The sequence below is a fragment of the Castanea sativa genome, chromosome 1, assembly GCF_040712315.1.
Source record: "Castanea sativa cultivar Marrone di Chiusa Pesio chromosome 1, ASM4071231v1".
Taxonomy (NCBI): Eukaryota; Viridiplantae; Streptophyta; class Magnoliopsida; order Fagales; family Fagaceae; genus Castanea; species Castanea sativa.
Window position 1 is genome coordinate 9,750,978 of NC_134013.1, and position 72,089 is coordinate 9,823,066.

At 36.4% G+C, this 72,089-nt stretch overlaps 6 protein-coding genes and 1 long non-coding RNA gene across 7 annotated transcripts in view; 5 read left to right on the forward strand and 2 right to left on the reverse strand.

Moving 5' to 3' along the window:
• The window catches only part of LOC142608351 (alcohol acyltransferase 9), a 3,397-nt gene extending 1,324 nt beyond the window's left edge, over window positions 1-2,073 (reverse strand). The window contains exon 1 of the mRNA XM_075780112.1: window positions 1,426-2,073. Within this exon, the coding sequence (XP_075636227.1) occupies window positions 1,426-2,064 (639 nt within the window). The 5' untranslated portion in view covers window positions 2,065-2,073. The remainder of the gene's footprint in view (window positions 1-1,425) is intronic.
• A 9,087-nt stretch (window positions 2,074-11,160) lies between these two features.
• LOC142624810 (AP-4 complex subunit mu-like) lies at window positions 11,161-19,670 on the reverse strand. The gene is made up of 13 exons (XM_075798561.1): window positions 19,413-19,670; window positions 18,706-18,800; window positions 16,154-16,357; window positions 15,587-15,703; window positions 15,366-15,497; window positions 14,510-14,636; window positions 13,614-13,717; window positions 13,421-13,525; window positions 13,254-13,348; window positions 12,620-12,707; window positions 12,376-12,436; window positions 12,155-12,228; window positions 11,161-11,446 (listed from the first exon to the last, which is right to left on the reverse strand). Exons 1-13 carry the CDS (start codon window positions 19,468-19,470, stop codon window positions 11,348-11,350), a joined length of 1,359 nt encoding a protein of 452 aa, XP_075654676.1. The 5' UTR covers window positions 19,471-19,670; the 3' UTR covers window positions 11,161-11,347.
• Window positions 19,671-24,493: 4,823 nt separating this feature from the next.
• Window positions 24,494-25,144, forward strand: LOC142608981 (uncharacterized). Its single transcript, XR_012839559.1, has 3 exons — window positions 24,494-24,575; window positions 24,670-24,760; window positions 24,934-25,144. It is a non-coding gene; the product is annotated as an uncharacterized LOC142608981 (long non-coding RNA).
• Window positions 25,145-27,117: 1,973 nt separating this feature from the next.
• On the forward strand, window positions 27,118-29,010 carry LOC142606319 (uncharacterized). The gene is made up of 3 exons (XM_075777708.1): window positions 27,118-27,774; window positions 27,873-27,964; window positions 28,417-29,010. The coding sequence occupies exons 1-3, from the start codon at window positions 27,585-27,587 to the stop codon at window positions 29,008-29,010; spliced, it is 876 nt and encodes a 291-aa protein (XP_075633823.1). The 5' UTR covers window positions 27,118-27,584.
• A 6,330-nt stretch (window positions 29,011-35,340) lies between these two features.
• LOC142606393 (uncharacterized) lies at window positions 35,341-36,199 on the forward strand. The gene is made up of 2 exons (XM_075777778.1): window positions 35,341-35,712; window positions 35,801-36,199. Exons 1-2 carry the CDS (start codon window positions 35,341-35,343, stop codon window positions 36,197-36,199), a joined length of 771 nt encoding a protein of 256 aa, XP_075633893.1.
• A 6-nt stretch (window positions 36,200-36,205) lies between these two features.
• On the forward strand, window positions 36,206-38,529 carry LOC142606479 (uncharacterized). Its single transcript, XM_075777848.1, has 3 exons — window positions 36,206-36,304; window positions 37,418-37,509; window positions 37,605-38,529. The coding sequence occupies exons 1-3, from the start codon at window positions 36,206-36,208 to the stop codon at window positions 38,527-38,529; spliced, it is 1,116 nt and encodes a 371-aa protein (XP_075633963.1).
• A 12,641-nt stretch (window positions 38,530-51,170) lies between these two features.
• On the forward strand, window positions 51,171-54,671 carry LOC142619928 (mitogen-activated protein kinase homolog NTF3). Its single transcript, XM_075793320.1, has 3 exons — window positions 51,171-51,493; window positions 51,594-52,019; window positions 53,620-54,671. The coding sequence occupies exons 2-3, from the start codon at window positions 51,597-51,599 to the stop codon at window positions 54,313-54,315; spliced, it is 1,119 nt and encodes a 372-aa protein (XP_075649435.1). The 5' UTR covers window positions 51,171-51,493; window positions 51,594-51,596; the 3' UTR covers window positions 54,316-54,671.
• The last annotated feature ends 17,418 nt before the right edge of the window (window positions 54,672-72,089 follow it).

Below are 72,089 nucleotides of genomic sequence, written 5' to 3' on the forward strand. Positions count from 1 at the left end.
ACTTTGTACTCTAGGATTATACGAAAGGTAGGATCTATCTTTATGTGGGAGAGAGCATCGCTCTAGAGGGAAAACTTATAGGGGTATGAAAAAATAATGCTCTATTCTCTTACATTTATAATAAATTCTACCATAAATTTAATAAGTATACTTTACCGTGAATATACGAGAAGAAAGCATCATTCTCTTTATTTTAAAGTACTTAAGATTTATTTCTGAAATACACAATAATTTTTCAATTTACTGTGATTGATGTATAATAAAATAAATTAGTTAGGTGTGAGTCTTAATCACAACAAATCATATCCTTAGTAAGAAAAGATTATGTCATGTCAGCATGTTCTCTTTAGATATATACCATTAGTGTTAATTAGGTAACATACACAAGCCAAAGTTCATCATCTGAGCTCGTGAAAGGCACAGAAGAATCAGGAGCAATTTCAGCGTTTTTAGGTAGGGTCGCCTACTTTTGGGTCATTATCTTGATAGGAACATACATATGGGGAACATATGACTTGTGTCACTCAAACCGAAGCCATTTAGTAACTTGCCATTACTAGTATTTTTAACTATGGTACACTTTTTGGTTTTTACTCTTTTGTCTGTGAATTTTTTTTTTTTTGGGCGCGTTTTTGTTTTCTTATGTTCGGTAGAAATTAAGGTAATTGGGTATAGCCAGATCGCTATCTTTATTCTTGAAAAAAATTAAAAGGTATGACTAGGATAATTTCAAACAAATAATGCCTGTTTATATTGGGAGAAAATGAGTGAGAGTAAAATAGAATTAGTCGAAAATTTATCTAACTCTCAATTCAAACAAGTGGTAAATAACAAGGACCTACGTGAAATTTTCTCAAAATTCTAAAAATGACTTGGCATGCCTGACAAACTGACAGCGTGAGTCAATTGAAAAGACAAAACTAACCCTGTCTTGGCCAGGCATGTTGCAAGTTAGGCAAGGCACAAACCAAAGCGACGTGGTTTTATTTATGCATCTTAGTGTGTTGTTGTTAGGTCGGCACTTGACTTGGCAGCATCATTTGCTGCAGGGATATATGATTGAAAGAGATTGGTGGAAGAGCTAGAACTATAATTACAGCACTAAGCTTAACAACCGGTTATTTGCTAAGTTTCTTTGATAAAATGGATTAACAAAGGACCAAAAGATGTGGAAAATAATAGTAGAGTCATAGCTCAAAGACAGTAAGTTTTTTAATCAAGAAAGAAACAAGAGCTCTTGGTTAATATAAAGAAATTTAAAGTGAAAATATTTTTTATATTAAAAGATTTATAAGGGGGCTTCTTTTTGGGCTAGAATTTTTTAAAAAACCACAAACCCGGAAAAAATGAAGATAGATGCTATAAGGAAAAGCAAAGAATTAATACAAAAGAAACATTGGCATAACAAAAGAAAAGAAGTAAGACCTGAACTACAAGAGGAGGAACATCCAAGAAAGTGAGAGCTTCCACCCTATACAAGAGCTTTCTCCAAGACCTGTTTGGTTTGTTGGAAAGTTGAAGAAAATCTTCAGCAGTGATGTCCATGAAAGCCTCAGCAAAAACAGCACCTTCTCCATTACAATCAACTTCAAACTTCTGATCATCCTCAGCAGTGGCTCTCAACCTCCCAGCTAATGGGTAGTAATCCACAAGGACTCTGGAAAGAGAATATTTCAAGTTGTCTGAACTCACAGATTTCTTGAAAAGGTAGAGATACTTAATGGAGAACCTAAGGAACTTTTGGTCATCAAGATTAGAGAGATACAATGAATGCTTTGGAGTTGGGGTACTTGGGCAAATTAAGATGGGTTGGTTTGCATAGCAACAATCTGGGAGTTCTACAGGAGATTTTAACATATTTTCTGTTATGTTTTGCAGTTTTTTTTTTTGGGCGAGAGAGAGAGTGAGTGAGCGAGCGATAGGAAGACAAGGTGAGAGAAATGGAGAGCTTTGTAGACAAGAGAACAATGGGGTCTGTCGAAGATCTACGGTTGGATATGGTGATAAACTGATAGTACGATCAGATTCCTTTAAAGAGTAAGAATAAGGAGAGGGCTGGAGCATTACGCTAAAAATGTGCCCTCCCCTTTTTGAGCACTTTTTTTGGGTCGTCCAAAAAATATATATATATATATATATATTATAAAATAAAATTACTTAAATTATCAACGGTTTCAAAAACTTAAATTATTAGAATGTGGTAAATTTAATCATTTAACCACACATTAGAGAACAACAAAAAAGGAGAAATGTAACCAATACATTTTGTTTCTATTTAATTATCTTTGACCATATATTTCTAACAAAGTTTGCAAAGATCTAGCTTTAGTCTATTTATCCACTCATTTGTTAGCCTCCCTATAAATATATATATATGTTCAACGATAACATTAGGGAACGTCCTTGGTAGGATCTTGCAATCAATTAACAGATGTTCTAGCATAAGTTTTTTAAAGGAGGGATTATATATATATGTATAACTTCAACATCGATTGGAACAGCAAGAAAGGAGAAATCTAACAATAAATTTTGTTTCTATTTAATTATCTTTGCAAATAATGATATTGTTTGATTGTGTTTTACTAGCCCATGCAATTAGGTATTTGAATTTTAATCGAAAAATCTAATATATTGCACCTAAGTTTTGCACTTATCTAAATAAGGGATGACAATTTTGCCACATCCCTCCCCGCGCGGGTTTTTCTCACCCCGCAAAGGTAGTGGGGCGGGGATGGGTAAGATTTTTTAGACCTATCCCGCCTCATCTCTCCCCGCATTAATAAATGCAAAATTGTAAATTTTTTATACTCTAAAACCCTACTATTTAAACAAACATATCATTAGCTTATTTTATTTTACGCAACGTGGCTCTCTGCCTTTTTTTTCTCTCTAACAAGGTTGACAATAATGTACTAATTTTAACGTTTTCTTTTATCTTTATTATAAACAAATTTATATATTATTGAATATTTAATTTTGTATTATAAGAATTTTTGTTGTTGTGATATTTTCTTATTAAACACTTAAATAATATTATTTTTTTTTTGCTAAAAATTAGTTTGATTTGACGAAATAAATTTATTTATAATTTCAAGTATATTTTTATTAATGAAAAAAGTTTTACTAAAAAAAATTTACTAGCTGTGGGCAAATTAATAAAGAGTAGAGTTTTACGGGATGGAGCGAGGCCCCAAGGGGTGGGATGATATATTTGGACTTATTACTTTAATTATTATAGTGTCTTTGTTCCAACATAATCCTCTTTATTTTGCTTCCTTCTCACTATCAATATTTTAATATCTGGATATGATAATGTATAAAGTATCATATCAGGTAAAAATTTAAATGACGTGGCATTACTACACCTTTAGATTTGTAAATTGTAATAATAAATTTAAATTATAAAATGGATCAATTTCAAATGGAAATTATCATAACACGAGTTAGAGACTGAAAAAGTGTTTTAACATAAATTTTATATTTATAAAGATGTACAAGTAGCTAGCTAGGAAAGTTACCTGTCTATCTTGTATTAGGATCCTCTTTATTCAAAATTGATCAATTTCATGGTTTATTACAAATTTAAAAGTGAATCCTCTATATTTGAAATAGATCTATTTCAAAACACACTTGGTGTACTTTCAAATCTAATAAATAAAATCTCTAACAGTGAAATATATTTGGCATGGACCACTGAGAATATGGTATCAATTCATTCTTCTCCCAAAGCCTATCATTTACTAGTAGCAAATTTTCAATAGATCCATGTACAAGATTCAATTAGCTTTTCTATCTTTTCAACCTTTTCATTTCCATATTCATATTTTTCTACTAAACATTTAAAATAATACTTGCTTCAATATAGATTATAATATAACTAAAATAAAACAAAATTTATAGCTTGGAACAATATAATCTAATTTATCAAATAACTTCACTTGACATTATAATTAACTATAATCTCAACCTTCACAAGTGAAGATAGATTAACTTGAAATCAAACTTATACTACAATGTTCACATCAATTGTATATAAACACAAGATATAAATAATGAAATAAAATTGATTCTCAAAAAAAAAAAAAAATTATTTGCCTTACATATGATTTTTGTTAATCAGTACTAGTTCATTTGTAAGAGAAAAAAGAGTGGTTTAATATTGACTGGTTATCCAGAGATACTTCTAAAGAAAAAGAACCAAAAATAAAATAAAAATGTAGTATATAGTTAGATACATTGACCACTTTTTAAGCCAAAATAATTAATAGACAAGAGACAAATTTTATTTTAAGTGTATATATATAAGTATGCTATTATGATCAAAATTATGGGACTTTTTTTCACCTGAGGGCCTAAGGTGTTAACCTAAGTGGCCTATCTAGGGTTATATCAAACCTTCGTAGATATTGGATTATTTGGCAAGGAAATACTATTTTTGTTTTAATTGTTGTGCATATGCGTCATCCTGTAATTAAAAAAGGAAAATAGATTACATTTTTTTTTTTTACAATTGTTGTTGATGATGGTTTATTTAACACTCGAGATGTGATCCATTTAACATGGATTAACTTTAAAATATCCATTCTCTCCTTTGTAGAGATCTAGAGAGAGTTGCAAGTACCACTTAACCAAAAAAAAAAGTCGAATCATTATTATCTCACTTTTCTTTTTATTTTTTTAAGAAAAAAGTTAGAAACAACAATATCTTACTTGCAAATTGCAATATTACTTATTAGTTAATTGGACAGAGGGCTGCGATCTTGTTTTAAAATGCAACAAGAATATAAGTCGGTAACCCGTCCCTTCAAATTTGGTGGAAAAGAGTACTCCTGTCAAGAAATAGAGTAATGATAATCACACACTCTTTATTACACTCTTAGTGTCCGTTTGTTTGCACTTTCAGATGGCAAAAAGCACTTTTTACTTCAAAGTTCAAAATGATAGGTGTTTGGTGGGTATTAAAAAGATGTTTTAGCAAGAAAGTTGTTTTTAAAAAAAATGCAAGACTCCCAAAAAGTCAAAGGACCTTCGGCAGCTTTTGCAAAAAAACCACTTCAACTTTCAAGAATTGTTGGTTCAATTACCAAATTGCCCACTTGTTTTATTAAAAACCCAACTTTACCATTTGAAACCCCTTCAGACCATCATGCCAAAACAGATAACACCATATTCAATAAGATAAAAACATTATTAAAATAGTGATATTGATATTATTAAAAATAATAACATTATTAAAGTAAGACAGATAACCCACTTGATTCAAAATTTTTAGAATAACAAATAATTGATGCTAAAAAAAACTAACATTATTAAAATAATACAAATAATATTAATAGTAATAACAAATAATTATGACAATAATATATTTATTATTATTATTATCAAGTAGTTTTTTTTATTTTTATGAGTAAGTATTAGAAGTAGTTTATTTAAAAATGAAATAAACTCTCTTATATATACATTATTCTTTTTGGTAATTTACCACTCAAACCTGCACTTTTATAAGTGCTAGCCAAACACTTAGCTTTTTCAAAAAGTACTCTTTAACAGTTTTTACCAAACACTCAATTTTTTTTAAAAGCTCAGTTTCATACCGCACTTTTTAAAAACCCTACTTTTTTTAAAAGCTCAATTTCAAAAAACTGAACCAAACTCACCTTTAGAGTGAAATACACAATTTTAGTTAAAAATGTGAAATTGTGTTCCAACACATATGAAATGGACAATAACAAGTAAGTAATAAAATTTCCCGCAAGAAGTATATTTAATTATTTATAGCAAAACTTGCCTATCCTACCTTCACATGTACCTAAGAGTATAATAACATAAAGTCATAAATAAGCTTTTTGGTTGGCAATTGGCATTCTTTTACTTCGTAGGGAAAGGGGTGCGTTGAATTGGGAGGCCATTTGACTCATTATATCCTATGGTTTGCGTAATTTGACCACAACTTATGAAAGATTCGATTCTTGCAATTTTCTATTAAATCTTTTTTTCTCTCTTTTTTGTCTCTGTAGATAAACAATATTGTACTTTGTCCTCTTTCTCTAATGTCTCCTAGAATTCAAAAGGTACGTCAATAATTCACTTTTTGATTGGTTAGTGAATGCTGATTTATCTTTTGAGGAAAAGTATTACCAGGGAGAGTGTACCCTGGAATTTAAAGGATACACTCTCCCTTGTGTTTTTGTGTTGTGACGAATCTAATCGAGTACTTTTTCAAATTCCATTGAGATTTGAAAATGTCTGAAAATTTTTGGGGTCCCTAGCAAACCATTCTTTTTAAAGTGATTCAATGAATTATGAAGATCAAAATCATCCTTCTGTAGATGCCTAGATATACAAGAAATCTAGTACAAGACAATTGATAGACTCCATATCTGAAATGTTTTCTAGCTCATTTTCTATGGCTATTGTTCTTGCTTGCTCGTGGCATGAATGCAGAACAAAATTTCAAAAAAGAAGCTTTATATATATGTTTTCTTTTGTAAACCACACTTTCATATATTTTTAGAGATGGTGAATCATATTTTATTTCAAAAGTAACAATGGACTTTAGTTAGGAGCCTCATGGAAGAAGCAAATTGGAGTAATGAAGTAGAACGAATCAATTTCATTATTTAATAATATTTATGTAATTAATAATGATTTAGTCATATAGATACACCAAAAAGTTTCGTAGCTCAACTAACACTTCATCTTATTTTTAATAGAGATATATAAGATTCAAATTTTCCTTCACCAACCATCAAATTATAAATAATTAATTAATTAAGCATACAACAGTTTTGTCAACTTTTCTCACTTTTTTTTTTTTTTGTGTGGAGGGTTGGGGGTGAATAATTATTCTCACTTGTTGAAGTGGCAAATAGTAGTTAGCATAATATCACTTTTGATGTAAATAAATTATAAACTGCCACCCTATCAGTTGTAAAAAATATTGTGAAATTTTAAGATGTAATTAATAATTATACTTATGTTTATGTGAGATCAATACACATGAAACTCACGGATATTTTGAGAATTTATTGGACAAAACAATACTTAGAGGTTGTTCGCATATTTTACACATATTTCAGATTTTTAATTTTGTACATATTTTTAGCATTATTAGCCAATCCCTTGATTGTGGCTTGAATTAAGGCATATCAATTGTCCTTGATTCGAGTCTCATCAAAACCTCCTATCAAAAAATAAGTGTCATCAAGGCCTGAATCAAGACATTTCGTCAAGAAGTTTTTTGTTCTATTATTTCTTTTTCTTTTTCTTTTTAGAAAAATATATATATATATTTGTATATTATAACACTATGTTTAGTACTTTCATTCAGATATTTGCAACCATTGAAAATTGAAAGTTAGGGACTTTGGAGTAGAAAAATGAAAGATTAAAAATTGTACAAAATTTTAAAATAAGTCAAAGCTTATATAAAAATTCTTAAAAGTTTTATAGGTATATTGTTAAATTTTTAAAAGTACATTGGTTTATTTTTAAATTTACTCTTAAATAGTCAAATTATTTATTTAAATTTCTTATATATGAATGACACTTTTAAGTTAATTTATACTTGCATCATATTTATTTGGAAATAAAAATTCTGTTAAGATTTTTATTTGTTTTATTTTTGTATTAATTAATAAATTTTTATTCAATTTTATTTTCAACTCTAATTTTGCTTTTCACACACCTTATTTCACAAGAGGTGTTTACGACATAGGCACCAACGAGCTTTGGGTGAAACGACGTTCACGTAGGTCTTCAAATGCCTTTTAACAATTTTTTTTTCTTTTGTTGAGGAAATGCCTTTAACAATTGGGTAGAGTTTTTCTTTCTTTAAAAAAAAAAAAAATGCTACATCTACAATATGTTCATGACATGACAGATCATAGGTGGTAAATTATTATTATATATATATATATATATATACTATTATTTAAGGGGCTTCTCTTGTTTGGATTCCTCATTTTTTAGTTCAAAAATGTCCCTACACTCCTATGTTTAAGTAAAGACAAAACTAAAGGACAATTTGGTAAAAATGTAACTCTAACTCCCACTAAAACATTGCCTAAAAAATAGGACAAATCTCCTATAAATTTTTAAATTGATTTATTCACTTATAAATTAGATTTTTAAAATAAAAATTATATATATATATATATAAAATAAAAAAAAATACAATTTTTTTTCCTACAAAATAGGACCACTTAAAAAGAAGAAGGTAAATTACATATTTGGTCCCTATCCTTTACACTATATTTCAATTTGGTTCATAACTTTTCAATTGTATCAATTTGGTCTTTAACCTTTTAGTGTTGTGTCGATTTAGTCATTGTCATTATCTTTTGGATGGAAACTACTGACATGGTTATAGGCACTAATTATTTTACAAATTGTTGATATGGTACAATACACATTAACTTTTAAAAAAATACTAATATTATCTATACTTCTATACAACTATTTAAGGAGCTTCCTTTGTTTGGATTCCTTATTTTTTTTAATTCAAAAATACCCTTACAGTCCTATGTTTAAGTAGAGACAAAACTAAAAGACAATCTAATAAAAATGCAACTCTAACTCCCACTAAAACATTACCTAAAAAATAGGATCACTATCCTATTAATTTTTAAATTGATTTATTTACTTATAAATTAGATTTTTAAAATAAAAATTATATATATATAAAATAATTAAATATAGTTCTTTTTTCTACAAAATAGGTCCACTAAAAAAAAAAAAAGCCTCATCATATGCGCGAAAGTGTTGTAAAAATTTTGTGGACATAATAGCATTTCTAAAAAAAAAAAAAATAGAGTTAACACGTTATCTTCATAATAAATTCAACTTGGGTCCAGTGTCGTGTGCACTAGACCTTGTAGGATGTTACCACATGTCAACATCTTATCACGTTTAGTGCAAAGGACGCACTAGATCCAGTATTTCTCCCACGTGTCAACATCTTATTAGGTCAAGTGCAAAATACACACTAGATCAAAGCCTCTCTCCTGTGTGACAATGTTCATCCGAAAAGGTAAGATATATGATTAGGATTGGGATTGGGATCGCCAATTTAGTACAAAACATACTAATTAGTAATTACGATGAGTTGTTGCATGATAGGCGGTTGGGGAAACTTTTATCATGGCACAGTGTCACTGTCAATCAAGATACTCAAGAAGGGGCTTTTCTATTTTAACCAGAAAGAAGAAAAACAAGTGGAAGCAAACACAGAGAAAGAGAAGAACAAGGAGACCAAATTAATCTTTTTCCCCCTCCCCCAGCTTTTGGCTCTTTAAATGGCAAGAAAGCAAGGAGATTAATGCCCAAAAGCAAAACTGATTGATCACACCGAAATCTAAAGTCTAATTCTAAAGAAAGTGTTTTTCATTTCAATGTAAAATGATTTTCATTTGACCAATATTTTCAGAAGTTCCAAACAATTAAAAAAAAAAAAAGATAAATACATTTCTCAACAAATATTTTACGCCAAAACAAAAAGACCTAAAATACTACAAGAGGAGAAAATCTGTCATGTTTTTGCTATATGTATCCACTCTCTCACATGGGATGAGTCCCACAAGTGTGGAGTCTATCATCATATGAGAGGTTAGATACATGTAACAAAAACATGTTATACACTTGTTTAAGGAACATAATAGTGATTAAGGAACACAATAGGTAATAATTTTGCAATCACTTACTCCATTTTTTCCCTGGCAATAAATTTGAACTACTTCGACACCAATCGATTCTTGACTTGAGTGAATGCTTTTGAGCTTTAGTCACTTCATAAGACGGATACATTATGGTAGTTGATTCTTTTAAAAAGATTAGAGCACATGGAATGAAACGACTTGAGCAACTTTGCTTAAAGTTTCACCCGATGGCTCCATTAACTTTGTCCCTCATAGTCATAGAGTCTTTCTGTGTCTAAATAAAGTTATATATATATATATATATATATATATATATATATATATATATCTTGCTATAGAAGATTATGCCTTTGTAGGAGATATATCAAGTATCTATACGGTTTATGCTGCTCAAAAGACTTAAAAATCTTTGGGGGATCTGTAATAGATCTAATGCTTTTTAACTTTCAGTTTCAAAAAACTTCAAATTGTTTGAATGATTAAGCAAAGATTCCTGCTGCCACCATTACTTGGTCAATATAAACTTGTATGAATATATTCATCGTTCAGACTTAAGAGGATAGCCCGAAAAAACATTGCCAGAAAAAGTAACTAGCACCGCATTCCCAACACAATATTAGTTGCAAAATTCAAGGAAAATCCAGAGTTTGAAAACCATGGAGCTTTTCCTGATTATCTTTTCGCTTAAAAGAGTAGTGAATATTCCTATATCTAGTTAAATTCATAAGCCTTTTGGAATCAAATTTCTTAGGAGCATTTTCGTTTTCTCCTATTCCAAGGATAACCAAAATATTAGTCCACCACGATAAAATGGAATCCAGTTCCTGTCAAATATATTTAAATTTAGAGGGATATATGCCTAAACCCCACCAGATAAGCATATCAGAGATTTTTTTGGGGATCAAAACCTCATCACCAATATGTTTCAAAATTGCATAAGTCTTCATCCATTATGCAATAAGAGCATGCTCGCTCAATTATGCAGAATTCTGATCCCATTTTACCCTAACTCAAATTGGTCATGACCTATCAATTTTGACATACAGTTCCTAGCATATATTTACTAACCTCAAAGAGTGGGTCTTCTGATTCCTCAAAAGTCAAACCCTTGTTTCTTCATTATAGAGTGCCAGAGTTTGACTCCCCTAATAGAGTCGGCCAAACTTCATTGTCCGAGGGAAACTACTGTGTTTTACCATTTGCCACACAAAATAGCAACAAGCCACTTACCATACCTCATTTCCTTACTTCAATCGACAATAGATGCCCTCGCTACTGTGACTACTGACTAGGACTAGGATCTGCTCATAATATTAATTGTTTACAATGAATAATGGAAATGAAAACATGAGATGTCTAGCTGTTGTACTCAACCCCAACTTCAGGTTTAGATGCTATATTTTTTTTCCCCTCTCTTTTTTCTCCACTGTTTTTTGTTTGGCCTGAGTAAAGATGTGAAATAAAGCTGCTTCATCTAGATATCTTGGTTCTACTTTACCAAATTGCAGTAACAGAGATCCATATAAGTAAATGCTTAATAAAAACAGCATAGAAAATATCAAACTTCACCGACCATGAAAACAAAACAAAAAAATCTTTCAACTAAAGTTCTTATTGGAATGATCTAGTGAGAGGAAAATGGAGCAAGTAAACAGAGGAAGAAGAAGAATTATGGGGAGAATAGACTATGATCATAACCGAGCAACATAGGAATTCGCCTGTGTGACATATCTCACCCATCTATATGGATTGTCAGTCTTGGACTTCTTAGCTATATGCAAGTATTTTACCTGCATAAAAAAGAACAGAGAAACAAACACCTTAACCATTAAAAAGGAGATAAAAATGAGCACATGGGGAAAAAAGGTTTAATTATTAAAGGGTAAACATCTTGTTATATGGCAGAATTCCAGTTCTATGATAAAAAATGTTAGTGTTTTTTTTTTAAAATGTTAGGAGATTCAATTAACTACCAAACTGGGGTCAACAAGCATGATGTCTGAAATCTTTAGTATACAGTTTAGATTCTATTTCTAGCCTAAGAGGTAATGAAAAAGATAAGTTTGGTTTTCCACCTTAAGAGGTAACGAAAACGATTCACAAACTCCCACCTAATCACTGCCATGAGAGAGCATCACTAGCACAGTAGTGAAAAAAGCATCAAAGCTAAGGGACCCATAACCTCTATAAGGGCAAGGTATAGACACCACTACATTTTTTTGATTGGTAAGTTACAAACACAGTGGGTCTTGAAACCACAACCTTACCCTCCATCCCATTATTATGGGAGAAGGAAGTGCCGGTTGAGGCTCATTGGCAGTATAGACACCACTGCATTCTTGTACAATATTACCATCACGTGGTATCCTTCCCATCCATCATATCAACCACAAATTCTTCTACATAATTGCAACAAATTTAGAGGTATACTTAAAACTCTGATGAGTTTGTTACCATAACAGTTCACAGGACCCAACCAATTAAGCTAATTTTTTTACCTGTAGTCTTGAACAATTGTACATTGGTATTGTAAAGGTCATGCTAACAGGTCCAGATTCCTTCACAATATTTCCTGCATGACACAATACACACACAATAATAAATCTTATGACATTGAAAGTAAATTTGCATTACAAAATACACAGATAAAACCTTAAAAAATATATATAAAAAAAAAAACAAACAAACAAACTACAAAGATAAACTAGACATTCTTTACCATGTGATTCCTGTGAAAATGTCAGCTTTGCACGCAGAGTGTGTTCAGATCCACCAACAATCTACAATTTAATGTATCAATAAATAATTTCTACTAGAAATAAAATTCATAATAAATGTGAAAATGCAACAGAGGACAGAAAGATTACTACAAATTAGATGGATCATTAGAGTAGATATTTAAGGTAAGAGATGAGTGTGTGTGTGTGTGTGTGTGAGAGAGAGAGAGAGAGAGGCTTTCTTGCCTTCTTCAAACCCCATTCAAGCCTTTTATTCGCTTCCTTAAAATCAGTTGTGTTTCCCACTGCACCAGGCTCCAACTCAAAAGTAACTCTGCAAATTTTCCAATGAAAACACCATAATATGTAAATTGACAGTAAGTGCAATTCAGGAGAAGAAAAACGTTTTGTTTTGTGCGTCTGTGTTTCTGCGTTTAAAGTCATTTCTCATTCAAGTCATCCAAGTCCCCTATAATGAAAATCATATGCTATCTTGAGAATTCCAGCTGAAATTTTATAAGTATACTGCAATGCATTGTGCCTTGCCCATTAAGAAACACAGACAACTTCCAATCAATCTTTAAAAGAAAATACACCTGAGCTTGACCTCCTAGATAAAACTTGTAATAGTTTTTTTGGAATACGAAGTAAACCACTTTACGATGCTTCATAATTTCAATAACCAAACATTTTATTATGACTAGTTTTATAATAACAGAATACATGGGCATAGATAAACTGCTACCTATTCCCCAATTGTATATAATTAACAGTAAAGAGCAAATTCAAACTAGATGAACCTAACTTGTAATATGGACATTTAATATGCCCCAAATCTTGCCCATTTATAATTGGTGTAACAAAGTGAAAACTGAAGTACCTAGTTGTATATGTTGGCAGTGGCATCTGTACTAGAATTGTGTTTGCAGTGATGCTTGAGGCGAACTCAGCACGCACTTTCAGAATTACTTCAGCCTAAGAAAAAAATTGTAAGTTTTTAATATGGACTATATAACTTACTAAACGACTAAAGGAAATTCATACTACCTTAAGAGGGCCCACTTCTTCTATCAAGGCATTAATGCGAAAAGGAGTCCTGAATTCCTGAGTCATGCGGTAGTTCATGACCGGAAATTCACCATCTGGTGGTACCTATTTTTATAATGGTGTAATACATTATTCTTAGCACAAACACAAAAATAAGTCTTTGGAAATACGTCATTATCTCAGTTACACTCACCAGGGCCAGAGTCCTGTCAATGTCGAAATTGTCAAGATGTACAGATTCATGGAAATTACAATCATCTAGAATCACGGACCCGGAACCGGATGAATTACCATAATCTGTACCACACAAGGCAGCACAATGATATCATCCAAGGAAGACTTCATAGATGGAAAAAATCACTAAAAAACATTCTTCTTGAAGAAATAGCCAGGATCAACCCCATAGATCACACTTAAAAATAATATTAGCACAGATTACCACAACAGATATCATCTATAAAAATTTTAAGAAAAAAGGGGAGAGAGAGCATTAAACAGCTTGTGTACTGAGTACTGAGAGGGTCAGCCCATATATAGATGAACTGGAAGTTCTAACTTAGCTTGGAATCTACTTGAAGTAATTAATTTGAATTCCTTCTCGGGAAACAATATATAAAGAAGTCTTAACAATACAGTTAAATACAGTTTACCATTATTCATCTATTAAAATAACACCTCATGGAAAGGCATCAGTGAAAGAGATAATTTTAACTCTTTAGGCAAACTAAAAGACCTAGTTCTTGCATTCACAACACACACACACACATTAACATATCATAAACTCCAAACTAGATAAGAGGTTCAGTTAATGTGGCTTCTAACCCCTCTTGTACAGCCCTCCATCAGTGAAAGAGAGAAATCTAGCACTTTAGGCAAACTAAAAGACCTAGTTCTCGCATTCACAACACACACACATCGAAACATATCATAAACTCCAAACTAGATAAGAGGTTCGGTTATTGTAGCTTAAAACTATCATACAGAATCCAACATACATTTAATCCACATGTAAGGAAAATAAGCTGAAAGAATAACAAGAGCAAATGCCAAAGAGTATTTGAAAAAGATTTCTATGTTGTCCAGCAATACCATAGATTGAACTTCCGCCTCTTCCTATACTCAGGTCATCATTAAGAGCAAGCCGAATTTCTGGATTTCCTGAAAGATAACTCTTCATTTGAATGGTGCCATCAATCTCAGAAGTTAGTATATATCCCTGTATAATCCACAGTAAGTAAACAAGTTTTGAACTTCCAATTCATACAAGCACAAAACGATAAAATATGGTGATACAACATAGAATCATAAACAAATTGATATAAATATAAGCAGAAAGTTCCATCTCTAGATTGAATAAGAAAACAATTTATCCCTGGATCACAATTGCAGATAGTTTCCCAATGCAGTATTATAAGTTGTGCCACTCAATGCTAACAAGGAAAATGTGACCAAAACTTAACTAGTTCATTAATTTTAGAAGAAATTGTTGTCAAGCAACAACTTGGAACCTACAAAATTAGTAGAATGTCTCAAACCCCCCCCCCCCCCTCTTTTTAGGTGGGTCTGCTTCCTTTTGATTCTAGGTAAAGAAGAAAATGCAGTTATATATCACGACAAAGAATTTAAACTACCAGTCCTTGCAGGCCCCAAAACCACATCCAACCCCACTTAAGGAAAAATCTTTGTATCATCATAACAAAAATGACAAAAGGCAAGATAATAAATAACTACTTGCATGCAAGTTAAAGTACTGGTAGTGCATACACTAGGATTGTTTATTATTATTCCTCATTTGGACACTATTATTCCTCATCTGGACACCAACAAACATTGAAACAATACTCTGGCTATGAATGAAAAATAAGCTTGATGCTGTTTGCAAGGGTTTTTGGTTAATCTCAATGACTGATAGTAATAGAAGTACAGAGCAAGGCAAAATACTCACACTAGAGCTGAATGTAACACTTATTTTCTCAATTATGTCCACAAAAATTTCTTCCCTCTTTCTACCCCCAGGCTCATTTGCTACAACAGATTTTGTAACAGCTGTCCCTGGCATTCTTCTTTTTGACCCTTGCTGCAAACATGTGAGTTTTACTAGTCCATAAAAGCATATATTTAAGTTGACAGTGAGGATCATATATGCCACTAGTGAGTGATTGATACCATAAATATGCCCGCAGCTCCAAGGGATGGCACACGTGCTGCATCGACCACAATTGGTTCATTGAAAATGTAAGACTTCAAAACCTCAGTTGATGTTGTTTTCACATAACCAAAATCCTGGCACAAAGAGAGAACAGTAAGATGCATTAACAACAATGACGACAACAACAATAGCAAATAAATAAATATAAGAGAGAGAACTGTGAAGAAAGGTACATGCAGGTCAAAATAATAGTTCTAAAATTCAGCAGGGATGATATCAATGCCTTATTTTAATAAATGATGATGTCTACCAACATTTGTAATATATTATAAATGGAAAAGGAATTTGATAAAAATCTTTAACAAAAATAGGTAAGAAAAGGGAGAGAGAGAGAGAGAGAGAGAGATTATCACCCAATGAGACAGAATGTTTGCGTCAATACAATTTCTTTTCATAAGTCCAATATGCTTTAAATTAACAAACTAGCAAAATTATTTTAAGACAACGAGGCCCAACAGCATCTAACTTTCAAAGAGTCATTCTAATGAAGGAATGGCAGGAAAAAGATATGAAAGCATACTTACAATGACTTCATCAAGCAGCTCATACACAAGCACAAAGTTTTTCCGCAATGAATCTTCATTGAGTATTCCAAGGTAATCTTTGATGACACGTGCAATCCTTTGCAAAAGTTCCAAAACAAGAGAAGGTGACACATTAACTCTTGTTGTAGCAACAAACAACAATCCAGCAACCTTGACATGAAAATAGTTAACACCATCCACATTCTGTTGGCAAGACAGATGAATAGGAAAATATCAGGACACATTAAAGGAAGACAGTGTGGAATATGACACAATCAAACAATTCAATTACATTTCTCTACATTTAATACTACACAACATGCCCCAGAATAAATTAACAAAATAGATCTTACGAAAGAATATTATACTATTTAACTATTTAAGTTGGAAGGTCCCTCTCCTCACAAAACCTTCAACATATTTCTGGGCATACTAGGAAAAACTTTTGCCATGGATATGTATTGGTAGGGGAAGCAGACTATTCTCTATAAAAGCACTCACATATGAATATAAGAGAAAAGAAACTAATCACAAAAAACTTGAAAGAACAAGGAGAAAACCAAGTTAGGGGGGTTGACTCTAGTTTAAAGATGCAAAGGCATATATGTGCAGAAACTGCATTTATTGTTCATCTGTATGCAGAAGGAAAATGAAAGAATACAGCATGTGAGGTACAACAACGACAACACAGCCTTAGTCCCAAAATTTTTTAGGTTGACTATGAATCTTCAACAGACTAATCAAGGTCGATCACTTGTAATTTTATCCACCAATCCACCCTATGTAACATCATACTCTCTTATCTAAAAGTCTAAAACCATACTCTTTACAAGCTTTTTATTAGCTCGTTAATTAACATGTTCCTTTGTACATGACTAAACCAACCATCTCAAGCAACTTTCCCCCATATTTTCATGGTAGAAGCTAACTTATCTTTAAACAAACTTTTTCTTTTCTTTTCCCATCTTTCCTTGTATTTTTCATCTTAACATTCATGTTTAAACAACACACATTTTATGAACATGCTGTTTCTTGATAGCCTAACATTTTTTGTATCTTTTGACCATCAAGTTTTACTCCTCTTTCATCTACTAAACTTATCCTCCATGTCCTCAGTTTTAGACCTACTTAACTTAAAGCCTTTAGATATGAAAGTTTTAACTTAAAGCCTTTAGATATGAAAGTTTTTACTTAAAGCCATTAGATATGAAAGTATAACTCCACAGTAAGATATTGCTTCCATGGGATCGCCTAGGATAAAACCAAATCGATTATCTAAAATTGTTGTTTCATGGTTTGTACAGATTTGAATACCTCCTTTGTTCCTTTATCTAGGTGTTGAAGTAATTTTCCTTCACAAATGCTTAGGATCTTATTGAAAAGGTTTGTCAACCATCCTACATCCACATCACCCAAGCACTTCAAAAATTCAATGGGAATTTCATTAGGTCCCACAGCTTTTTCCACTTTCATCCTCCTTAATGCATCATTTACCTCGATCATCCTAATTCTTCAAACATACCTACGATTTTATCCTCAACTGGATTATCCAATTCACTCCAATTCCTTGTATGGCTTAAAAACTTCTTCAATATAACTCTTCCATCTTTCTTTACTAACACTCTTTGACCCCGATCCTTAATGCACTTAACGCAATTCAAGTCTTTTGCTTTCATTTCCCTTGTCTTAGCAAGATTATAAACATTATTTTCTACATCATCCCCAAATTGCTATACACCTCATCATAAGCCTAAAACATAGTGCCATTCAAACAACCTTTCTTCTTACCTCTTCTCCACTTTATAATTTGCATAAGCAGTATTGTCTATACATCTAGTAGGCTTCTATATCACTCTCTTTTTAATATAACTATTGCTTGAACCTCTTCATTGCACAACCAAGTATCCTTAGTTGGTACCCTAATCCTTAATCTTTTAACACAACTAGCCATTTCATTCCACGTCTTATCAACAACTTCATCTATGCCCTACTTACCTACTTTGATCATCCTATTTTTAAACAACTTGTTTCTCTCCCTTCAAACACCACCATTTAATTCTCAGGTTTCTGTCTAATACATCTTTTTTTTCCATTTTCTAAAACAAATATCTAGTACCACACAACCTACACTCTGTCACGGTATCACCTTGTAAACTTTACAACATCTAATACAAATTTTCGAGAAAGGATGAAATTTATCTGACTTTTGTCCCACGTTTGAAGGTAATTAAGTGTGACTTCCTTACTTGGTTACTCCATACCCCAAGCCTTCATGAATTTTTTTAAATCCCCACTATCTTTTCCAACACAGCCATTAGTTACCCCATTTAGTAACCCATGAATCAAGACATCCATATCCTCCCATAAATTTTTCTTAATGGATCCTTCCCAATGCAATTTGAGTAGAAAACATGCTAAATATGTCAATTGTATGTTCTCCTAGAACAAGTTCTATTTATAAAAAAAATAAAATTTATATCCCCAATCCTCTATATCTCACATAGGTTTCATGAATTAACCCTATGTGAGATGTTATTATAGAAAATACCTACAAAGACAGGTGGTGCATCCCCTTCTCCATCCTCCTTCCAAAACTTCACTTTTCGGAAAAATATCTCGGCACTCCCCTTTGGTACTTCACCCCGATCTGCATTTTAATTAACAAAAGAAAATGTTACGTGTGCATCATACAACTCTGTGACCTATATATATCAGATTCCAAAATAACAATTGCCCATCATCCCTCATGTGATACTTAAAAAAAAAAAAACCAACATAGCACCAAAAAATTTGCGGCCTCATTTTCTAGGCTACAACATAATTCCCAGCCATGCTAGCTAGAGCCTAGAGGAAACTATGAAATGCAAAGATTAACAACCTTATTTGGGAAAATCATCATAAGTAACAACCTTAAATAAGTTCACTACAGTTTTGCAATTAAACGAAATTAACTCTCAACAAACTTTCTTTAGTTCAGACATCATATTATTACCATGTGTAACATAACATTAAATAAATGCCCCCTTGTTGTATAAACTCTAATTTTGGTTGCAATTTATTGGAGTGAATTAAAAGCAAACAACAGTCAAATTTAAACTAGAAGTTAGTTTTAAATTTGTGTCTTAATGCAGATCACAGAATCTAACTAGAATAATCAACTTAAACGCGTCAAAAAGAGACATGCACGATATAAGCAATGAAATTCAAACTGGGGAAGTGAAATGAAGGAAATTGAGGAAAGAGAGTGAGAGAGGCTCACAGTCACGGAAGACGATGTTGTCGCCTCTCTGCGACAGAACGAAGAACTGTGAAATCATGGGTCCTGACTATTGAGAGAGAGAGACAGAGAGAGAGTTTTCAGTTTCCACTATATGGGGCTTTGGCTTTTCTTTTGGTTCAATTTCAGGTTCTGAGTTTCCCTTGCAGTGGAAGACTAGTGTTGGCAAGTTTTAGAAGCTCTTAGTTCTCTACCGAACCAACAAACAATCAAATAGCTCATTGCCACGTTAGGCAGAGGTCACGAGACAACAACGTGGTTCCTGAGCAAGGACATCATGACGGACACCCTTTCCAAATAACGCTACTGTACAAATGATTTCGTTAGTTGGCTGGTTTTGTAAGAATTTGGGAAACTAACATCTCGAGTTTTAGAAACTCGAGATTTAATTAAAACTCAAGTTTTTAAAACTCGAGTTATCGTGTTTGTTCTTCGATTACGTGGACAAAGTTTCCACTTGGAGGAATTTAGCCACGTAGAAATCGAGTTTATAAGACTTGAAATATGCATTAAAAATCGAGATTTTAAAACTCGAAATCTACACAATATTCACTTTACCTTTCAAACGCATAACTGAAACACTCTCAGTCTCTCAACTCTCAGTCTCTCTCTCAACTCTCAATCTCTCAACTCTCAGTCTCTCAAACGCTCTCTCTCAATCTGTCAAACACTTTCAAACGCTCTCTCTCCTCTTTCAGAACCCTCTCTCTCTCGCTTCTCAGCTGCTGCTACACCGACTGTCGGTCCGCCGTAACACCGCCGGTAAGCCTCTCTCCCTTCTCTCCATTTCCTTTCATCTTTCTTTTCTTTGCTCCATCTTTATATTTAAATAGCCAAACCGAATATCCATTAACATACATTTTTTTGATAAACATTCAGCAACATTTTAGTTGAATATACAGCCACTACATTCTATTTTTTTTGAATTAACTGAGGGGAATGTTACTTTAGAGTTATAGCTGCAAAGTTGTGTGTAAAGATTTTCTACTCACGAATTTGAAGCAAACACTTCTTTCAACTATAAATTTATTCACATTCTAAATTCTCAAATTCTATTCCATGTCCCCAGATTTCAACTCCTATTCACTTTACGTTTTGTGGGGTTGTGGAAATTTAATTGATTAATTTTATAATATGTATATGTATGCTGATTGTGTGTAGAAATCTGATATGGTGGGTGTTCAAGCTTATTCCAGTTGATAATATGCAATGTGCTGATTGAAGAGAGGAGGACGGTAAATTGTTATCAATGGCAGAATGTGTTTCTTCACCATCAATAGAAAAAGTCTATAAAAACAATTTTCCAAAAAATAAAAATAAAAATCTTTACACACAACTTTGCAGCTATAACTCTAAAGTAACATTCCCCTCAGTTAATTCAAAAAATTTTATTGTTGAATAAACATTCAGCAACATTTTTTTGATAACTCTTTTGGGTTGATTGTTGAATTGTTGTATTGTTTGTGGATTGATTGTTGATTGTTGATTGTTGAATTGTTGCATTCTGCTGGCTTTAAAATTTGTTTCACCAACCGTTCTAGGCGCCAAGGGGCATTAGTAGGTTATATGCACAAGCTTTGGTCTGTAAGAATATACAGCCACTACATTCTATTTTCTTGTCAAACCTTTAATCTTTTCAACTTAAGATAGGGTGGTGACAGGTTGGGCTGGTTGGAGCATATCAACACCACATTGACAAGTCTGTTGGCAAATTTGTTAGAGAATAACGCGCAACCTTCTAATACATTGACTGAATTTGTGTAAACCCATGTCAACTGGTTTAAGTCTTCTCTATTTGGCTAGTTGTATATTTTGTTGATAGACTAGGGAAAAAGAAACAAATTAGACAATGATCTAATAAGTTAATATTTAATCTTTATGGGTAACTTTTAGTTATCACTTATCATTTTCATTTTTTTTTCTTACCCTCATGATCTGAAACTTAAATTATTTTGATTTTAAGGATTTGTAATTCTTCTTCTTCTTCTTTTTCCTTGGCACCCTGAAACCAATTTTAAACCCCATCAACCCTTAAAATTCCCATATATAAAACTCTTAAATCTATTCAGACTTTCTTTTTCCTTAAACTTGGGTTTTCTTACTTTATTGTAAGCTCAAACTTTACCCTTTATGTTAATCTTTTAAAACCCTGAATCCAATATATTTTTATAAACATTTCCTGCCATTAAGGGGTTAGGACTTAGGAGGGCTTGAGCTTTCTCAGAGCTACAACTTTTTGGAAAAAGCTTCAGCTGCTTTCAGAAGCAACCCAAGGCTGATTAACAAAATCTGCCTAAAAAGTCAAGCTGCATCACAAAATCAGCAAACTGCCGAAATGCCTGTGGGTTACAAAACCTTTTACACCTATGGAGAAGCCTCAGGAAACGAGTTTTTGGCCTCAAAGTTGATATTTTTCACCCTAAATTTAAATTTTAAAACGTACAATCTCTCCATCCACCATTTAGAGAATAAAATCATAAATTTCGGTCAAGTCTAAACATACAACCTCTCTTAATTGATTAACCTCTGATTTTAAGGCTTTCCACCAACATGATTTTTTCTGGCATATAATGCACCAGATTCAATACAACACACTTTTTTCAACCAAAAAGTCATGGCTTTTGTAGCTAACCTTTGACTACAAACCACTAAAGTATAGGAGTTTTTATAAAATTCTTATTTTATTAAACAAAATCCTCCCAACCAATGCTTGGAGAAGGATCTCTTTTGGACAAGATTAAGAGAAATCTGCTTTTAGCAGCCGGCAGCCATTCTATATAATCTTCACCATTTATTTTCAGGTGCGCCCTTTAAACGGTTCCCCAACCTTCGAAAGCATCATAAAAGAAAGCTGTATGTTGGAATACCTGCTACATAAAAGGAAGCTGTCTACAATTGGTCCCCATGGCAGCCAAGTGTAGTGGAGACTAATACGTGTTATTTTCTTGCATCATTTCTTAGCTTCAATGGTTTGCCCTTGCGCAAATTTCACTCATTTATGGGTGCCTGCATATAATCTGTTTTTTAAGAAGCACTTCGTGGACCCTTTTGACCACTAACATACATTTTTTTGAAAAACATTCAGCAACATTTTTGTTTTGATAACTCTTTTTGATTGATTGTTGAATTGTTGTATTGTTTGTGGATAATTGATGCAGCCAGCAACTATGATTTAAATTTCATGCTTAAAATGGCTCTTCAATATTTCTGGGTAGTTTACTATTTACTTTTGATTTAGGGGTCTGTTATGTTATTAAGTCGTTTATTTTAGGCTAAAATGCAAAATGCACCTTCTAAGTTTAACTGAAGTTCATTTCAATCTTCTAACTTTATTTTTGTTCAATTGAGTTCTCTAAATTTTTAACAAAATTGGATGAAAGGACTAAATTTGAAACTTAAAATGATTCAATTGAAGGAAAGTAAAGTTAGAAGACTAACATGAATTTTAGTCAAACTTAGAGGGTGCAATTTGCATTTTAGCCTTTATTTTAAGTTTGTGCTGAATTCAAGTCAGTTGACAAGTCTGATCTCACTTTTGACTAGTTGGTATTATTGAGTTAGTTGTCTCTACAGAATCTTTTTTTTTTTGTTTGATAGGTCTCTAGAGAATCTTGAAAGTAGTAGGTATTTGTTAGGAGAATATAGAACTATAAAAACCAAGTCTACAGCTAATGTAAGGCAGTCTATTGCTGATTAAGAATACTATATCCCATTTAGGGCTCATGTCATTTCAACCTGTTTTGTCTTCTCATAATCTGTTTTAGATTGGTTCCAGCAAGCCTTGGCTGCATTCATGGTTATGTAGAAGCTCAAGAATCTGAGCCTAGGAAAATTGGAGTTCAGTTACTATATTTCCTAGTTTCAGTAGGAAGAGTAAGAGCCTCCATTTTTTAGCTACATGCCCAAAATCTACAGGCGGAATGCAATCTAATGTGTTTAAATTGTTAGTTTTAGACTTGTTATGTACATACATACATATACACGTGTGTGTGTGCGTGTGCGTGCATACTTCAACTTTAACAGCCCTTTTAAGAAATGAAATAATTATGTATTTTAACAATTTCACTAGGCTTAATATAATTGTTTGTGGGCATTAGAGTTATTTATGAAGACTTAATTCTGTGGAATATTGTTGCACTCTTTGCAGTATGGAGCCTGGGATCGATGAGGAGCCAGAGATTGTGCGCCCTGGTCCAGAAGATCCTTCATTGTTGACGCGACAACGAAATCATCGATCAGAGGACATTTGGAATGGCGAGGTGAAATATCTAGTTTTAACAACTGCTTTAATTTTTACGTCGTCTTTGACTTTTAGCAAGTTCTTTGAAAGTTGTATATCTAATTCTAACGACCGCTATAATTTTTATCCATTTTACAGGACTCGGGCTCACTTACATGCCGTGGTCGCGCTAAGAAGATGGCAAAGATAACGATGCAAGATAATCGGGTGATTGATATTATCAAGTTGGTGGGGTTAGAAGGATTGTTTAGGGTCCCTTCCAGAGAGATAGATCATTGCCTAATATCGGCCCTAGTTGAGCGATGGCGGCCGGAGACTCATACGTTCCATCTTCCACATGGTGAGATGTCAATCACCCTAGAAGATGTGGAGGTCATTTTTGGACTTCCTATAGACGGTGAGGTCTTGGTTGGGCCGACTACTGTGGTGGATGGGAATTGGAGGCAACTGTGCGTGGAGTTGCTTGGTTTTGGCGTTCCGGAGAATGACAACAAAACTTTGGTGGGGCAAAGAATTCTCATTAGCCGCCTTGTTGAGCGCATTGCAGAGCCACTGCCTCATGATGCAACGGAGGAGCAAGTACATCAGTATGCCCGGTGTTATATTTTAGCACTACTAGGGGATAAGATTTTCATGGATAAGTCGGGAGATAGGGTGCATCTGATGTTCTTGGAGTTCCTGCGGAACCTTCATGATCCGCCAAAGTATAGTTGGGGTAGTGGTTGCCTGGCATGGTTGTATAGAGAGTTGTGCCGGGCAAGTGATAAAGAGGCATCGCAGATTGGTGGGGCGTTGCAATTGGTCCAGTATTGGGCATGGGTGAGGTTGCCATTCTTGTGCCCGAGGATAGAGCCTCCACCTGGATGCGATTATGGCCCATGGCCAAAAGCTCCACTTGCATTTAAGTAAGTATTCTCCTGATACTTAGTGTGTGTTATGCAATGTACTATTGTTAGTAACTAAGTGGTAATATCTTATGTTATTCGATCGTAACTGTAGGTGGGTGCGGGTGCCAAGCCCGAAGAGTAGGCCATCCGGCACGGCGTTGATCCATTATCGTGAGCAATTAGCTAGAATGCAGCCGGACCAGGTAATAATATACAAAATTTCTGTGGAAGTTATGTTAATTTTCCTTAAGAATATGTTGAAATCATTGCTTTAACATATCTTCTATTTTAATTTTTGTTTTTCCCTTTATCTATGTATTCTCCTTTGTTTCACATTTTAAGATGCTATGATAATTGTATTTTGTTTCTACTGTAGATTATATGGCAGCCATATGAGGCAGACTTCGGCCACCTTCCTGACTTCTGCGTCGCAGGGAGGGATACGTGGACGGCAAGGGTGCCACTGGTGTGTTTTTGCATAGTAGAGACACACCACCCAGATCGTGTCCTTCGACAGTTTGGGTTGGCGCAAGAGCGGCCCGACCATGTTGTGTACGATGATAGACTGCATAGAATAGACTTACGTGGGAAGGTGGAAAAGAATTGGAAGGAGGAGCATGGACCGTATATCCTTACATGGGATACGAGACAACAACGAGTTTGCCATGCACCTCCTCAGATTGGTGAGATGCCTCGCAATCATGATTATTACCGCTGGTACCGTTCGGTCACTCGAAAGTATGTCGACCGCAACAGCGCTAAATTAGATATAATGGTAATGTGTTAAATTAGATTTTATTGCCTACGTTGTTTTTTCTTCAGTACATGTAGGAACGTAGAATCAATTGATTTCTTTTTTCAGCAAATCTGGTTTGATCTGACTGACCTCCAATTAAAAAGACTTTCTATTACATATAGTATTCTAATAACACTTTTTGTTCTTAGTTGAGTATTTGAGTAGATCAAATCTGATTGTACTGGTTCTTTCTCCGTTTTAGATTGAAAGCCATTTAGCACTGTTGGAGATGCTTCCTGTAGGCAGCCGAGCACACAACCATGTCCGACGTGTCCTAAATAATGTGGCTGGGCTTGGTAGTGGTCTTGCAGCAAATGGGCAGGCAAACAAGGGGCATGAGACTGAGTCAACAGCTACTGCAACCCCAAGCACAAACCCAGCACCCCGAAGTACATCAACCCATGGTCAAGGTGCTACTGCAAGCCCAAGCACAAGTGCAGCTAGGGGCCGTGGTCGGCCTGCTACAGCAAGCCCAAGCACAAGTGCAGGTAGGGGCCGTGGTCGGCGTGCAACAACCCCTCGGGTTTTAACTAGTCCCGAGGTACTTGCACCCATCCCACACGCATCTCCTCCACCTGAGATTCCTCCACCCATCCCAGATGCATCTCCTCAACTCGAGGTCCCTTCACCCACCCCTCCTTCGCAGCCTAGTATTGATCTTGGTTTTGATTTTCATATGACCTCTCCTACACACCCTGAGACACCCTCATACCCACCCACCAGCTCCAATGCACCCACTTTGCCCATGACAATGATCCCCACTCCTAGCTATACAGAGCATCATTACCCACCTACCTCATCCTCATCCGACCCTTTAGGGCCTCCGGTTGGGATTGACACTGATGTACCGGACGAGCATCCCCCTCAGCAGCCCTCACCCCCATGAGGTAGACCACAACGTACTAGAAGAGCACCCACTTGTGGGACTGGTGGACACAAAATAGGACACAAAGGCGGCTCTATGGTATGATAACATTACCAACAATGTAATGATATATCTTGTGGTTCACTTTATTCTTATCATTACACCGAATATTGATTGTATGCATCTAATGTCTTTGCAGCACGATGATGAGCCTAAGGATGATGCCCAGCCTCCTCCCCCCGCGCCCAAACATTACATAAGGGTTAAAAAACGCAAAATTGGTGAATCTTGAAAAAGAAGCAATACCTGAAATGTGGTAAATAATTTTATTAGAAATTATTGGAATTTTAAGGTGGGCAATATTTTGCAATAACATTATGCATGTACTTGTGTTCTATTGAGAACTTGTTACTAAACTATGTGTTGGTCTTGTGTGATGGGACTCTTACAGAATCTGGGAAATAAAATTTATGGCGAATGTGTGTTCACAACTCTGACTATCATTGCTAGTGCCATAATGTTCAAGGTAGATATCTCAAACATATCCTGAATTATGCTTCTGATGCTACATGATGCTTTTATAATTTGCATACATTACTGAGAAATGGTGAGCTGTAATCTTTTTCTTCTTGTATATTGTGCAGGATTGGTCAGGTCAGCCTATTACTTGGACTGGGCACCCTGAGTCCCGCTTCACCTTTGATGTTGTTGCAGATGAGAATGTCAGCCAGGTACTCTTATTAGATTGATTATTGTATCTGTTTTGTTGCGTTTAGTTGTGTTTTCTTCCCAATGCCATGGTTGGGCCTCATTTAAGTGATGCAATAACAGGAGAAACTATTTAAAGTGGCTGGATTGCCGATGGTAGAGAATTGCATGGGAGGCTACAATTTAAAGGTTCGCATAACAATATCATCAAAATGCATAGAGATCTATATCCTTAAAAATTTGCATTGGGGTATGCCTCCAAACCGTTATGTATTAAGAAAGCCACAATTTTTTTTTAGTTCTGTTTTATTATTGTTTTAATAATTAGCTGGCTACAAATTCTTCATTTAGACACATTTTTCTTTTTGTTAATCATTACTTCAGTAACACTAGGACACTTCTTGTTTAGGTGAAAAGGTATATTGATGTTTATTCAGCGTCATCAGTCATTGGATTTTCCCATGAAGACTTGTTGCAAATAGCAGACATATATGCTCAAGCAGAGGAGAATTGGTCACATACAAAGAAATCATTGTTAGATAAAAATGAATGCTGTGATTCATTACCTGTTCTTAAGAGGCAAATTGATTTATATGTTAATTTCCTAACAAGTGTTGCAGAGCTAGCACGCTCCAAATGGACTGAGTTTAATCTAAATATGATGGGTATTGGTTTTGGCATTATGTTAGTATCGTTCCTTGTCCATTTTCTTGCTATCAAGAGGGTGAACAAGCAGTATGGTGCTTCTTTCACTTCATGTGGAGATTCTGGGATTTCCTTTGGCTTAATTTGTGCTTGTTTTGTAGTAATTATACGTGCAAGCAGCTTCCTCTCAAATAGTTTTATTTGTAAGCTCCATGTCTCTGACTTTTCTTGGCTTTATGGTTGCACATTCCATCTTATATGCTAACATTTGCAACCTTGTTTTTGGGAACCTTGGGATCAGTGGAAGAAGGAAAAGTAGCAAATTTTCTTTTGGCTACAACTGGCTTTGTTAAGTTACGTTATTCGATCATGAAGAAGAAGATGCTATTAGAAGTAGGTATTTTGCCTGAGATTCTTGTAATTAATTTTTCAGCAACCTTCAATGTTGTGGGTATGATATTATAATTTGTACATAGGGTATGTTTGCAAAGCATAGGATTTAGGTTCTGTGCTCATCCTGAAAAAATCGACTTAAACTCATGTTTTTATATGCAAGTTTGTCGAGACTGTATAGTAATCTAGGTTGGTATTTGATAAAGTTCAGATTTTGTTTAGTTTGGTTTTCAATTTTTAGCTCATAAACATCAAATTGAGACCCTGTTCATGATTTTTACCAAATAATACCAAATCAAAACCAGTTACACTAATGATGGTTTGTGTGGTTTTTTTTTTTGTGGTTCATGAGACCCTCTTAATACTTTTGTATTTAATATTGTAATATCATTTACAGAAGGTTATTCAAGATTTGTTTCTCTTGAAGCTAATTTTTCAGTCATGTATTGCAGGCAGTTGTCTTCCTTCTTTTGATCACCTTCTGCAGATTTTCTATTGAAGTTGGGCTATCAAAGCAGGCTGCTACCTCACAATTTCTGAATGAATCTACTTCATGGATGACCAGTATTGCCTCAGGAGTTACTTCTTGGACATTTATAGCTGAGGTTGTGCCATTGCTAGTGCTGATTTTATTGGCATACTTGCTATACAAGACCATTTCTAGCAGATCTTGTAGAGGGATATGGAAGTACGTGATCATGGGAACCATTTTAAGTTATTTTCTCATAGCAGTGCATTGGGCCTCAGAAAGTAGCATAAGGAGTCTTGCTCTGGTTTCTAATGTCATTGGCAGAAATTGCATCCCTCAAATAATTTATGCAATTGGGTTTGGGCAATTATTACTACTGGCATTTGGTCGGCAGTTCAACAAAGATAAATTTTTAGATGGCAAGGAAAACTTAGTTATTAAGACAATCGGGATTCTCTCTGCTTGGAGTTCAATAGTCATTCTTCTATCAGGACAACAAGGTCCCTTGGTTGCTTTAGCATCAATAATTGATTCTTTTCCTTACCATCCCTCCCCGTCACCTTCTTCTTCTTCCTAATGGCCTCAATTTCCACCTGCTTAATGGAGTCCATTATGGTAGCAAATTTAACTACCTGACTAGCATATCCCGCTTTCAACGCCGCTGACTTTAGAGTCGAGTTCTGAAAATGGGTGTTGAAGTTGCTAGCAACATGTCGAAGACAATATCTATGAAATACCTTTGCTTTTCCATCATCCCTTCTAGGCCAGTTTGCAATGGCGTTTTTGATACCGAGATGTCGGTCAGAAATTATGCAAATGTCGTCCTCAGGTATCAGGTGGCCAATCGTTTCTCTGAGGCATCGTAAAAACCACCTCCAACTGGACCCTGACTCACAATCCACAACAGCAAAGGCGAGAGGGAATACCTTGTTGTTAGCATCGGTTGCCATTGCGACCAACAACTTTCCCTGATATTTACCATACAGATGGGTCCCATCAATACTGATAACCGGCTTGCAGTATTTGAATCCTGATATGCATGGACCGAAAGACCAAAACACATAATGCAACAATACGGTGTGATCTTCATCGGTGGGTGTGACACGATAGCAAACCGGGTAGTCGGGTCCTGATCAATATACGCCATTAGCAACTTTTGCAGCCTTTGGTAAGATTCTTCCCAATCTCCAAACATAAGCGCAATCGCCTTTTGTTTCGCATCCCATACCTTGTAGTAAGAAGGCTTATGGCCATTATATTTCGCCTCTATCGAGATCCGAGATGCTTAATTTGAGTGGTGTGATCCTCAAGTAACTTGTTATGGATTTCTGCCGCAATAAAATTACAACTCATCATTCTACCATCATTTCGCACCCCGGTCGGTAAACACGTGTGAGGACCCACATACACGGTGACCATCCATAGATTTTGGAGCTCGGGCTTCATAACTGCGTAGACATACCACTTGCACGACTCATGCACGCATTTCGCACAAAAATTTTTCCTCGTCGACCTAGTGATCTTAAAGTTTTTGTTTTCCTTGAGGGCACAAATTGTTAATACGCGCTTCACCTCCACTTTACTCGCAAAAGTCAACCCTTTGCACAAATTCATCCCCTCTCTCCAAGTAGACACAAATGGCATCTCAATATGCGAAGGATCAACCATATTTTCCCAAGTATTTGCAGAGAATGACAATGTAGGAGGTGCGTAGGCAGGGATTGTGTTTGTAATGTTTTGGACACTAATAACATTGTCTGCATCAGGTTCACCGCCGTCCAATGTCTCATCGTCATCAATGTCCCTCTCGAAGTCCCCAAAGTCCCGAAAGTCCCCTCTCTCAATCATGTCTTCATAGTCATCTTTATCGGCAAAATCTTCACCGTTAATGGCAAGATTCTCATCAACATAGTCGTCATCATCATCATCATCATCATCGTCATCATCATTGTTAACGACAGTAGTCTCATCAACATAGTCGTCGTCGTCATCATCATCGTCATCATCATTGTTAACGGCAGTAGTCTCATCAACATAGTCGTCGTCGTCATCATCATCATCATCTCCATCGGCATGAACATCATCATCCTCTACATGTGTAGAATACTCATATTGAGCATCCGGAAGCGCAACTTGTAAGCTTCTAGTTGTTTGTTGGATATCCTCTTGCCATCCTGCAAGCGGCTCCAACTGTATGTACAACTCAATGTTACTTACTTCAGCTATACTCTCCAACTTGTCAAACATGATCTTCACATGTTTGTCTTTTTCTATCAGCATATACTTGTAATTAATCCGGTGCTTCATGATTTCATTTGGCATACGATAAGTAATTTGCATGTTGTACGCATCAGGATTCTTACCCAACTCTTCCATGACAAATATCTTCAATTCATCAAGGGTTTTCAACCTACGATCAACTTCGGCATAATAAGTTCTCATACCCGGCCCCTCAAATGGCAATCCCTTGTTCGCATTGGGATTCTTAAGCGGACCACCATGGTATATGATTATAACAATATCGTGCATTGTGAACCTGTTCAAGTCAAGTCCTATGTTAGTTAAATCACATAGTCGTAAAGTGAGGGAAAAAAGTAATGCAATCTTACCAATGAACATATTCAAGCCAGGTTATAGAGTGCCCATTAATATCTAAAGGCCAAGACGTAAACCTTCTAATCCTAGTGGATGGAGAGACGGAATTATCTATTACTCCATTGTGTGGTGACCTATAATGCCTAAAAGGGTTCTGAAAGAACTAGGTGGGTAGAGGAGCATGATTACATACCCATTCACTACATTCATTCACTACCCATTTCATACCCAAACCAATGATAAATAAAGTCAAAAAAACTTGAAAGATCATGATAAAAATAAAAGCCTAGAAATGATGAATAAAATTTTGATAATTACATACCCATTCCCATTCATTACATTCATTCACTACCCATTTCATACCCAAACCAATGATAAATAAAGTCAAAGAAATTTGTAAAATCATGATAAAAATAAAAACCTAGAAATGATGAATAAAATTTTGATAATTACATACTCATTCCCATTCATTACATTCATTCACTACCCATTTCATACCCAAACTAATGATAAATAAAGTCAAAGAAATTTGTAAGATCATGATCAAAATAAAATGATGAATAAAATTTTGATAACAAAAACTATACAAATAAATACTCAAAAAATTAACACTAACAAAACAAAGTTCTATAATTCACAATATTGATAAATTAACTAAGTTATGTTAACTATCTACAAAATAAATGGTAAAACTCTTTAACCCACACCCATAGACAACATATCCAACTATAATGACAATCAAATTATGCAAACCCTTACCTTAGATATGAATTTGCTGAGAGGGAAGAGCAGTGAGAGTGGAGAATGTGGTTTTGTGAGAGTGAGTGGTGTGAGAGAGTTATGGGTGAGTGAGTTAGTGAGGGTGAGTGAGTGAGAGAGTTAGTGAGGCTGAGATTTTAGGTTTTCTCTGTGTGTTGAGCAGTGAGAGTGGAGAATGTGAGAGAGTTAAATGCCACGGGCTGAGTTTTAAATAAACATGCCCAGAGGAAATCGAGTCTATAAGACTCGAGTTACTGCATGAAACTCGAGTCTCTAAGACTCGAGTTATATGCGTATAAACTACATAATTTATAATAAGATATAGGTAAACTCGAGTTTTATAAACTCGAGTTTAGGTAGACTTAAAACTCGAGTTTATAAAACTCGAGATCCAGGTGGCATTTTCTCCACCTCAGCAAGCCCAAAGCGAGCAGAAAGCGAGTTTTTGAAACTCGATTTATTATGTAAATCTCGAGTTTCAAAAACTTGAGTTGCTATTTTCCTACATAGTTTCAAACTATGCCTAACTTACTATATTCATGCATCCACATGCCTAATCTGCACATTCCCCCACATCATGACTCTTGTTTCTTTTTCTTTTTTTGGTATATTGGTAAATTCCTCTAACATGTTATATCTACCGAGTATAAGACTTCTCAAAACTGGGTAGTTTAATTCCTAAAGTCAACTAGTCCTTAAGATTTTTGAGAAAAATGACTAATAGGCTTAACAGTATTTAGGGATTAAGTTAGTTTTAAGGATTAAATTGATTAGTTTTGAAAACTCTTGGACATGGTAAGCATTAATCCAAATCTTAGAACATGTCAATGGAATTTACTCTTTGTAAATATATGTATATAATTTTTTTAATAAATTAAGCAGAGGCAAAAGAGGAACTAAGGTGAACTTGCCCATAAGCATCAACAATGAACCAATGAGGATCGAGTTAATAGGTTGGATGCCCCAAGTCAAAAAAAAAAAAAAAAAAAAAAAAAACAAACAAACAAAAACAAAAAGAGGTCCTTTGGTTTAAATTGTGAGTAAGTTCATTAAGGGATTTCTGGCAAAAGGAGAAAAAAACATCAGTGAAATCACAAAGGAGAGGTCTAATGTCTTTTACGACATAATGGAAATCCCATTTAAGTTGCAAGGTTGGATTGCTGATACTTGATAGAGTTGGTCACAATTTTAGAACCTCGTTAAAAAAAAAAAAAAAAAAAAAAGGAAACTTGCAACCTTGATTAATGTCAATTATGACAAGTAGGAGAGTAACACTTGTTTCAACATGCGTCAATTGCCTTACAAGTCTCAATTGACAGAGGAAAGGAAGGATCCCTTGCTAGAAAACGAGGCATCAAAATTAAATTTGGTCCAACCTGTGGGTGTGGAGCACAGGCCTAAGGGAGGTGTGTGTTTAGGGATAATGGAGGCCCAAACGTTTAAGTGGGATTGCAAATTTAAGTTTGTTGCATTTGCTAGGTTGATGGGAGTTTGGAAATGTCGTAAAAAAATGAGCTTGTTTCAATGCCACCAAGGATGGTCACTGAGGGGGTAGAAGGATCAGAATATGTTTTTGGACCTTGGGCTTGGTCCGAGGATGTTAACTCATCCGAGGGGGTCTTAGTGGTAATGATTGTATTGAATATGAAAGCCCACAAGCAAATTATTGCGGAGGAAGTTGGTGGAAATGGTTCGAGGAGGGAGATCTCCTCGGATGTAGGAAGTAGAGGTTATACTGTACACCTCGATGTATATAGGGGAGTATTAGGAGTTCTGGTGAGGGAGGATGTGTTCCATATGGGCACAGAGATAAGGAGTGAATAAGTTATATCTGAGAGAAAGCTACTACCACCGCATTAAAGACTCTACACCTACCTCTCTAGCCGCATTAATGGAAAACTGACCTCTGAACAGTGGCGAGCAGTGTAACAGCTATTGTTTGAGGACTTCAAGAAGGCGGTGGATGAGACAAGTATCTAGATTGGTGATCTGGTCCATACGTGGAAGATGATGGGAAGAAGGAAGATGATATAAAAGGAAAAGAAAAGCATTCAACAGGGGGGATCGGGAAAAAGAAAGAGAAAAACACTGTACGCACAACCTTCAAATATAACTTATTATTAAAAGAAGAAAGAGGAATATAATTCATCCTCGGCTTACGTCCGAGGAGAGTTTTTGTCATAAAACCATTTTATTGTGCATGCATTGGCGCTTGAGCCCACCATACTTGTTATCCAATATCCATAAAACCTAGGTTTCAAGCCTACGCTCTACAAATTTCATTGTATAAGACTATTTGGGCCTGCACCCTTCACACGATTGGGTCCAGGTGCAAATTGTGTCCTTATAATTGGTGCCGTTTGTGGGAAATCTTCTGTTGAAGGACGGATAGCGTGATGGCAGGCTCAGGTCCACACCATGCGGAGTCTATGGGGTCCCAGCAGGAAGACCACTTTCAATTTCTTGAACGGGAAAGAGATTGGGAGGGCAGTGTGCACACAAGGCGCACCGCTAGGAGTCATTCAAGGGGAGGAAGCAGAATCCCTCGCGAGGACGATGCTAAGGCCATGCAGAAAGAGATTGACCATCTGAAGAAGAAGCTGCGCCATGCAAGACGACGGCGAACACCCTCGTTTTCTGATCCTTCATCTGAAGACTCCCAAGGTAGTAGTTATAGGCCCAAGTCAAGAACTCCTCCTAGTGATATTTTCTCCTATGAGGAGGATGATCTTTGTGGTGATATGGGCAAGAATTCTTCTTCCAGGGGCTTGGAAATGATGCTATGAGCAGGGTGTTGCACCAAATTTCCAAGTCACCCTTCACGCGCAGGGTGGAGAAAGGAGAGCTTCCTCAGCACTTCACCCAACCAAATTTCACTATCTATAATGGCCGAACAGACCCTGTAGAGCATGTGAGTCATTATAACCAGAGAATGGCGATGCATTCTAAGAACGAAACTTTAATGTACAAAGTCTTCCCTTCTAGCTTGGGACCTGTTGCAATGAGATGGTTTAATGGACTGAGGGCAGGTTCGATCGATTCCTTTATGGAACTTACTATGGCATTTGGGTCTCGTTTCATTACCTACAGTAGAGTTCCTCGGCCTCTAGATTCATTATTGTCCATGGCCATGAGGGAGGGAAAGACCTTGAAAACATATTCTGATAGATACTAGAAGATTTTTAATGATATTGATGGCGATTTTAATGAGGTGGCGATTAACACTTTCAAGGTGGGCCTTCCAACTAAGCACGACTTAAGGAAATCTCTGACCAAGAAGCCTGTCCGGAGTGTACATCGGCTCATGGATCGTATTGATGAGTACAAACGAGTTGAGGAAGATCAACAGCAAGGTAAGGGGAAGGCGAAGGTTATCCCTCAGGAGAGGAGGGATTTCAAGTCGGATAGATACAATAACAACAAGCCGATGAGAGATTTTGCTGGGCAATCTGGTTCAGCCACTCCTCAGGCAGTGAATACTGTGTTTCGTGAACCTGTGCAGCAAATATTAGAGAAGATCTATCATGAATCGTATTTTAAGTGACCCAACAAAATGGCAGTGGACCCCATGAAGCGTAATCAGAACCTTCATTATCATTATCATCAAGAGAGAGGTCATACCACTGAGAATTGTAGAACCTTGTGGAATCATTTGGAACAGTTGGTTAAGGAGGGAAGGTTGAAGCAATTTTTATATCGGCCCAATGGGCAAGGAGATCATTCAGGCTCAGTAAATCAGGGCAATAATGCTTCAAGGCCTTCATTAGGTACAATCAACGTTATTTTTGCTACTCCAGGAAGGACTGGTTCTTGCCCTACTAGGGTGATATCTGTGTCACGAACTCTTGCCGAGGAATCTCATTATGAGCTGAAAAGGATTAAGGGGAACACTCCACCTATCTTAGGTTTCTCGGAAGAAGATAAGGTTGGGACTATCCAACCGCATAACGATGCTTTGGTTGTTACACTTAGGATAGGGGGGCTATGACGTAAGAAGGGTAATGGTTGACTAGGGTAGTGGGGCTGATATTATGTACCCTGACTTGTTTAAGGGGCTCAACTTGAAGCTCGAGGATCTTACGGCTTATGATTCACCGCTCATAAGCTTTGAGGGGAAGGCTATCATTCCAAAAGGGCAAATTCGACTACCTGTGCAATCAGGTCTGAAGGTTGTAGATGTAGATTTCATTGTGGTAGATGCTTATTCTCCTTACACGGCCATTTTTGCAAGGCCTTGGCTGCATGCTTTAGTTGCTGTTTCTTCAACTCCTCATGTCAAGGTGAAGTTCCCATCTGGGGGACTAATCGAGGAAATCAGTGGGAGTCAATCTGTGGCTAGACACTGTATAACGGCTGCAATTCTGCATCAGACTGGGCAAGAGTCATCAGCCTCAGCTAAAGGGGGTTTATAGCAATCAATGTCCTTGGCTACACCAAAGATTGCCGAGGTAGAGGAGCATGCGTGTGAAGAATTGGAAAAGGTTCTTATCAACGATGATCCTGAAAAATTCTTTCAGGTGGGAATTTAGCTTCCACCTCTGGAAAAGGAGGAGCTGGTCGCGTTTTTGAAAAGGAATATGGATGTATTTACGTGGAATGCTTATGAAGTCCCGTGGGTTGATACAAATTTCATTTGTCATCATTTGAATGTCAATCCGTCCGTGATGCCAAGGAGACAACCACCTCGGCGCTCATCTAAGGAGCATACTGAGGCTGTCAAGGAAGAGGTACTTAAGCTTAAAGAGGCTAGTGCTATCAAAGAAGTGTTTTATCTAGAATGGTTGGCTCACACAGTGGTAGTGAAGAAGAAGAATGGAAAATGGAGAGTTTGTGTAGACTTCACAAATTTGAACAAGGCTTGTCCTAAAGATTCATTCTCAATGCCTCGCATAGATCAGTTGGTGGATGCCACTGTTGGGCATCCTCAGATGAGCTTTCTGGATGCTTTTCAGGGTAACCACCAGATACCCTTGGCTCTGGAGGATTAGGAGAAAACGGCCTTTGTCACTCCTACAGGGAATTATCATTATAAGGTGATGTCTTTCGGTTTGAAGAATGTAGGGGCTATCTATCAAAGGATGATGACCAAAATGTTTAAGATTCAGTTGGGAAAAACAATTGAAGTGTATGTGGATGACATGGTGGTGAAGAGCAAAATGGTTTCTATGCATATATCAGACTTGAGTGATACTTTTCAAACGCTAAGAAGGTACAAGTTACACCTTAATGCTTCCAAGTGCTCCTTTGGGGTGGGATCTGGTAAGTTCCTAGGTTATATGGTAACACACAGAGGAATTGAAGTCAATCCCGCTCAAGTCAAGGCAATTAATAGCTTACAACCTCCTCGGAATCCAAAAGAAGTTCAAAGGTTAACAAGGATGACCGCTGCCCTTAACCGGTTTATTTCACGGTCCGCAAACAGGTGTAGGCCTTTCTTCCAGTTGCTGAATAAGTGGAAGGGATTTGAATGGACCGAGGAATGTGCACTAGCTTTTCAACAACTTAAGGAATATCTTTCGCGCCTACCCATTATGTCTCGGCCAGAAATGGATGAAGTTCTGTTTGCATATATTGTCGTGGCTCACCATGCTGTTAGTTTGGTTCTGATACGGGTTGATAATACTATACAGAGACCAGTTTATTACGTGAGCAAGTCTTTGCATGAGGTCAATGTGTTATCTACAGTTGGAAAAGGCAATCCTAGCATTGGTACACGCTACGCGTAAGCTTCCCCATTACTTTCAATCTCATACGGTGGTGGTTCTAACTCAACTTCCTCTTAAAATCTGTACTTCAAAATGCTTATTATACGGGTAGGATTGCTAAGTGGGGCACCATCTTGGGGGCTTTTGATATTAAGTACATGCCTCGCACCTCTGTGAAGGGTCAAGTGCTTGCTGATTTGGTCGCAGAATTTGCTGAGCCTTCATTAGAAGATAATGCTAAGGGGCTGGACATGGATGAAAAATCAATTGGCATGATCTCGTGCAAGGAGCCTGCAACATGGAAGGTATATGTTGATGGAATAACGAATCAAAGAGGATCTGGTGTGGGACTAGTTCTAATGTCTCCAGAGGGGCTTATGTTTGAGAAGTCCTTGAGACTGGGATTCTTGGCCACCAACAATAAGGCGGAATATGAGGCTTTACTGGTCGGAATGGATATGATTCAGAAAATGGGGGGCAAATCAGTGCATATGTTCTCGAATTTGCAATTAGTCGTGGGTCAAGTAGAAGGGACATTGGAGGCTAGAGATCCAAGAATGCAAGAATATCTGACCCGAGCCAGGTATTTACAATCAAAATTTGAATATTTTATCTTGTTGCATGTCTCAAGGAGTATGAATACCCATGCTGATTCCCTGGCTACCCTTGCAATGTCCTCGACACAAATTCTACCTCGGGTTATCCTTGTTGAGGATTTGTTCAAACCCAGTGGAATGAGTGTTGACGCCATTCGGGTTCAACAGATAAGGGTAGGACCTAGTTGGATGGACCCTATAACGTCCTTCCTTAAGGGTGATGTTCTACCAGAGGAGAAATCTAAAGCGGACAAAATACGTAGAAAGGCACCTCGGTTTTTGTTATCCGAGGATCAAAAGTTATACAAACGCTCATTTTTAGGACCATATTTACTGTGTATACATCCTGAAGCAACGGAGTTACTTTTGGAGGAGTTGCATGAAGGAATCTGTGGAAGTCACACAGGAGGAAGGTCTTTGGCACATAGAGCTCTTACCTAGGGATATTGGTAGCCTAATATGCAGAGAGAAGCACAAGACTATGCAAGAAAGTGCAACCAGTGTCAAAGGTATGCTTCCAACATTTATCAACCAAGAGGTGTCCTAAATCCTTTGTCTAGTCCTTGGCCTTTTACTTAATGGGGCTTGGACATTGTAGGACCTTTCCCAAAGGCAGCAGGGAATAGAAGATGGTTACTTGTCGGAACAAATTACTTCACTAAGTGAGTTGAAGCTGAACCATTGTCAAACATCAGGGATGTGGATGCAAAGAAGTTTGTCTGGAAGAATATTGTCACTAGGTTTGGAATCCCTCATACTCTTATTTCAGATAATGGTTTGCAATTTGATAGTAAAGCCTTCAGAAGATATTATGGTGATTTGGGCATCACGAATAGATATTCCACTCCAGCTTATCCGCAAGGGAATGGGCAAGCCGAGGCCGTAAACAAAGTTATAGTCAGTAGACTGAAGAAAATGCTAGATGATTCTAAATGGTGTGAGCTGCTTCCTCGGCTTAAGCTAACTCACCCTTTAAATGTTGAACTTCTTTTTGTGCGGTCATTAACTCCCCCACCTTGTTCTGAAGTTCTATACGTTGGGCTTCTACTTGGGTCTCAGCCGTTTTGAGTCCAGCCTCAGCACTCCTTTTTAACTGCACCTCTTCAGTTAATTTGTTCGCAATTTTTTTCTTCTCCTGCTCAGCTTGGCCCAAGGCTTTCACAGTTTCAATCTTGACCTTAATCTCGGCATCAGCTTGATTCCAAGCATCCTCTACCCATTTCTCGGCCACAAAAACCTCATGAATGGCCTGTACAGATATAATAAACATGTATAGTATGACACGAATAACAGAAAAGTATATATAAATGAGTTTACGCAAAAAAAGATAAGTTGAATGGCACGTACCAAAGCCAAATCCCTTTTTAAGGAAAGAAAGAGTTGGGGTTGCTTCATCTTCTCCAGAGCATTCATATCTTTGGGTAAAAGGATGGGCTGTTCCAAGACTTCAGCCAGGTAGTGAGAGTACCCCTTTCGGAAATCCCTTATAGAAGAGTGACGGGGAATAGGTGCCCTATCTAACTCTAATAGGGGTGACTAATGGGATTGGGCTTGGCGTACCTCAGCCAAGTCGTGGCTATCCCTACTCTCCACGGAGGGGGCTCGAACTTGACCCTTCCCTACCTTTTGTTGCTTTTGCTTCTTTTTCTGGGCCAAGTCCTCCTCTTCAACCTCATCTGTTCTTTTCTTCTTGAGATTGGGTGCAGGAAGGATTGGGCCCGGAGGAGGAGGTGAAGGAGGGAGATTAACTGGGGGTTGGGATCCAGAAGTATCTTTCGTAGTTTTTGGCCCCTTTGTGTGAGCAGACCCCTCAGACCTGTCCCTGGTTTTCGAGATATTTCTTCTTCTTCCTCGTCACTATTATCAACACGTGCAACTATCAGACCCTCGATACAAGAGCCCTCGGCGGATTCGTTTTCTTCATCCGAGATGTTGACAACGTGGCCCTCTAGAGGTCTTTCTGCTTCCTCGAGACAAAATTGGTCTATTTCTTCTTCAAGAGACAGACGAGGAGACATGGGCTCTTCTCGGATGACAGTTGCTTTTAGTGGCACTGAAAGAGGGACTGCACTTATCAGGCGTACGTATAGGATGACAGAGGGGTCGTCCGATAAGTCGTATAGAGCAAGAAAATCTGGTTTTAACACGTCTATCCTTCTACATCTCCGGTCACCTGCGATGATCGCGTTGCCGATATCTTGGTAGGTAGACGATAACGGTTTGTATCCCAAGATGAGATGAGCCGCCCTTACTTGCAGGTCTTCGCTCACAAATATCTCAGATCTTAAAATTCTGTTAAGATCTGTGATGTTTGCTTCGCTCAGACGAGGTGCTACGTGCTGTTTGTCTGCAAAGGATACATCCAAGAAGTCAAATACGGTTAAACCAATAATAAACGATAAATACAGAGAGTAATAAAATACGATTTAAATCTAGGCGGTGAAGTTAGAAGAGCTAAACCCCAGGCCAGGGAATCTAAATCCTAAGGAATCACACCTAGTTTTCCCTCTTTGACTGGACAATAAGGGTCATTGGACCATCTCCCAAAGGCGATTAAGTAGTCGTCCTTTATGCCTTTGTTAGACTTAGGAAGACATGATATGAGTCTAACGATGATAGACCTAGATTTGAGGTAGTAACCTACGCCTTTAAGTTGGTGACACTCATACATGTGGACGACATCTTGCCATCTGAGATTCAGACCCAATTGCTCGTTGAGAGCGTCCACACAACCTAGGGTTCTAAACATATTGGGTGTACATTGGTCTGGGCATAGTCTATGGTTACGCAGGTATTCACTAGTAACATCCTTCATGGGAAGTGTCATTCCACCCTCTAAAAATGCGATTATAGGAATGACAACTTCTCCCTCCTTCCTATCGTTAGCTATGGCTTCTAGGGCACAATACCTCAAACCCATATCTTGAGGGATGCGGTATTTGGCTCGGAAACCCTCTATACCGGCATCAGTATCTACTAGGCATTTGAATCTACCCATTTGGTTGAAGTGAAAGCGGATATTTAGAAGGGGAAGGGGTACAGTTAGTGGCCGAGGACTACAGCCAAGGAGAAAAAGATTTTAAAAGAATGAAAACTTACAGAAAAATAAGTGAATGATTCTTCGTGAGCTTCTTGAGAGGAAAGAAAAAGAAGGAGTTTTAGGATTTGACTGATTTCTGGAGTAAGGAGTTGAATCATGGTTTCTTAGGCGTTTTAAGACGTGGGGGGCGACATTAAATGGGAGTTCTCCCGCTCAAACTTTGAGGAAAAACCCGAACTGTTGGATGTACATCTCACCGTTTGACGTGGGGGACAGGGCGTTACTTTAAGCAATTAATGGGGGCATTATGAGTTTTGAGGAGCCAGGAGTAGTTTCAAACGGAGTAAGAAGACATTCTCACGTGTGATTATTTGAAAAGCCTGTGAAAGTGGTGGTGTTGAGTCAAAACTTCATTTTCCCCCTCGGAAGGGGGAAGGAATGAATTTTTGAGGGGCTATTAAGGGGGTAGAAGGATCAGAATATGTTTTTGGGCCTTGGGCTTGGTCTGAGGATGTTAACTCATCCGAGGGGGTCTTAGTGGTAATGACTGTATTGAATATGAAAGCCCACAAGAAAATTATTGCGGAGGAAGTTGGTGGAAATGGTCCGAGGAAGGAGATCTCCTCGAATGTAGGAAGTAGAGGTTATACCATACACCTCGATGTATGTAAGGGAGTTTTAGGAGTTCTGGTGAGGGAGGTGTGTTCCATATGGGCACAAAGAGAAGGAGTGAATAAGAAATATCTGAGAGAAAGTTGCTACCACCGCATTAAAGACTCTGCACCTACCTCTCTAGCCGTATTAATGGGGAAATAACCTCTTGAACAATGGCGAGCAGTGTAACAGCTATTGTTTGAGGACTTCAAGAAGGCGGTGGATGGGACAAGTATCTAGATTGGTGATCTGGTCCATACGTGGAAGATGGTGGAAAGAAGGAAGATGATATAAAAGGAAAAGAAAAACATTCAACAAGGGGAATCGGGAAAAAGAAAGCGAAAAACACTGTACGCACAACCTTCAAATATAACCTATTGTTAAAAGAAGAAAGAGGAATATAATTCATCATCGGCTTACGTCCGAGAAGAGTTTTTGTTATAAAACCATTTTATTGTGCATGCATTGGCGCTTGAGCCCACCATACTTGTTATCCAATATCCATAAAACCTAGGTTTCAAGCCCACACTCTACAAATTTCATTGTATAAGGCTATTTGAGCCTGCACCCTTCACACGGTTGGGCTCGGGTGCAAATTGTGTCCTTACAGTCACAATGTTGGGTATAATTCAACAATTTACTTTTGTGATAAAGTAAAAGGAATAATGCACAGATCTAAGAATAAGAAATAACACAAATAGATGTGATAGGCAAAAGAAATAAACAAATACTAAATATATATGTAAAGAGAAATCTAGAAATAATTAAAAACTCACAGACCAAATGCATGAATGATGAACAATTCAGATCAAATCTTGTGTTTGACACAATTTTCTTAAAGCAGATTTCGCCTCTCACATAATCATTGTGGTGCTTTGAGACTCACGGACGTCTGCCTCTCAGAATAATATAATCTACAGCACAAAAACGAAGTACACAAGGTCGTGCTCTACGAACTACTTAATGTCTCTTTCTCTCTCTTTGACACAAAATGAAAAACACAAAATATTCTCATTAGGAGAGTTTTTTCTGAAAAAATAAATGTTTTTATGAAGGAGGGACTATGTAAAAATTATACTTTACTGAACAGGCATTCTGTTTCAGTAATAACTATTCTGTACAGACTAATTAACTCAAAAAATGAAAATAATAAAATATTATTATTTAGACAAGTGGGCCGAATCCACATATGCCAAAAGCCCAACCTAATGTCCAACTCATGAGCATATAAATCCATATATTATCTCTTTCCTTTCCTATGTGAGACTCAGGATTTTTACCACTTTTAATAACATTTTCAAGTGAACATAGAAACATTAATTTCTTATTCACTCCATGTTACTTTTCCAACAATCCCCCACATGAATAGAAATTGATAAACACAATGCAAATGATAATGCAGACACAGAGTGAGTAGAAGAAAAGTTACTGTATTAAGAGAAGTAACTTTTGGCTTTGAACTTTAAGTTGTGAAAGACTATTAGATATACTAGCTAACCAGTAAACATGATGTCTTGAATGTTCAGCCATTTGTGTATACCAAGACAATAGAATTCACATGGCTCCTTTTCAAACATATTTTGTTCTTATAATTGTGTTCATTTCAGCCCTGAACATATCTTGGTAAATTCATGAAATGCTTTAAAGAATTCAGCCTTAAAACTCTCATGGAAGCGATCTATTTCACACTTATATAAGTGATTCTTATTAAGAGTATCCTACTATATCTCACTTGAAATTCCAAGATATAAGAATTATTAAAAACAAAGTTTACCCTGAACATCGTTTGCAGGCATCACTATTTCATCATAGGAATGGAAGGGAGATGTTATCTTCATAGTAATAAAACTAGTCTCCACAATTCAGTTGTCCCTTTGAACCTAGATCTTGGGATCTTCAGTCAGCTAGGTTGGGTTGTTATCCCGGAGACTTTTATGTCGTAGGCTTTAACCACATTCCCCTCGATGAGCAGTTTACTTGCTTTCCACTCAAATAACTGATTACGGATCCTTTTTATAATTTGGAACAATTTCCATTTGAGAGCAACTGCTTCATAGTAATATGTCTCTGACGAATATGTCAAGACCTACCATAACTATGTGTACTACCAAGACACTTAATTGGTAATTACACATTTAGAAATAGGTAGCATATTTCTCATGTCATTGTTTTGTTTCTCAATTGAAACCTCTTTAAATAAGCCACCTTCTTTTTAAGAAGACACCCCCATATTTAAAGAATTATAAAAAAGTTATTTGACATTTCCATAAATCATAGCGTCTTACATATTTTATTTGAAGCAACTAGTTAGAGAATATGATATTAACAAAAGGAGCTATTCTTTTTGATATATCCAACACCTTTCACACATGGGAATGTCTTCCCTCTTATGCCTCAATTTGACACTGAACAAGTTCACATGGCTTAAGCATATTAAATAATCTTACAAGTCTAGCATGTCAATTCATATGCCAACGCAACTTTTCCCTCTGTAATATGCCAAACTACTTTCTCCAAAAATCAGCCAAGAGGAAAAGTTGAAAGAATCATATACACATATAAATTGAAGCTAAAAAGTAATAAACAATTCTAGATATTTTACATCAAACACACATATAAGTCAACTGAAGATTATATATATACTTTTACAATACAAAAGTACGTAAACTACAAACTGGTTGAATATATATATACATACACACACACACACATAAGTCATCTCTACATCACACATAAATTATTACAAACCAAATCCACACTTGCAATAATCCAAATTTACTCTATATTAATTTTGAAAAGTCCATTGCTCATATAACCCTTTCCCACGTACATGTCATTCATTGTGAGTACAAACTTGTCAGATTCAATGACCAATTTGAAACCATTCTTACTCAAAAGTGAGCAAGAAACAAGATTCTTACGAATATCTAGCATATGTAGCACATCATTTAAAGTAAGTTTTTTGCCTGAAGTCATCTTCAATATTACCTTTCCTCATGAATATTTTTTCTCCATTGTCCACAGGATGGTATGAAGAAAACAAATTCTGATCTAAACATACATGGCGAGTAGAACCAGTGTCCATCCACCATTCCTTGATATTTCCTCCTACCAAGTTCACTTTAGAAATCACTGCAGAAAGGTCTATATCATCCACATCTTTAGAAAAATTTTCCACTTTAGTATTGTTGGCTTGAAAGCCTTTCTCGGTCCCTTGATCTTTACGCTTATGGCAATCCTTAGTACGATGCCCCATCTTGCCACACACATAGTATTTTCCGTTGAACTTTGTAAAGTTACCCCCACTAGTTCCTTAACTCGAACTTTCACCAGAGCACTTCCTCTTATTCTTATTATGCTCCACAATCTTTACTTTAGATTCCATGCAGTGATTCCCTACTGCTTTTTCTGAAGAACGATTGTCTTCCTCAATTCTCAATCTTACGATCAAGTCTTCTAAGCGTATCTCCTTACGCTTATGCTTCAAGTAATTTTCGAAATCTTTCCAAGATGGAGGCAATTTCTCAATGATAGTAGCCACTTGAAATGATTTACTTACAAACATACCCTCAACATGCATTTCATGTAAGATTACCTGCATCTCTTGCACTTGACTAAGCACAATTTTGGAATCCACCATTTTGTAATCCAAAAGTTTGCCCACAATGAACTTTTTAGTTCCAACATCTTCTGTCTTGTATTTTTATCCAAGAAATCCCATAATTCTTTTGCTGTCTTGATTGAACTATACACACTATACAATGTGTTGTCCAATCCATTCAAAATATACTTTTTGCACAGGAAGTCAGCATGTTTCCATACTTCCACAGAAGCAACCACTTGCCTATCTGTCTCATTTCCTTAAGTTTTGGAGCATTCTTATACAAGAATTTTGCCAAATTCAGTGTTGTGAGATAGAACAACATTTTTTGTTGCCAACTCTTAAACTCAGTACCATTGAATTTCTTTGGTTTTTCTCTATGATTAACAAGAATAGTAATAGGGGCAACAATAGACACAATTTCATTTGACATTTCTATTAAAATAAAACTCCATCAGATTGAATTCTCAAAATCCAATTGAAGCATTGTTTTATATTACACAACAACCAAAATAAATAGACACAGCACTGTATTCAAGTATCACTTTAAAGTAAAAATCATATAAAATATAATAAGCCATCTAGTCTCTGTGTAATCTCAGAATATACAAAGAATTTTGATAGTAAAAGTATTCTACACAGATACCAAAGAAGTACAATCAAAATTCAACAGAACATGAATCTGCACTAAAAACAAATCAACAATTGACACTCACTTTTGTAGACTAGACAATACATAGCTAACATAGTAATAGAGGTTCTAGAGCCACGTGAATAAAAAAGGTCATAAGCATATATAATATATAATATTGTATCTAACAAGTATTTAAAATACCGGATTGCAAACACGTATAGTGATTGAACAAATTCAAAAAATCCCCGGCCAAAAAATAATTCAAGTTTCACAAATATCCTAATATAATATATTATAAACCAACTATACTTCAAAACCAAACAATGCAAACACAATACCAGAAAATATATAGACCAATTCTCAGTCAAACAAAGATTCAAGAAGACAAATATCCTAATATAATTTAATTTAATTTAACCCACCACTATTGTCAAGCATTCAATCAACTTTATCAAATAGCTGAAAAATATCTAAGACACAAGACACAACAAATAAGAGAAAGGTCCTAGTCTAATATAATAATTAAGAAGAAAAGATCAACCATAAACCAGTATGTATAAAACAAATTTTGCAACACGAAAACAACGTTTTCAAGAAATCAAAGTTCACAATTTAACTTTATAAAATAAACCAGTACAAAGATAATCATGATAAAGCATAAACACAAAATCATTTTTTCCCAAATTCTGTGCAGAAGAATACAGTTGCCAATTTAGCATTTTTTCAACAAACACAAATTCCTTTCACTGTTAAATCACAAAAATAAATTAAAAATATTTTAATTATACTTTAATATTGTTGGATATACTTCAACAATTTACTTTTGTGATAAAGCAAAAGGAACAATATACAGATCTAAGAATAAAAAATAACATAAATAGATATGACAGGCAAAAGAAATAAACAAATACTAAATATATATATATATATAAAGAGAAATCTGCAAATAATTAAAAACTCACAGACCAAATGCATGAAGGATGAACAATTCAGATCAAGTCTTGTGTTTGACACAATCTCCTTAAAGTAGATTATGCCCCTCACTCAATCACTGTGGTGCTTTGAGACTCACCAACGTCTGCCTCCTAGGATAAAATGATCTACAACACGAAAACGAAGCACACAACGTCGTGCTCTGCGAACTACTTAATGTCTCTTTCTCTCTCTTTGACACAAAATGAAATGCACAAAATATTCTCACCAAGAGAGTTTTTTCTGAAAAAGTAAATTTTTTTATGAATGAGGGACTATGTAAAAATTATACGTTACTAAACAAGCACTCTGTTTCAGTAATAACTGCTGTGCACAAACTAACTGACTCAAAAAATTAAAATAATAAAATATTATTATTTAGACAAGTAGGTCCAATCCACATATGCCAAAAGCCCAACCCAATGTCCAACTCATGAGCATATAAACTCATATATTATCTATTTTCTTTCCTATGTGGGACTCAGGATTTTTACCACTTTTAATAACATCTTTAAGTAAATATAGAAATATCAATTTCTTATTCCCTCCATGCTATTTTTCCAACACATAACTCACAAGACTAGGGAAGCTACAAGTGTAAAGTATTTTGGTTTTATTCTTTCTAGACCAAGAAATTTTGTTGGATCCAAAATACAGCAAACCTAATCAAGTGTGGATTTATTGGGTAGGGAGGTAAGGTTGACTTGGTATGTCTCCATACAATTGTAGTGAATAGACATTTAAAGAGGATATGTACCAACAACTTAGGTTGTTGTTTGTAGAGAAAGCAGTTCGTGTCTTTGATTTGAATTCGATGTTTGATAAATTATTTCGTAAGTTTGTCTTAATCAATTTTATAAAGGAATAATTTGAGTATTTCATTGGCTTTTGGGCTTCATAGCTTATTCCAATAAATAGAATTGAGAGGACGAAAGTTGATGAATTTGGAACTTTGGTCAACTCATTAAGCTGAGAAATTCCCACTTTGTTGGAAAACATATGATGCTGTACTCTACAAATGGATGAGGGTATATGAATTTGCTAAATGAAGTTCACATATTAGGGATGGAATATGTATTGTGTAGTAATTCATGATTTCATTAATTACTTTACAGGGAGATGAGTTCAGCATCTTGTTGAACAACTGGCAAATGGGTGGTGTGAGGGGAGTAGATTCAATTTTGGGTTAAGGCCCAAAGGGCTTGAAAGCTCGCACTAAAAAGGACGGGCTAGGCCCACCTCTATGAATCATAAAGGGAAGTGTCTCTCAGATGATTCCCAAGGAGTTTAGGATATGCCATCAACATTAAAACTCTCATCCAAGGAAACAAACATGGGTGACCTCGGATAATACAAAGGAGTAATCCCGAAAAACCAATTTCCTTTTCGTAGTCCGAAGCACTATTCTCCCTAAGTAAACATCGGGAAACTCCCTGAGAGGATAAAGATTACAGAGATTGCCACCTCCACATTAATGAGAGGTTCTCCACCTAATCTTTGCCACATTAAATGCGTGTGAGGGCATCTCTAACAAGTTCTCTAAACCCAAAATTTGGAGAGTAAACCCACATAATGTTGCTCCAACAGTCTCTATAAATCACTGTTCATTAGCCAAATTTTTTTTGCTAATGAACAGTGGTTCTCTTGTTATGATGAACTATTGTTCATTAGCAAAACAAATTATGAGAATAAAAAATTCAACCAATCAATTAAAATATTCAATTTTTGCTTAATATTCACAACTGCTACAAACTCATCCCAAATTCTTTCTCTCTCTCAATCATTTTTGAACTCAAGAGGGAGACACAATCAAAACAAAGAGAAGATACACTCTTTCATAAAAAATAAAACTAATCAAACTAGAACAAAAAAAAAAAAAATTAGAACGCCGATCTGACCCATATGGTGATTAAGCTGTATGTTCATTAGAAGTGGAGAGGAGGACGAGTGATGATGGAGCAAACAAAGCGGCATGCATGAACGCCAATTTAAAAGGCCAACTCTCTCTAGCCTTTGTTCTCCGCTGGTGATCTACGTGTGTATGAGAAAGAGAATTTGTTTGTGTGAGATAGAGGGAGAGAGATTTGTGTGTGTGTGTGTGTGTGTAAGAGAGAGAGAAAGAAAGAGAAAGAGGGAGAACTGGAGATATGTTCTGGAGATGAAGGAGTTGTTTGGCAAGGTTGTTTGAACAATAGTTTTCGTTATTTAAACAACACAACACACATTTCTACAACATTTTTTCACCCACACGAATTTCCACAACACTTAAACAATGTTACTAGAACAACATTACCAAATGGACCCCAAGAATTAGAAAAACAAAAAGTAAAACAAAAGTGAAGATAGAGATAGGAGTGGGTGTACATGTGTGGAGGAGAAAAAAAAAAGAGAAAAAAAAAACGTATGGAAGAGAAAGAAAAAAAAAACTAAAGAAGGAATGGAAAAATAAGATAAAGAATAAGAAATCACTATTGAGAAATGCTACCTCATTATTTTCATAATAAATCTTAAGTAATAGATTTCTATTAGCTAATATTGGTGAGTAAAAAAATAATTTCAGTTGCAGGTTTAAATTAGAACTAGTAACAACTTTCCACATTAGATTTTGTTGTGAAAGTATTGCGAAAAATTTTGTGAACATAACGCTTCTCGTTGAAAAATATAATTGTTGGAAATGAACAAAGAAAGAATAAATAAAGATTAAAAAATGAATGGAGAAATAATATTTATATGAGATGAAGAAAATATAGAGAATCTGTTGGAATATGTATTTGAAAAAGTAAGTAGATAAAAGGTAAATTATCCAAACAATACAAAAATTTAGAGAAGCTACTGAAGATGCTCTGAAACAACCTAAATAGTATAAACACCCCTTAAAAGTCCTGTTTCAGAATAAAAACGAGGAGAAAGCCAATAGGAGGAGGAAAAATATCCCAAAAAGATCCAACTATGGGTAAGTCAGCTGGAGGGATAAGGGAAGGAAAAGGCCTATAAGAAAGAAAGGGGATGGCAAAAAGAAGGGATATGAGAAAAAAGTGTCCAAAAAAAGGAAGAGTTGAGAGATTTTTCTTATCTTTGAATTCCACCACCATGGGAAAAGAGTGTAATGGTTGTTGCTAATAATATTAATATAATCTTGTTTTCACAAATTAGTTGTTTGAGTTTTTCATGGTGGAGATTTCACCTCGTACATTAGATAAATAAATTGTGTTATTCGGATATTTAGGTAGAAATGTTTCTAAAAAGCGCCTCCCCGCCTTTTTAGATTGTTTTTGTCCCTAACAGTTGGCAATCTGCTTTGAAAGAGGAGTAAGATAATCTGTAAATAAGTGACGTGAGTTATGGTTTGTTTAGAGTTGCCGTTAAGTTAAATCAATTCAACTTCTAGGTCAAAATGTCATTTCATTTGAAATACTTTGCCAATTAACTAGACTTGTGTTATTATGTTAGGTAAATTATATATTTATTCTTTATCTTTTACACTATATCTCAATTTGGCCCATAAATTTTCAATCGTATCAATTTAATCATTAACATTTTCATGTCATGTCAATTAGTCTTCGTCGTTATCTTTTAGAAGAAAATTGCTAACGTAACAAACAGTAAAAATAAAAAAAAATAAAAAGTTTTCGAGTAATAAACTAATTTTTTATTTTGGCCGTTTGTTATTTTAGTAATTTCGATCAAAGAGGTAATAATATGGACTAAATTGATACGGTACTGAAAATTTAGAAACTAAATTAACACAATTAAAATGTTGAAAATCAAAATAAAATATAATGTAAAAGATAATGATTAAATATGTAATTTATCCAATATAGAGAAATAATAAGTTGTTGGAAGAGTTTTGGATAATTTTTTTTTTTTTTAGGTTTATTTTTATTTCTTAAAAAAGTGACTCGATTACAAGTGATGTATTGGCTAGACATGATTGGACAGGACCACCTAATTCCTGTAGATCAATGTCAATCTAGCTTAGGAGTTGGGTAATGCGATTGTGCGAAGAATATGCTTGATTCGTTATCCATCAAAAAAAAAAAAAAATCTACCCGTTGCTTCCAACAAACTCATCTTAAATCACCGCCGTTTCTTCCCACTTGTATCACAGCCATGGATTACCGTGCCAAAAAATGGACCCCAGCGTAAGATACAAATAAAAAAATAAAAACAAAAACAAAGACAAATCCACATGTTTGTCACTGAAACTGGTCTGATCGCGACAAGATAACGAACCTCATGGCCGAGAAAGTTATGCTCAGACCTAAATTCCTCGTTGACACGCTCAAATTCAAACACACAAGAAATTGAATTCCTAAGAAAAAAAAAATCCAACTCCTTAAAGAAATCGAATTCCAGAGCTCCGAAGCAAACATGTCGCAATTCTGGCTCGAAATCAATCGAGTCAGTGAATTAGGGTTTGTGCAAACTATCCGATGAGGAAATTTCGGTGAATTAGGGTTTGTGCAAAATTACACAGCATATTATCAGTATCACATCCAAACAAGTAAGTTTCCTTATATAGATTTCAATATGTTTCCGAAATTGGAAATTTATCTTATTCTCTTCAATAAAATAAAAAATCTTAGTATTTTTGTTTGAACTAGGCAATGGCAACACCGGTTGAGCCACCGAATGGGGTTAGATCTCAAGGAAAACACTACTATTCGATGTGGCAAACGTTGTTTGAGATTGATACGAAGTACGTGCCCATAAAGCCGATTGGTCGTGGGGCTTATGGGATTGTGTGTTCTTCGGTGAACAGAGAGACCAATGAGAAAGTAGCGATCAAGAAAATACACAATGTGTTTGAGAATCGAGTGGATGCACTGAGAACTCTGCGTGAGCTGAAGCTTCTTCGGCATCTTCGACACGAGAATGTCATTGCTTTGAAAGATGTCATGATGCCTGTACATAGGAGAAGCTTCAAGGATGTGTATTTGGTGTCTGAGCTCATGGACACGGATCTGCATCAGATTATCAAGTCCTCACAGTCACTCAGCAATGATCACTGCCAGTATTTCCTCTTTCAGGTGTGCATTTCTGTGGTCTTGTTTTGAGAATGTTAGAATTGTTGTTGGGATTGAGAGAAAAGGGAGAAATAGTGAGCGTGACACTGCAGAAAAAGCCTTTTTAACAAGTTATAGTTTCACTATATATATATGAAATTGTTGTGTTACAATGAGCTTATTCAAGTAGAGCTATAGATTTGGTAGTAGAAAGTTCTTTAGCGTTTTGGGTGTTTGAAAAATTACACTTAATAGTGCGTTAAAGTTTTGGATTTATAATAGCATGAACAGTGAGCTGTAGGGGTCTTTTATTTTTTTGGGTCTCCTAAAAGCTCCAAATTTCAGCTTTAGCTTTGAATATGTTCATTTTTAAGCACTTCTCTGGTAGGGTGTAGAGAAACTATCCTCGGGCTAACTATAGACTAACCGTAGGATGTAGTAAAAGTTATGATGTGCTGCAGTAGTACAAGTTGTATAGGTATAAGTAAATCTAGACTGATACCTCTAAGATAGTTGTTTTGCAATTTTATCTAAAGAGGTTGGTTTTGCGATTTGAAACCATGTTGCTTTTCTAGTGTTCTTAATTCAATGATAAATGGTGCTTTTTATTGTTGCAATTGGCTCCTGAGTTTGGTAACTTCATTCATGCTTTATTGTTATATTGATAACCCTGCCTCAATAGATTGTTATAGGTCATTTGAGATCTCAGCCAAAACCATGTGATAGTGGTAATGCAAAGCTGGGTATTAGATTACAATGATGTATGTCTCTGGCATACAATTTTCCTTGCTTATTTTACTTTTGTGGGGATATAATGAGGGTTGGGAATTGCAATCAGCATGCTAGTACTTGGTACTTAGATACAGCTTGCATATCCTCTTTGGTGGTTTTATAGTTTTGAAAACATATTTTCATGTTTATCATAGGTAAGTGTCAGGAAAATATGTGAATGATTTTGAAATTCTAATGAATTTCTGGATAATGTTAAGGTTTTTTTTGATGAGATGGATAATGTTAAGTTCAATACTGACTTATTGAAAAAGAGTAGTTTCGTGCTGGATATAATGCCCATGCTACATAATAGCTGTAGGCCTCTAAAGGAAGGCATTTAAAAAGATTAACAAAAATGTTGGATAGATTTCTAGAGATAAGTATTTTCATTATTCGATCAAACATGGTTCGAGGGAAATTAACAATACGTACTCCTGTGAACATCATCAAGTTCTGAGCTACTTTCAATATCTGTTTTATGCCACCCGTAGTTAAATTTAGATTCATTTGAGTCTGTTTAGCAGTTACCTTATTTTTTTACACTGATCACCTCCACTCACTCTAAAACTGTCACTACTTTGACAATTGGTCACTATACCATTGACATCTTGTACTGTTGTTTCTGCTGCTGTTAGCATATAATGTGACCATAGAATGCCAACTTACTATAATAACTTGCTCTGTTCCTTATTATCAATCTAGCTGAAATAGGCTCAGCAGTTTTTCATTGTCTGGGTATTAATATTTGAAATATGCTGGCACGTTCAGTATTAGAAAAATCTTTAAAGTCATAGTAATCGTTGAAGTTGCTTAATCCTTTATGGCTTGTATTAATCTAATCTTCCCGGTCCAGCTGCTTCGTGGATTGAAATATCTCCACTCTGCAAACATCCTTCACCGTGACTTGAAGCCTGGGAATCTTCTCATCAATGCAAACTGTGACCTAAAAATATGTGATTTTGGGCTAGCACGTACTAGCAATGTGAAGGGCCAGTTCATGACCGAGTATGTTGTAACTCGCTGGTACCGAGCCCCAGAGCTGCTCCTCTGCTGTGACAACTATGGGACATCCATTGATGTATGGTCTGTCGGCTGCATTTTTGCTGAGCTTCTTGGCCGAAAATCAATCTTTCCTGGTACAGAATGTCTCAATCAACTTAAACTGATCATCAACATCCTTGGCTGCCAGAGAGATGAGGATCTTGAATTTATAGACAATCCAAAAGCAAAGAGATACATTAAGTCACTTCCATACTCTCCTGGGACCCCCTTTTCCCGTCTTTATCCTAATGCCCACCCCCTGGCTATTGATCTTCTGCAAAAAATGCTTGTATTTGATCCATCGAAGAGGATAAGTGTCACAGAAGCTCTTCAACATCCTTACATGTCCCCACTGTATGATCCCAGCTCCAATCCTCCCGCCCAGGTCCCCATTGATCTTGACATAGATGAAGATTTAGGGGAAAATATGATAAGGGAGATGATGTGGAAGGAAATACTCCATTACCATCCTGAAGCGGCTACATCTAATGCAGAGGTCAGTTCCTAGTCTTTTCTTGCGTGGTGTTGCTGGGAGGCCTGGGAAAGTTGTCTTGCTTTGGATGATGAAGCCTTTTTTTTGTTTTGGTTCAAGTCAATTTTATTTATGTTTTGTTTTAGTTTTAGTCAAATAATAATCTTGGGAATCACTCGTAATGCCATGCTGTTAAGGCATTATATGACTAAATTTTGTTCTTGAGCTTGTCAATGAGCTTAAAGCTCTGTTGTCTGTATTATAGGTGGCCTCTCTTTGTTGTATATAGGTGTGTTCTTGTAACATTATGGTCACAAAGCTGGTCTGCATAAACTTTTACCGTGTAATGTTAAAAACATTTCTATGCTATATGATTGTACAAATTCATGTAATCTAGTAGTAGTTTATGTTGGGTAGGGGCGTTTTATTCATTAAAAAAGAAAAAGAAAAAAAGAGATGTGTGCTGTTATGTTCTGCTCTTGTTACAGTTCCCTTTCCCTTTCTCTTATTTACAGCCATTTAGAGCTGTCATTACTTTGCTTGGAAGATGTTTTTAAAGGAGGGAATGGAATCCATATTCAATTATTCCATCCCCTCCAAAGTGTGTTGATGATCGGTGTTATATAAAACAGTGGCCGATCAAGAATTAAACCTGCACACTTGTCCTTAATAAGTTTAGAATTTAATTAAGATTCACCTAGTTCTCTTCTTAGGAAAAAAGAGGTATAAAATGCTTTGTTCCCCTGCTGGTCCCTTCTCCTCCCTTTGTGAGTTTGTGCAATTCCAAGGAAGAAAGCCAGCACTTGAGCGCATGACACTGGTGAATGGTGACTGATCTCTCAATGTTGCTGCTGGATGAACAAAAGCCCGAGTCTAATTAACTGGGGTGGTTTATTGGGCTGGATTGTGAGATGCCAAAAAGTTAAGCCCAAATCGATGCTTTGGACCCTTGGGCTGGATTGTTAGATGGCCAAATCCATGGATTGTTAGATGCCACAAAGTTAAGCCCATTGGGCTGGATATTGGTTGACAACAGAACCGTATTGAACTCCTTCATTCCTTTTTTTTTTTTTTTAGAAGATATTAATTTCCTTCCAACAAAGTAGTATTGAGGACAAGGTTGTCAAAATCGAGATCTTACATAGGATCGTTAAAGGTAGGTGGGATCGTAGATCGTATGATCGGATCATGAATCGTAAGATTCTACATATTTTCATATTTAAAGCAAAAAATATATTGATAATGACTTTATATATTGAATAATCACGTAAATTATAAATTCATCCATAAAAAAACTATGATTTGTATCATATGATGTAAATTGCATGTCATACATTGTTAAGTCTATACCAATGAAAAAAATATATTTAAGTTTTGACCAAATGTATTAAAAAAGTTCAATAAATATTAAATTAGCAACCAAATACCAAAATATTTTCAAAGTTCTAAGTTTCAAGTTTGAAATCCAAAATAAGTTAGCAAATAGAAACTAAATAACTACAATATGAAATCCAAAAGCAAGATGAATATTAAGGTGAAGTGAACATTTAATTATTCCCATTCTAAGGTTTTTATAAACACCGTCCTAAATTCCAAATCATCATCATCCAAATTTATCATCTATGTAGACATTATATATTTGTATACTAGAGCTGCAAAAGATATCAAGATACAATTTCACACTTAACTATTTAAGTTATAGCACTCAGAAAAATCAATCTATCAATATACAAATACAAGCATAACTGATAAAATTATATATAAAAAAATTATTTTAGTAATATTAGAACACAAATTAGTATATTGATCAAACAAATTTAACAACATTATAACTTAAAAGGCAGTAAAGCCAACATCAAATTCTTCATTTAGAAATAATGAAGCATTCATTCATTTGGATTATAAGTGAACTAAAAACTAAAAAACATTTACTTAGGTTAACATAATTTTATAAAAATAAAATAAAAAGGCATACCATCACAACATGAAAAAATAAAAACTCTTAAAGCTTCATCAAAATAAAAAATTTATCCCATAAAAAAAAACCAAAATTTTATGTTTTTTGTAGGATCGGTAGGATCCCATTTGATCCTACACGATCCTACCATTTTTACGATCCTAGTACGATCCTAAACGTTTTGGTGAGGTGGGATCGTAAAATCGTACAATCCTACTATTCAGATCACGATTTTGACAACCATGATTGAGCACAAGATTTAAGAAGTGAATTAGTGTGCAGTTGTTTTGGTTAAAACATTGAATAATCACTTTAAAAAATTATTCATTATTTTGGACTCTCAAATTGAGGGTCTCATCACTATTTTAATTAACATAATGTACTATTATATAGAAAGAGATGGCATTATTCCCAAAATATAGAAAAATTATTGCTTTTATTTTATAATTTGATAGTCGGGATGAGAGGATTTTAAATTTTAAACATTAAAATGTCTCTATTAAAATCAACATGAGATGCCCACTACCACTAGTTGAGCTAAAGGCACTTTTGACAAAAATTAATACTCTTACTAGTAACTGGTATTGCTTTGAACTGTTCCTTAATATATCTTTACTAATCAAAAACCAAAAAAAGAAAGGAACAAAGAAAGAACAGTGAGAGAAAAATTTCATGCATGAAGGAGGCGGCTTCGTTTTGACTATCAAGTTATACCACACTAAACATATGCGGAATTGCTCTGAGGCTGGTTCAGCCATCAAACTTGGCACATTTCTCTACCAACCACAATGTGTCTTTTTACATGGAACCACACTTCCCCTTAGACTATTTAAGCGCTGAAAAGCTAAAAATGCATTTAAATTTTGTGTTAAGCATGCTTCTCTAAGACATCGGTGCCTACACTTAATTCTTAAATAATACCACTTTGAAATTTCATAAGCAGCTTAAAAAACGTATGATCTTGATAACAAGACGTTTAGGCCAAGAGAAGAAAATGTAAACAGTGATATCAGGATGAAAATTTCAATTTTGCTTTTAGTCTGAAATTTTTTCATCTCAAGTTGATATTTTTGTGTTACCTTTGCAATATAAAGAGAACGCAGTATTTGTTGTGTATAATGTATTTTATACACTTAAATCTTCTTCTTTTTCTCAACAAAAAAAAAAAAAAAAAAAAACTTCCTCTTACAAGTCCCATATTTAAATAAATTTGTGGTGTATCTTGATGACATGATTTGAGCATTTGAATTTGAATTTTGGTATTTAGGGTGCGTTTGTTTCTAGCGGCTGCATTTGCGTTTATTTCCCTTGCGTTTTTTTGGGCGGGTCCATAGCACTGTTCATGGACCAACCAAGTGCTAAAAATAGATGAATAGTAATTTGTAGTAGCAAAAAATATTTTGTTACAGCGTTTTCAGCAATAAATTTTCAATTTTCAGTAAAATAAGCGGTATCCAAACGCACACTTAAATTCCAAATATCTTATTTGGAATGTTTAAAAAAGTCAAAGATTTTAATTTGACAAATCCATCAAAGATTTTAAACCTTTAAAGTGCTTAGTTTTGAAATAATTTCTAAAATCAATAAATTTAGAATTAAGACATTTTAAACCTATTAATTTAAAATCCAGATTCAAATTTAAGTCCCAAACGCAACCTAGAGGTCAAACTCCAAAAAATAAAAAGTGTTATGGTTGTTTTAAGGTGGCATGGTCGACAAGTCCTAAGGAAACATATGAAAGTAAGTGTCGTAGTCAGTTGCATTCACCTAGCTAGGATACAAGGAAGACTCATCTGCCATGTGAATCCCGTGAGTGACACTAACACCTGGTGGTTGAGTGTGTTTCTTTTTTTTTTTCTTTTTTTCCAGGACTAGCGCCTAGTATCAATAGCTTATTAATTTAATATAACTTGTTTATCTTAACTTTTCTCTTTTTCCAACAAATTTCTTCTTGTCCATCAATCATGACCAAGGAAAGCTGTAAATTTAGGGTGTATATGGGTTGTGTTCAGTCGGGCTAAAGAGATTTTTTTACCTAACTCATCATAGTGGCTTAAAAAAATTCAACCCAACTCAACTCATATGAGTCAGGTTAAACTCATAAGTTAGACAATTTTTTTATTACTATTATTATTAAATTAGCAAAAAAAAAAAAAAAATATTTAAAAAATTCAAAAATTAGTATCAATGTAATTCCTTAAAGGTAAATAACACTAATGATTAAATAACAATAGTAATTTACTAAGATTTATGTGAACTAATTGGTTTTTATATAGGATAGGAAGAATTGGTCATTTTAAAAAAATTATTAATTATATAATATATTTTAAATATATGGGTGGGCCGGGTCTGGTTTGGCGGGTTTGAAATTTTATGACCCGAACCCAACCCGACCTGCTATCAAAAAAATTTTCGTAACTCAACCCAACCCACTAAGCCCTAAAAAACGATCCAACTCGACGGGTTGGGTTGGGTCGAGTCGGTTTTAGCGGGTTGGTTGCACACCCCTAGTTGGAATTTTAGAGTTAGATACCTATATGCATGGCAGGAACAAAAATATTCTGATTTTTTTTTTTTTTTTTGGGTTGTAAACGCTAAGATCTCATGGTATGTTATTGGCACATTGGAAGCGCCTTGTGGATGAATTAGATGCATATATTTTTTTTTTTTGGGAAGATGCGTATGTATATGTACTTGTGCATGAATTATACCTTGTGTTTTATAGCTCAATAACATAATATATTTTCATTTATTAAGACAACTAGAGTAAACCACTAGATATTAAAACTTTTCTCTCCTTAACTCTTTGGAGTGAAGTAAAAGAAACCAACTTACGTTGTCCAATGTAAGATTCAAACCTCTCCGGTTTGCTTTGCTAATTGTAGTAGGGGATTTTTCTTTTCTTTTATTTTTTTCATCCCTTTCTTTTATTTTCCTTCTTTTCTTTCTTTGATACACTTTTCAATATCAATGGATGTGGTGATGGAGGAGATGTGGAGGAAATTTAATCTATTGAAAGAAGAAAAAGGAGTTTTGGCTGTGAGCTCCCAGGATGTGTCAAACTCAAAACAACATGCAAAATTCAGTATCCTGTTCAAGTTACAAACTAGCAAGGAATTTAACAAGGAGGCATTTAAATCCACAGTCCAAAAACTTTGGCATGGGTTGCATGGTGTTATTATTAAAGATGTTGGAAACAATCTTTTTTTTGGCCATCTTTATAAGTGAGGAGGACATGGTGGAGGTTCTAAACAGAAGTCCTTGCTCCTTTGATAGGAGATTGATTTTACTTGTTAGAAATACTAAATTGAATAGTATTGTATTTCTCACAGAATGAATATACATGAGTGCCTTTATATAGAGCCATATGAGTGCAGTACAAGTAAATATGAGTGTAGTACAAGTAAGAGTGCTATACAAGTAAGAGTGCTAAACAAGTAAACTAGTTGGGTCTAAAGCCCACAACACTATATATGTTAACAGCCCCCCTCAAACTCAAGGTGGATGTGAGACCAACTTGAGGTTGTCAACCAAAGTACGAAGGCGTCCCTTAGGATGTGACTTGGTGAAGATATCTGCAAGTTGATCTGTAGAGGAGACTGAGATTAGCTTGAGAGCACCATGGACAAGATGATAATAGATAAAATGACAATCGATGTCAATGTGTTTAGTCCGTTCATGGAAGACATTATTGTGAGCAATATGAATGGCATTCTTGTTGTCACAATAAAGAGGAGTAGCACAGGATGTCGACACACCTAAGTCTTTGAGAAACCATCGTAGCCAAAGAAGCTCAGATGTGGTATCAGCAAGGGCACGATATTCTGCTTCAATACTAGAGTGGGCCACATGAGTTTGTTTCTTGCTTCGCCAAGAAATCAGAGAAGAACCAAGAAAAAAGCAATAACCAGTGGTGGACCTGCGATCAGTAGGATCTCCTGCCCAATCAGCATCAGAAAATGCACGGAGAACAAGAGGAGACCGAGCAGAGTAGAAAAGACCATGGAAGAGAGTGCCCTTTAGGTACCGAAGAATGCGCAGAATAGCAGCATAGTGAGTCGATCGTGGAGCAGACAGATATTGGCTCACTTGGTGAACAACATAGGAAATGTCTGGACGAGTAACAGTGAGATAAACTAGGCTGCCAACTAAGCATCTGTAAAGAGAGGGATTAGACAATGGTTTCCCCCCTGAGGGAGTCAGATGCGCATTAAGCTCAACTGGAGTGTCAATAGTCTTGCTATCAGTGAGTCCAGCTCTAGACAAGAGTTCAGAGGCATACTTGGCTTGAGTAATGTAAAGTCCATCTGTAGAATGAGTGATTTCAAGACCCAAGAAATAACTGAGATGTCCAAGATCTTTCATCTCAAACTGCTGACTGAGAAAATCCTTGAGTTCTTGAATGCCACTGAGGTCATCACCAGTTATGATCATATCATCCATATACAGGAGAAGTAAAATAGTGCATTTGTCAGTGCGACGAAGAAATAAGGCAGAATCATAATGACTGGCCATGTAACCCAAACGAGAGATGGTAGAGCTGAACTTGGCAAACCAAGCACGTGGAGCTTGTTTAAGGCCATAAAGTGCACGTCGAAGGTGACAAACCTTGTTTGATTCAACAGAGAGACCAGGAGGAGGTTGTTTATAAACTTCTTCACTCAAATCCCATTAAGGAATGCATTTTTGACATCCATCTAGAAAAGATCCCATTTACTGGCAGCAGGAACAGCTAAGAGGGCACGAACAGATAAGATACGAGCAACCGGAGCAAATGTCTCTTCATAATCAATCCCATACTCCTGTGTAAAACCTTTTGCAACAAGACGAGCTTTGTAGCGCTCAATGGACCCATCAGAGCGAGTCTTAATCTTGTAGATCCACTTACAACCAACCACAGATTTCCTAGGGGGGAGAGTGACCAAGTCCCAAGTATGGTTTTTAGATAATGCATCAAGTTTCTCTTTCATTGCAATCTGCCATAAAGGGTCAGTGGAAGCCTCACGATAGGTGTGAGGCTCGTGCAATGTAGCAAGGGCAGTGTAACAATGATAGTCAAGTAAATGTGTAGGAATGGACCTTACCCGAGTTGAGTGACGAGGTCGAATGTCTTGTACATGATCTTCAGGCGGAGCAAGAGCAGGGGAACCAAGATCAAGGTTGGGTAGCTTGTCTTCGACCTGTTCATCTTCCACCTGTTCATTAAAAGGGGAACTAGGAAAGGGATCAAGGATTTCTGGTGGTTGGACAGAGAAGTTAATAGGAGAATCAGGAGCAGCTACAAGAGGATCAGGATCAGCTATAGGAGGGTCAGGAGCAGCTACAGAAGAAATTTGCGTCTCATCTGGAAATAGATCTAAGACAGAAGAGGAAGATAAAGAAGTACGGAAGTGAGAGAGCTCGACAAAGAGGCGATGTTCCCAAAAGACAATATTGCGGGAGACACGAAGACGATGAGAAATAGGATCATAACACCGATACCCCTTTTGAGTTTCGCCATAACCAAGAAAACAACAAAGTCTTGACCTAGGCTCAAGTTTGTTATGCTCATGTGGCTGAAGAAAAACGAAACAAGCAAAACCGAATGAGCGTAGGTGGTGATAGTCTGGAGGTGACCCAAAAATGCGCTCATATGGAGTTTGATTTTGGATGACAGGACTGGGAATGCGATTAATAGTATGAACAGCATGAAGAGCAGCTTCGCCCCAAAAAGGAGCAGGAACTTTGGCAGAGAGAAGAAGAGCACGAACAGTGTCAAGAATATGACGAAATTTTCGTTCGGCTCTACCATTTTGTTTAGAGGTACTTGGACAAGTTAGTTGATGAACAGTGCCATAGGAATGCAAAACAGCTTGGAAAGCATATTGAGTGTACTCAAGAGCATTATCAGATCGAAAAATTTTGATACGTTTAGAAAATTGAGTTTCAACTATTTTTGCAAAATTAAAATACACTTGCAATAATTCAGAACGATGTTTCATATTAAAGATCCAGCTATAGCGAGAGTAATCATCAACAAAGACAACAAAATATCGAGATCCACCAATACTGCAGACAGAGGAAGGTCCCCAAACATCAGAATGAATAAGGTCAAAGATATCAATGGATATAGATTCACTAGAATTGAAAGGCAAAGCTAGTTGTTTTCCTAATTGACATGAAACACAATCAAAATTTTCTGTAGACACTGAACCTAGCAAACCTCTAGAAGCCAATTGTTGTACACGGGAAGAAGATGCGTGACCAAGTTGATCATGCTAAAGAGCAAGAGAAGGAATAGAAGAAACAGCAGCAGCTGCGGCAATAGAAATAGGAGCAACAAGTGGAAGACGAAGGTTGTCCATGGGAAACATACGTCCAACTCTGGGACCGGTCCCTAGCTCCTGTCCCGTCCTTGGATCCTGCACAATACACCCAGAATAATTAAATATGATTCGATAACCCAACTCAGCTAATTGTCCCACAGAAAACAAATTGTAAGAAAGGTCAGGAACATTAAAGACCCTAGAAACGGAGAGGTTAGAGGTTGAAACGGAACCTATATTATGACCAGACATTGTGGAACCATTTGCTGTGCGAATAGTAAGAGGGTGTGGTGCTGGTTTAAGTTTAGAAAATAAGGATGAGTGAGGTGTCATGTGATTGCAACAAGCAGAATCCATAAGCCAAGAGGAAGGAGACATACTGGACAAAGCTGAGAGAGAAGAGGAATAAGATGCATTACCAACCATACGAATGACATTGGTGATGATGTTTTTAAAGTCATCTGTGGTCATGGTGAAAGTGCGACCTGAAGACTTAGACTATGCAAAGACGAGAGCCATTGGTTGGACACTCTCAATGTTAGCAATAGTGGCAGAAGAACCTGAAACAGCTGATTTATTGCGCTGAAAGCAAGTCTCAATATTATGGTCAAAACGTTTGCAAAAGCGTTTGCTAGATTGTCAGCGACGATTGTTGCAAAAGGAAAAAGACCTGTCCTTATTTTTCATTTAGAAGCAAAATATGCAAATATAGATTGCAAAAATGAAATCTACGCGAAAAACTGAGTAAGGAGCACCTGGGCTGCAAAAAGTCAACTTTACGAAAAAGTCAACGATCAACAGCTGGTCAACGGTCAACAGAAGTCAACGGTCAACGGTCGGTCAACGATGACGTGGCGGGTGACGTCAGCAGCGCGCTGGAAGGTGATGTGACAGGATGACGTGGGAAGCTGACGTGACAGGATGACGTGGCAGCTGGCGTGGCGTGGCTTAGGGCTGACATCAGCAGGAGCAGAACGATCTTCGTGGTACCTTCGGAAAATTTTTCGGAGCAATATTCACGACGGTGCCGAAAAGGGCAGTGGTCTTTGCAGTGTTCGAACTCCCCAACAGCGGCTGCTACAGGTCTGGAGCCTGAGGACGATGTCTGGAAGACTCGAAGGTTCAACGGTGAAAGGCTGTGGCAGTTGTTGTGACAGCGGAAGCAATATTGAGAATGAAGTTACACCAATAAAGACAAGACTGCTAAGAAAAGGTCAGAACAGTGGCTCTGATACCATGTTAGAAATACTAAATTGAATAGTATTGTATTTCTCACAGAATGAATATACATGAGTGCCTTTATATAAGAGCCATATGAGTGCAGTATAAGTAAATATGAGTGTAGTACAAGTAAGAGTGCTATACAAGTAAGAGTGCTAAACAAGTAAACTAGTTGGGCCTAAAGCCCACAACACTATATATGTTAACATTACTAAAGCGATTTATAGGTTATCTTAGTCCAGGTAATGTTTTCTTTAAATACTCTCCTTTTTGGATTCGGGTCTTCAACATTCCCATTAAAAATTTGAATTCATCTGTTAGTTCCCGGATTGCCAATAAGATTGGTGTTCCGATTTTGGTTGATGCCTCGAAGAGTGGATTTGCTTGGGGTCCCTTCCTTAGGATTTGGGTTGATATTAATGCCACCAAACCCCGTATGAGAGGAAAAATGATTCATATTGAAGGGGCGGAGGAAGGTTGGGTGTTCTTTAAGTATGAAAGGCTGCCTACTTTCTGTTATAGGTGTGGTATGCTTGGTCATCAGGATCGGGAGTGTTAAAAGGTACACAAGGGTTGTTTGTCAACAAATGAGGATGAATTTCAATTTGGTCCATGGATGCATGCAGTTGCTCCAAAAACCAAACAGAGAAAAGAAAGCCCCAGCCAGTCCAAATTCAGTGATGATGATGAAAAGGAAATTCAAGTTACCGATGGGAATGAGGATGGAGTTGTACAACCCTGTATCCACCACCAGCCACCAACTATTTCGATGACCAGTGAAGCTAACAAGGAAACAGCCAAACAACAACCAGAGAATCCAAGGCAGTTGGGAGGTTTGAGTTTTCCGAAATCTTCTGATCCCACTCAATTTTCAAACTTTGAGCGGGATAGTCTTGTAACCGAATCCACCTCTTCTAAAAATCCAGATTTTTCCTCACATTTGAAATTAAAATCATCGAGGAACCCGCAAGTAAGCATTTTGGAGGTTTTGAATGACTTGAAAGAAAATAATCCAGATACACTTGATCCTATTTCTAAGGAATGTACTTCATCAATGACTCTTCCAATTACTGAAATGTCAGATAAGTCCCCAACTTTGGCTAATAGGCAACAACTAGCAGATTATAACGAAAACAGTGGGACTACCGAAATTAAGGGGAAAACATTGACAGATATGGATTACAACAATTCAAATGAGGATAATTCAAATACGGATATGAAGATGGAGAATATTTCCAATTATACTGAGGAGTTGCCGGGCCCAAAAAGAAACTTCTCTAAGATCATGGAAATGTATTCTTCAAAGTCCTAATTTTCAAATTTTTGTCGAGAATTTGCCTAAGTTTCAACACACGTGTAAGCGTCCTTCAACAGTTTTGTCGTTCAGATAGTTTGAGTAATTTTCCACCCCTACTTCAACACAAACAATTTAAGCCTCAACTGCCGAGGGCTTGGGATCCTAGAGGCAATAGAAGATCTCCGCTGCTTGGTGAGGGAAAAAAAAAAGGTCCCAAAATTCTTTTTTTTGTCTAAAATGTGTCTGGATATGGATGGTTTTTTGCAAATTAAAGAAGAAATTTGAATTGATAGCTAGCTTTGCAGATTAATGAAAAAATTGGTTGTGACAACTGGTTTTTTACAATCCCTATAATTGGTTTAAGAATAAAGTTCATTCCTCCAAGGATCTCGGGTCTTGGGCTAACAGATATAGACTGGAGTATGTGGAAGTTCATCAGCTTCGGTGATGAGATGGCTTTACTATTCTATTAGAGCATTAGTTTTTCAAGGTGACAATGGATTGCAATTTCGCAGAACTTGTTGATCTCTTGAATTTGGATAGAGTTTTAATTAGAGATTGTTTTGTTTTTATTTTTAGCTTTTAATTTTTTTTAACCATATACCTTTTTGATGTAATTTTATTTCCTTAGCTTTGGCTAGTGCTGTAAAAGAGAAAGATGAGGACATTGTTTAGTTAGAAGAATGCCCATCTTTTCTCTTCCGCATTGTACAACTTGATTTTTAATAAATTCTACTATTATTTCTGCTAAAAAAAAAAAAAAAACTAGAATTAAACTGCTTGTAAGTGTACAATTTGTACCCGGACCCAACCGCGTGATGAGTTCAGGCCCAAAAAGCCTTATACAATCAAAATTTGTAGAGAGTGGGCTTTAAACCTAAGTTTTATGGATAATGGACAACTGATAGGAGGGTTAGATCGCCGCTATCTACACAATCAATGGGAAAAAATAACAAAAATTCTCCTCGGACGCAAGTCGAGAATCACTTGTATTGCCTTTCCTTCTTCAAACAAAAGATAAAAATTGAGGATGACGTGTACAATGCTTTTTCTCTCTCTTTTCCTTTTTTTTTTTCCCCTTTTCTAATGCCTTTCTCATTCTCTTATATCATTCTTCTTCTTCCTTTCATCTTCCACGTGTAGCACAAATCACCTAATTAGATCCTTGTCCCATCCATCACCCTCTTGAAGTCTTCAAATAATAGTTGTAAGGCTGATCACCATTGTTTAGAGGTCATTTTCCCATTAATGCGACCAGTAGGGTAGATGCAAAGTCTTTAATGTGGTGGTAGCAGTTTTTTCCCCTGATACTTCTCATACGTTCTTACTCTCTATAACTAGGTGGAACGCATTTTTACCCAACAGACTTTTCAGAATTCTGCCACCAAATCAGCGAGGATCTAGCCCTTGACAAAGGTGCAAGACATATACTTAATATCGAAAGCCACCAAGATAGTCTCCCATTTTGCTATCCTCCCTGAGTAATCAACACTTCGCAATACCGACTTGAAAGGAAGCTGAGTAAAAACAACAACTGTGTGGGATTGGAAATAGTGAGGAAGCTTACGCGTAGCATGCACTACGGCCAGAATCGCTTTCTCCAACAGCAAGTAACGCACCTCAGCTTCATGCAAAGATTTACTCACATAGTAAACTGGTCTATGTATACCACTATCGTCTTGTATTAAAACCAAATTGACGGCGTGAATGACCATAGCTATATACGCAAGCAGGATTTCATCTACCTCTGGCCAAGACATGATGGTGGTCGAGAAAGGTATTCTTTAAATTCTTGAAAAGCTAAGACACACTCCTCGGTCCATTCGAATCCCTTCCACTTATTTAGCAACTGGAAGAAAGATCTACACCTATCAGCAGACCGAGAGATAAACATGTTGAGAGCAGTAGTCATCCCAATCAACTTCTGAACTTCCTTTGGATTCAAAGGTGGTTGTAGGCTATTAATTGCCCTGACTTGTGCCAGATTTACTTCTATTCCCCTATGAGTCACCATATAGCCTAGGAATTTACCAAAGCCTACACCAAAAGAATATTTAGAGGCATTAAGGCGCAATTTGTACTTCTTTAGTGTTTGAAATGTGTCATCCAAATCTTTCACATGCATAGGACCCATTTTGCTTTTCACCACCATATCATCCACATATACTTCAATACTGCAGTTCGAATATCCTAGTCATCATCCTTTGATAGGTAGCCCCTGCATTTTTCAAACCAAATAGCATCACCTTATAATGATAATTTCCCGTAAGAGTAATGAAGGTTGTCTTCTCCTGATCGTCCAATGCCAAAGGTATTTGGTGATAGCCTTGGAAAGCGTCCAAAAAACTCATCTGAGGATGTCCAACCGTAGCATCCACCAACTGATCTATGTGAGGCATTGGAAACGAATCCTTAGGACAAGCTTTATTTAGGTCTGTGAAGTCCACACACACTCTCCACTTCTCATTCTTCTTCTTTACCACCACCGTGTGTGCCAACATTTCGGATAAAAAACTTCTTTAATTGCCTCGGCCCTCTTGAGCTTGAGCACCTCTTCCTTGACAGCCTCGGCATGTTCTGTAGAAGAATGTCGAGGTGGTTGCCTTCTCGGAATAACGGTAGGATTGACGTTCAAATGATGGAAAATGAAGCTTGGATCAACCCTAGGGGACTCATAGGGATCCTAGGCAAATACGTCAATATTGTTTTTCAAAAACATAACCAATTCCATCCTTTCCTGATGTGGTAGCCGAACACCAACCTGAAAGAACTTTTCAGGATCATCACCTATAATAAATCTTTCTAACTCTTCACATGTTGCCTCCTCTGCTGTCATCGCACTAGGCGCATCTAGAGACATTAATTGCTATAAGTCCTTCGTAGTTGAGACCGAGGACTCTGGTTCAACTTGATGCAGTATTGCAGCCGATATACATTGTCTTACTACTGATTGGCTCCTAAGAATTTCTTCAATTAGCTCCCCCGGTGGGAACTCCACCTCGACATGTAGAGTTGAGGAAACAGCACCTAGAGCATGCAGCCAAGGCTTTGCGACGATGGCCGTGTAGGGGGAATAAGCGTCGACCACAATGAAATCCACATCAACTATTTCTAGACCTGACTGCAAAGGCAAGCGAATTTGTCCCTTTGGTATGACAGCTTTCCCTTCAAAACTTATTAGTGGTGAATCATAAGTTGTAAGATCTTCGAGCTTTAAATTAAGCCCCTTAAACAAATCAGGGTACATAATATCCGCACCACTACCCTGATCAACCATTACTCTCTTCACATCATAGCCCCCTATCCTCAACGTCACCACCTGAGCATCGTCATGCGGTTGAATGGTCCCAACCTTGTCTTCATCCGAGAAGCCCAAAATAGGTGGAATACTTCCTTTAGTCCTCTTTGGCCTCGAACCAGACTCTTCGGCGAGAATATGTGATACAAACATCACCCTAGTAGGATAGGAGCTAGTCCTGCAAAGAGCAGCGAAAATGACATGAATCGTTCCCAAAGGAGGCCGGAATGAGTTGTTCCTTTGATTAATCTAACCTGAATGGCTTCCTTGTCTATTGGGATAATACAAAAATTTCTTCAACTTTCCTTCACTAACCAATTGCTCCAAATGGTTCCATAGTGTCTGACAATTCTCGGTGGTATGACCTACGTCCTGATGATATTAGCAAACGAGATTCTGATTCTGCTTCGTAGGATCCCTAGCCATCTTATTGGGCCATTTAAAGTATGGTTCCTTTTGGATCTCCTCCAGCAACTGATGTACCAGTTCTCAGAATACCGTGTTGACTACCTGAGGAGTGACTGAACCAGATTGCCCGGTGAAATCTCTCATCGGCCTATTGTTATTGTATCTATCCAACCTGAAATCCCTCCTCTCATGAGGGATAACCTTCGCCTTCCCCTTACCTTGCTGCTAATCTTCCTCGACCCTTTTGTACTCATCAATACGATCCATGAGCCGACGTACACTTTATACAGGCTTTTTGGTCAAAGATTTCCTCAAGTCGTGATCAGTTGGAAGACTCACCTTGAAAGTGTTAATCACCACTATTAGGATGTTTGCCCTTAAATCCTATTGTATAATGCTAAGTATTTTATTATGTATGACTTAATGTTGTGTTTAATAAAGTTATTTTATTATTATCTAAAAATAATGGTAACATGAATATTGGGACATTATCATATAGTCTATGAGATGTATTGTATGTGATTTATATGATTTAGTCACAAAAGGTGTAAATCACAAGTTTCTTGTAAACTGAAAATGTAGTTCGTAATCGGTAATAAAAATTGGGTATTTCATCTGCGAAGATTATAACATATCAATTAAAATGATTTGTCTTGATCATGGAAATGAAGATTTCTAGTTAATATGTTGATATGTTTTAAGAGTTAAAACATATTGAACTGGACCGTGTGAGATTTATTATTCTTCTAACGACTGTCATATGAATAATAAACTTACGACTTATATTTGCATGAACTCTTAATCCTGAGAGAATAATGGACTTGATCATGAGGTGTAGGTTGCTTTGATATATCAGGAGTGAGATCTAGAGTAACGGTCAAAACCTCAGTATGTTGGACAACCACATTTAGTGTTGATGGAATATATATTCTCAAGATGGAATTCATAGTCTCTTAACAGAGATACAAAATATTCCTTTGAGATAAGATTAATGGGATTGTTATTCAGAGAGTTAGGCCTAGCCTAACCACTTTAGTAAGGAGTTACTAAAGTATATATATTTATGGAATTGGATTTCATAAATATATATAATGAATAACTTTAAATGATTAAACTGGGTACTCAAGGAATTAAGATATAGTAATCTACAAAGTTACAGTCTTTTTTCATGACTTTGTATTACTACGAATATTTTATGAAGGAGTTGCATGTACAATAAAGTCTTGGGATATAATTTATAGATAAGGCCTAGAGTGCAACTATATTTATATAGTGGTATTAAATATAGTTAATGGTAGCTTTGGACTTGTCAAGAGTTGACAGAAAAGTCTAAGGTCCATTGAAGCTAGTATCTTATTGGTCCATTTTGGTCTCACTCCAAGCCATACACTTAAGCCCAATTGAAAAGGCCCAAAAGGCCAGCTCAATTAGATAATCGGTTAGACATAAAGGAAGAAACATACATAATTTTCTGTAGAGAATTGTTAGAACACTATTGTGAAGTGGTGTAAGAAGTGTTAGACACTTTGACATTTCTCCCTTTGGAACTGATTGAGAGATCACACATCTTGGGCGTTAGTGGAATTGGAGTGAAGATTGAAAGTGTTCCCAAGCGATTTTGATCTTCGATTTTGAAATTCACCGCTCTAAGGTACACTCTCTTGTTCTTAAATTCTAAAATTTATATAGTACATGTTAACTTTTATGAATGAAGTAGATCTATTGTTTTTCCGCTGCGCACATGCATATTTCTTTTAGCCACCTCATCAAAATCGCCATCGATTTCATTAAATATCTCCCAGTATCTATCAGAATACGCTTTTAAGGTCTCTCCCTCCCTTATGGCCATGGATATCAATAAATCCAAAGGCCGAAAAACTCTACTGCTAGTAATGAATTGAGACCCAAATGCCCTAGTGAGCTCCATGAAAGAATCAATGGAACCCGCCTTCAGGTCATTAAACCATCTCATCACAACAGGTCCCAAGCTAGAAGGGAAGACTTTGCACATTAAGGTTTCATTCTTAGAATGTACCACCATCCTCTTATTGAAATGGCTCACGTGCTTCATTGGGTCTGTTCTGCCATTATAAATGGTGAACGTGGGCTGAGTAAACCGTCGTGGAAGCTTTCCTCTTTCAATCCTGCGTGTGAAAGGTGACTTGGAGATTTGGTACAACGCCCTGCTCATAGCATCATTTCCCAAGCCCCTGGAGGAAGACTTCTTGTCCCTACGACTATGAAGATCGCCTTTCTCACACGAGAAAGTTTCGCTAAGAGGAGTTCTAGACCTTGACATGTAACTACTACCTTGGGAGCCCTTAGAAAAAGGATCAAAAAGAGATGGTGTCCGCCTCTGTCTCACCCGGTGTAACTTCTTCTTAAGGTGGTCGATCTCCTTCTGCATGGCCTTCGCATCATCCTCATGGGGACTCTGCTTCCACCACGTGAACGACTCCCACCGGTGTGCACCGTATGTACACCACCCTCTTGATCCTTCTCATGTTCAAGATGTTGGAAATGATCCTCATGCTGGGACCCTAGAGACTTTGCATGATGCAGATCTGAGCTTGCCATAGTATTCCAATTCCTTAAACACAAGATCCCTACAGACGGCGCCAATTGTAAGTGCACAATTTGTACTCGGACCCAATCGCGTGATGGGTTCAAACCCAAAAAGCCTTGTACAATCAAATTTTGTAGAGAGTAGGCTTGAAACCTAGGTTTTATGGATAATGGATAACTGATAGGTGGGCTAGATCGCTACTATCTACACAATCAATGGATAAAAATAACAAAAATTCTCCTCGGACGCAAGCCGAGGATCACTTGTATTGCCTTTCCTTCTTCAAACAAAAGATTAAAATTGAGGATGACGTGTACAATACTTTTTCTCTCTCTCTTCCTCTTTTTCTTTTTTTCTTTTTTCCTTTTCTAATGCCTTTCTCGTTCTCTTATATCATTCTTCTTCTTCCTTTCATCTTCCACGTGTAGCACCGATCACCCAATTAGATACTTGTCCCATCCACCACCCTCTTGAAGTCTTCAAATAATAGTTGTAAGGCTGATCACCACTGTTCAGAAGTCATTTTCCCATTAATACGGCCAGTAAGGTAGGTGCAAAGTCTTTAATGCGGTGGTAGCAACTTTTTACCTTGATACTTCTCATACGTTCTTACTCTTTATAACTGGGTGGAACCATTTTTACCCAACAAACCTTCCAGAATTCTCTATTCAAACACTATGACATGCCATACGATTTCCACTTAACTTAGCCGATGAGATGTCCCTCCTCAGACAACCCCTATCAACATTTCTAATAAT

Coding starts and splice junctions, on each gene's coding strand:
- LOC142606393 (XM_075777778.1), top strand. CDS start 35,341: ATGGCAGTGGACCCCATGAAGCGTAATCAGAACCTTCATTATCATTAT. Junction 35,713..35,800: donor GTTTCTCGGAAGAAGATAAG/GTTGGGACTATC, acceptor ATGGTTGACTAG/GGTAGTGGGGCTGATATTAT.
- LOC142624810 (XM_075798561.1), bottom strand. CDS start 19,470: ATGATTTCACAGTTCTTCGTTCTGTCGCAGAGAGGCGACAACATCGTC. Junction 12,708..13,253: donor CTGCCAACATATACAACTAG/GTACTTCAGTTT, acceptor GAAAATTTGCAG/AGTTACTTTTGAGTTGGAGC. Junction 11,447..12,154: donor ACAATTGTTCAAGACTACAG/GTAAAAAAATTA, acceptor TTTTTTATGCAG/GTAAAATACTTGCATATAGC.
- LOC142619928 (XM_075793320.1), top strand. CDS start 51,597: ATGGCAACACCGGTTGAGCCACCGAATGGGGTTAGATCTCAAGGAAAA. Junction 52,020..53,619: donor GCCAGTATTTCCTCTTTCAG/GTGTGCATTTCT, acceptor TTCCCGGTCCAG/CTGCTTCGTGGATTGAAATA.
- LOC142606479 (XM_075777848.1), top strand. CDS start 36,206: ATGTCCTTGGCTACACCAAAGATTGCCGAGGTAGAGGAGCATGCGTGT. Junction 36,305..37,417: donor ATCCTGAAAAATTCTTTCAG/GTGGGAATTTAG, acceptor AATACTATACAG/AGACCAGTTTATTACGTGAG. Junction 37,510..37,604: donor AGCATTGGTACACGCTACGC/GTAAGCTTCCCC, acceptor TTATACGGGTAG/GATTGCTAAGTGGGGCACCA.
- LOC142606319 (XM_075777708.1), top strand. CDS start 27,585: ATGATGGGTATTGGTTTTGGCATTATGTTAGTATCGTTCCTTGTCCAT. Junction 27,775..27,872: donor CCTCTCAAATAGTTTTATTT/GTAAGCTCCATG, acceptor CCTTGGGATCAG/TGGAAGAAGGAAAAGTAGCA. Junction 27,965..28,416: donor AGAAGAAGATGCTATTAGAA/GTAGGTATTTTG, acceptor CATGTATTGCAG/GCAGTTGTCTTCCTTCTTTT.